This window comes from Castanea sativa, chromosome 2 (assembly GCF_040712315.1).
Source record: "Castanea sativa cultivar Marrone di Chiusa Pesio chromosome 2, ASM4071231v1".
Lineage (NCBI taxonomy): Eukaryota > Viridiplantae > Streptophyta > Magnoliopsida > Fagales > Fagaceae > Castanea > Castanea sativa.
Genome location: NC_134014.1, coordinates 55,015,843 through 55,076,790, shown reverse-complemented (window position 1 = coordinate 55,076,790; position 60,948 = coordinate 55,015,843). Strand labels below are relative to the sequence as shown.

At 34.2% G+C, this 60,948-nt stretch overlaps 3 protein-coding genes, 1 long non-coding RNA gene and 2 pseudogenes across 5 annotated transcripts; 3 read left to right on the top strand and 3 right to left on the bottom strand.

The window, feature by feature from the left end:
• Positions 1-451: 451 nt before the first annotated feature.
• LOC142623316 (uncharacterized) lies at positions 452-3,499 on the top strand. Its single transcript, XR_012842106.1, has 3 exons — positions 452-589; positions 2,824-3,031; positions 3,216-3,499. It is a non-coding gene; the product is annotated as an uncharacterized LOC142623316 (long non-coding RNA).
• A 10,191-nt stretch (positions 3,500-13,690) lies between these two features.
• LOC142625547 (uncharacterized) lies at positions 13,691-15,855 on the bottom strand (annotated as a pseudogene).
• A 3,617-nt stretch (positions 15,856-19,472) lies between these two features.
• Positions 19,473-28,279, bottom strand: LOC142625546 (T-complex protein 1 subunit alpha-like; annotated as a pseudogene).
• Positions 28,280-31,052: 2,773 nt separating this feature from the next.
• LOC142624666 (plant intracellular Ras-group-related LRR protein 4-like) lies at positions 31,053-34,487 on the top strand. The gene is made up of 4 exons (XM_075798331.1): positions 31,053-32,310; positions 32,685-33,598; positions 33,673-33,870; positions 34,143-34,487. The coding sequence occupies exons 1-3, from the start codon at positions 31,653-31,655 to the stop codon at positions 33,826-33,828; spliced, it is 1,728 nt and encodes a 575-aa protein (XP_075654446.1). The 5' UTR covers positions 31,053-31,652; the 3' UTR covers positions 33,829-33,870; positions 34,143-34,487.
• A 2,429-nt stretch (positions 34,488-36,916) lies between these two features.
• Positions 36,917-43,651, bottom strand: LOC142624149 (mitochondrial phosphate carrier protein 1, mitochondrial-like). Its single transcript, XM_075797667.1, has 6 exons — positions 43,314-43,651; positions 42,218-42,567; positions 42,045-42,088; positions 41,044-41,258; positions 40,830-40,954; positions 36,917-37,434 (listed from the first exon to the last, which is right to left on the bottom strand). The coding sequence occupies exons 1-6, from the start codon at positions 43,497-43,499 to the stop codon at positions 37,401-37,403; spliced, it is 954 nt and encodes a 317-aa protein (XP_075653782.1). The 5' UTR covers positions 43,500-43,651; the 3' UTR covers positions 36,917-37,400.
• An 11,665-nt stretch (positions 43,652-55,316) lies between these two features.
• On the top strand, positions 55,317-59,901 carry LOC142626411 (monosaccharide-sensing protein 2-like). 2 transcript variants are annotated; one of them, XM_075800234.1, is made up of 5 exons: positions 55,317-55,395; positions 56,023-56,589; positions 56,731-57,677; positions 58,661-58,824; positions 59,360-59,901. In XM_075800234.1, exons 1-5 carry the CDS (start codon positions 55,317-55,319, stop codon positions 59,811-59,813), a joined length of 2,211 nt encoding a protein of 736 aa, XP_075656349.1. In that variant the 3' UTR covers positions 59,814-59,901. The 2 variants fall into 2 exon arrangements, with proteins under 2 accessions (XP_075656349.1, XP_075656348.1); XM_075800233.1 differs by having other exon boundaries at positions 58,661-58,848.
• The last annotated feature ends 1,047 nt before the right edge of the window (positions 59,902-60,948 follow it).

Sequence of the window (60,948 nt, the reverse complement as noted above, 5' to 3'; positions counted from 1 at the left end):
TGGTACATGTTTAACTTGCACTAAAATATTGCCTACAAAATAGAAACGCTCTTCCACTAATCCATTTTTTCAAAACAATTATACATTTATTGTTTTTTTTTAAATAGAAAAATAAGTTAAACTCCCTACATTTATCCAAAAACAAATCTAAATATATATAATAAAAAAAAAAACTAAAGGACAATCTAGATTTTTTTTCTTTCTAAAATACCCTTATATTTTTATGTTTAAGTAAAAACAAAATTAAAGAATAATCTGGTAAAAATATAACCCTAACTTCTACTAAAATATTTATTAAAAAGTAGGGTCATTTTTTTATTAATTTTTAAATTTATTTATTCATTTATAAATTAGATTCTTAAAATAAAAATGATATATATAATTTTTTTTTTCCTACTACTTTTTAGCCTCATCTCACGCGGCTAGTGTAAACTAATTACTATTGCCATATAAAATTTTCAGGAAAAAATTAACACAGCCTCTCGCTTTCCAAAACACTTTTCCTTTATTTTAATTCCCGAACCTCGAGGAATTCTAATTCCAAGACTCCGACGCCGCTCGAGATCACTCTACCTCCAGTTCACAATCGGTGAGTTGGATTTTGATTTCTGTTCTCTGTTAATACGTGATTAAGGTAGTGGTTTATTGCTAATGCTGTGTCAAAAGCAAACTGATAATCTGTACACAAAGAAATGGTTTCTCATGATCTGTGTCTAGGAAATGTAGTAGTAACAGTAACAGTAACAGTAACAGTAACAGTAACAGCAACAATTGAGATTTTCATTTAATTGGAGAAACTCATTTCTTTGTCTCAATGAATGTAAATGCATGCAATTAAACTGATATTTCATGATAACCATTTGATTCGATTCGCACTTTACGGATTGATTGATATTTTTATTAAAATTTTGACATTATAGATGTTGTTTGAGGTTTATTATGTTTAAGTTAAACATTAAATTTTACTGTGACTTGTGGTCTTATGGCCTTGTCTTTGGGTTTGGGGTGACACAAGAACTGTGATTTCCTTGACGTGCTTCGTGATTACTCTTTATGTATAAATTGAGTTTAGGATTCTATTATTGAAAACTAGAATAACTGTCTACACCTCACATAAATAACAGTTGGAGTTGGTCCATAATTAAATTAAGGTTGTGGGGTTGGGGTGGGGGTGGGGGTGTGCATCCCCTGCCCATCTCACCCTAAAATCCATATTTTTTGTCTAAGCTTCCTAATAAGTGGGCTGCCAATGCCATGTCTAGCAAGCTTAACACACACTAACATCCCCCATCATGTGTAATCCCATCCAACAACCTTGATATGGGTGTAGGACTTAGTGCCTTAAGCATGTGGAATAGATGAAATTAATCGAACAAGGATTTCCTGGGATTCAAACACAAGACCAAAAATACACGAAAGCTCCGGTAAAATGTTTTGGAATTGAAAAATGAGAAAAGATGGAATTGAGGATTGCTTTTCCAATCACCAACTACTTCAAAGACCCCTCTTGAAACATTTTTTCAAATAAAGAGGGTCTACCACACAGTTTCTGGCTCCTTGATTGATATAAATCATATACAGAGTCTACCACAGTTTCAAGTGTGTGTATTTGTATTTGTATTTGTATTTATATTAAGCATGTGGATCACACTCACCCTTCTTTTAGTACTCCTGGCCATAGATTGCAAGCCAGATTGCAAGCCAGTTCCATTGACCAAAAAACAGGAAAACAGTTTGTCTAACAAATTTGAGCTTTTTTTTTTTTCTTTTGGCCCGTGACTTAGTAGTCACATACAGAATCAAGTAGATTAATTTATCAATTTTTCACATATTTTAAACTAATCAAATTAATCATAACAATTAAAGTAAGTAGTAATCAGTTTCAAAGGGGCTTAGAATGCTTTACATGTGAATAAGTGTGTAATACTGATCCATTTCCATTTCAAAAAGCTTTCTCCAAGCTTCAACTGTCTGGCCAACTCCAGATATAAGAGGGTTATCAACTTATTGGCTGGTTGGAGGAATTGGTTGGGGAAGCATTCTTCAAATGTTTGGAATTTGGTACCACATTGTGTGATGTGGATTATTTGGAGGGAGAGAAATAATCGCATTTTTGAAGATTTGATACTTTCCGGGGATAAGCTCTTAGCTTTATTTACGACAACTTTGTTTGATTGGTCATGTGTGTGGGGATTTGCTCCAATGGAATCCATTCCGCTGTTTTTAGATTCACTTTCTTCTTGTACATAAGTTGTTTAGTTTCTCTTTGTTGCTTGTACATATTCCCTCGTCCACTTCATTTCTTTCATGGTAAATAAAAACCAGCTGAAATATACATGATCCACTGTTAGTGGGTTTTTAGTTTTACCTTGTAATGTAGGGTTTTAACAAACAAATAGACAAATAGAGAGAGAAAAGCAGATATGGTAGCTGAAAATGTTGTAGTCTTGCAGATGACATCTAGTAGAGGCTGTCTTATCATACTGTCCACTTGATTTTTATTTTTATTTTTATTTTATTATTATTATTATTATTATTATTATTATTTTTTTTTTTTCCGTGAAAAACTCTTTGGTGTGGCAGATATCTGGATTCTCTACGTTTTATTAATTGAGATCATTGTTTGAAAGAAAGTAATTCATTTTAGATGAATGATAGTGATAACACGAGCTTCAAGACATATTTTGAGAGAATGGATTGCTCTCTTGATTTTCTCAAACTTATAATTACTGCTCTTTGGTCTGTTAATAAGGTGAGATGCAGGCTGGTATTTTCCACCAGTGATCAGTTCTTAATTATTTTAAATTGTATTTCCTGAACTAGGATTGCAGAATTGCTGAAAGGAAGAAAGGAAGGGAAAGGGTGCTTGATAGTCGTCAACAAATGGGATACCATACCAAATAAAAATCAGCAGACCGCAACATACTATGAACAAGATGTTAGGGAGAAAATTCACGGTTTTGATTGGGCACGTATTTGATTGGGCACGTATTGTTTATTCAACTGCAATAGCTGGTCATAATTTTAATAAGTATGTTCAACTGAACCATATCTTTTGTTTCATAATTCACAGTCCAGTTGCATTCTTTACCAAACTATATCCTCCCCTGCACTTTTTATTATTTCTAAGAAAATTCTTTACTGTATATGATACCCGAGCATCTTAGCATAGCAAGTCCTAGGCTATATAGTAATCGCATTAATGCTAAGTGCAGGATCATTGTTGCTACTTGCTACTAGTACAGTTCAAAAGGAGAGGTCAAGAAGGCTTAGCACTTCCATAAGTCAAGTTGTACAGGAATTACTAGCTTTTAAATGACCTCCAAGGACCTGAGGTGCCAAGAGAGGACATGTTTATTACTGCACTCAGGTAGTGCAATATATATATTTTTTGGCTGTAGTCTGTGTACCATGGTTGTTTTGAGGCATTTTGTCAGTGATGCCATTATCATAGTTTTTGAGAAAAGATTCACTATTTAGAACAACTTCATTATGTTTTTTCTTTTCTTATTTTGATAAGTAATGAACTTTTTTATTAAAATATCAAAAAAAGAGTCACCCAAGTATACATGTCCTTTACAACTTTATTATGTTAGGGACCATTCTACAACTCCTCTTTCAATGTGTCCGTAAAAAGAGTGTAGTCTGATGAGGATGTTGAGATGGATTTGAGAGCCCTCAACTCGGCTTGAAGGCTTGTTTGTGAAACAAATTGCACCTGAAAACCCCTTAAACCACAACCCTCTATCATCTCTTGGAAGACCCCCTCCTCCCACAACACACGGATTCCCTAACTAGGAGCCATTTATATTAATTAAGCTTAACTCAAGTTTGAGTTGGAGTATGTCATTTAAAAGCAATGACAAAAATTTAGACACAATTCTTCAAGTGTACATTGAAATTTTCAATTAAATTCAAATGCATGGTTATATTGATCAATAAAATACAAAATATTTTACCATTTTCAACGACAATTGAAAATTCAATACAATTATGTGTTGGAATTAAACAAAGAACTTAATGTATTGCACTTATACACCTAAGTTACTGACTTTTGTGCCTTGTGTGTTCCCAGCAAGGAAAAGTATTCATCTCTATTGCCAACAATTATAATTTAGCAACTTTATTATTATGAAGCGTTGTAAAACAGAAATCATCTGGCTTCCACGTGTTAAAATGCCATGATATCGCATAAGGTTGAAATAGGTAACGTCTGGGTTACCAACTTCCCATTTGCCAACAAATCTTGGATTGGGCAGTTGATGACCAACGTCGCTGACCTTGGATAGAGATAAGATGCCCTTATCGTTGGGTTGAATAATTGAACATTGAAAACTTTCATTTCTAATAATAACTATGTAATCCATTACCATTAGTTAAGAGGATCATTATCTAGCACATGAACCCAGTAGTTACGCACACATTTTTGAATTCTGATCACGTTTACGCTGTGTACACATTATTTGTTGAAATAAGTATAAAAAAAACAAGCAAAATTTGTTCTTCTCCTGCTCCATCTAATGGAGTACAGAAAAGGAAAAGCATCCCCATCACATTCATTTGAAAAGTTAGCCACTTTACCCCAAGAAAAGGCATTTCACAAGTCAAAACTATTAAAGATTAATAGAAATTCGCACCTTAATTAAACATGCTTTATCGACTAGTGCCACTACTTCTACATATAATACAAAAGAACCACTCCTTGGTTGGGGCCCCAAATTAAATAAATTTGTCTTTGGATGCCAATTTGGTCTGATTATTGGGCTGCTTTAGTCACCTAATTTGAAGAGATTTTCTTTTTCCGCTGTCCCCCGTGTGGCCCTACATTCCAGTTATTCCAAAAACTATATAGTATAATTTGCAATCATTCCACCCCAAGACCGTCCAAAAGTCCAAAAGAAACACTCCAAAAGTCCAAAAGGCACAAGTTTCCAAGTTCCTTCCCTCCAAACCTCTTCCTTTCTTTGTTTTAAACATCCAAAAAGTCATCCTTCAACCTTATTTATATTAGCCCAGAACAGAGATTGCCTCTAGAAAGTGGTTTTTGCTTGTGCAAAACTTGAGTCTATAAAAATGGGTTATACTTATATGAGCTACAAGGAGGTTGGCAACGGCAGGAGAATGAGATGTAATGGAGGCAGAGGTTTCAGGCTAAACTCCAAAAGATTTTCAGTTCAGAGATTACGCGCAAGGTTCATCTATTTGTTCAAGCTCTTAGATAGATGGAGATGTTCTTATGGGCAAGCTCTAAAATCGCTAAAGAGAGGTTTTGGCAGAAACAGAAGAAGTGGTAGTAGCATCAACATCAAGAGGAGTAACAACAGCTCCACCAGCACTAGGTGTTTGGTTACCAAGGTACCCAACATGGTTCAAGCTGATCACTGTAGGCTGAGATCATTTGGGAGGTCTAATTCTTTCTATGCCGAAGCTATTGCAGATTGCTTGGAGTTTATCAAACGCTCCTCTCTCTCTGTGGATCAAAACCGAGTCATCCAAAGATAGGACTTTGTTATTATAATTTTTTTGTACTTGTGCCATAGCCCATTACATATATTTATATTCGTTTGCCTTCATTGCTTGTGCTTTGAAACTTTTTTTATTTTATTTTTATTCTCTCTCTTTCTCTCCCTCTCTCTGTCTGTGTATATTTCTAAGTTATCATTTCATTGGCTAATCTGTACAAAAGAGATTAAGAAATATGAGCAGTACTGGACTACGTCCCTCTTTTTTCTTTTCTTTTGTTGCTACTTTGGCAGTCTTGAGAAAGTTCTTGGTAGGTGCGAATGAAGGTTCTAAATTTTATACCACCGTATGACATTCTAGGGTGAGAGAAATGTAATAGTTATTCGATCCTCACCAACAGGTGACTTATTAGCTATTCTTTTAAGTAATGTAATAACTCAAAAGTAAAATTTTTACAAAATCAATCTATGCCTACCACTCTCTAAAAACTTTTAATATATAATTAAAAATAACATTTATAATTATTAACTGTGATAATTTAATTAAAAGACTGTTAACAAGTATAGGTTTGGTTAAATTATACTATGGAGTAAAAATTTATAAGGAAACAAAAAACATATTACAAATTCTCCGATGTAATTATTTGAATTTCAAATATGTATTAACTTATGGAACTTTAATTATTTATTTATTTATTATAAAAAGCTATTTTATATATCATCATTTTGTTTAAGCAGGTAAGTGTATCATTTATTAGAATTTAATATTTAGGGGGAGATGATGTCAATTTTTTATTCTATTTTATTGAAACAATAGAGGTTTTAAACAATTTTGAACAAAGAAAAACGATATTTGAGAATGTATTGGTTTTGAACCCCAAGTACAACTAATACCAATTTTAAGCTAATTATACAATTAAGCAGTATTAATTAATTAATTACCCAAATGATTCATGCATAGATGAACACAATTGAACAACAAATCCCAACAATCACAAACACCCAAACACCACGAAGTGCATACAATTAAAAAACGCCTAAACAGACAAAAAACCCTCCAGGTTCTATAACACCAACTAATTCACTAACAAGAATAGTTGCAGTGCGTTACACTTACAACTCCTACAAACCCTCCAAGCTAAGTAGGAGTAGATGTATTTGAGCTCCCCATTCCTGCTAGCAACTGATTGCATTCAATCCTTCTCTTTACTAGCTAATGGTTCTGTAAGTTGACCAACTGCAAGAGCAAGTCTCATTGACTATTTCAACAAAGAGGTATCCACGTGTGTATAATTGGTTTTTCTCCTAAGGAAAATGGATAGCTCTCTTACAATTCAATAGGAGCATCAGTTGTATAATTTCGTGGGTTTAGACTTTAGAGAGATATATGAAAGTCTTCCTTGGATGGTTATAGTTGGAAAAATGTATAATTGAGTTCTCTCAACTCTCAAGTTCGCAATCTTAATTGACTAAGATGATAGGTAAGAATGAGACTCTCTGTCAATCACAATTAAAAAGTATGATCTCACCTGACATGTCATCTAACATCCTAATCTCACTTGACCAAGATTCTTCAATTAGCAACTCCAATTCCAGCTCTTGGACTCTCATCTCAAATACAATAATACCCACAAATGTACAATTACATTGAAATTTAATGGCATGAAAACATAAAGAAATTTGGCATGAAATATGCTAGAACTAAAATCCTACCAATATTAATTATAAAATTACTTAATTTATATATAGTGTGGGGTAAAAGCTCTTAAATAAACATTTGGACTTTGGGCCGAGTTGGCTGGTACCAGTTTGTTTTGATTAGGGTCTCTAGGCCCACAAGTCAGTCTGCACTGTAAAGGTCCGAGGAGTTGTCCGAGGAGGAATGTCTCCTCGGACAGGCCCAGCAATGACCCTGGGACTTGCTAAACGGGTTAGAAGCAGAATTCTGGGAAAACTGAAGAGTAAGAGGGTGATCTAAGCACCCTTTAGAAGCAAGAATGTGTGAGAAATATTTGAGGAAAAAGCTGCTACTACCACATTAAAGACCCTGCATCTACCTCCCTGACTGCATTAATGGGGAAGTGACCTATGAGCAGTAGAATTCAGCCTTCCTGCTATTATTTGAGGACTTCAAGAAGGCGGTGGAAGGGACAAGGATCTAAGGGAAAGATTTGTATGACACGTGGATAAACCAGTGAAGAAGAAGAAGAATATAAGGAGAAGAGAGAGGAAAGAGAGGGGGATCTGTACTTTCTGTCAAGAAAAAATAGGAACTAAAAATTGTAAACTTTGTCATAGAAAGAGAATATATATGCAAATCGTCCTCGGCTTACGTCCGAGGAGGTCTCTTGGTCATATTCGTTTATCATTTGCACAGATTGTAGTACTCTAGCCTATTAATCGAACTTCCAACATCCTGAACCTAGATTTCCAAATTCATACTCTACAAATTTTATTGTATAAGGCTCATTGGGCTTGAGCCCAACACTTGTTTTTGGGCCTGGGTACAATTGTGTACTTACATATAGTAAGCGAGACTCTCAATGAGTATGGACATAATTACATCAGGCTATTTTAAGAATTTTGATTGGAATATAACTCTATTCTATCAAATATTGTCATATAAATTACACATTCATGGTTCTATTTATGTATTATTACTAAATAAATTTATATGAATAATTATTTTATTACTATTTTTTATATTCCTTATAATACCTAATCATACTCTTAGCTAATCGTTATTATGGTGTAGCAAATGTGCTCTAAGATAGTAAGATGGTTGATTTTCTCAAATAATTTTGTTGTTGTTGTTGTTGTTGTTGTTGTTTAGGCTTGGATTCAGTGGCTGGCTACATCAAGATCGATCCAAAGTTCACTCTTAGGCCCACCAAGTGATTCAGGCCAAATTTGAGCTTCCACTTTCAAGTAACATTCGACCCCAAATGAATTTAAGTTCACGCGGAGGCCCATAAGTGCTCTTAGCTAGTATGACTGTACGAGAGAGAGGAGCAAGAAACCAGTATTTAATTAATTTTTTTTTATTACAAAAAAAGAAAAAAAATCACAATTAATTTATTAACTAAACAAAAGAAGAGTCAGAGACTTCATGTACATATCAGACGTCACTTTTTTTTTTTTTGGTTTAGGCTTTGAAATACATATGTGATTCGGATATGAGTATATGCCTGACTATTCGAAGTTTCCTCCAGTCTTATTGGAATAATTACTTGCCCTGCTGCTATTGTGTCCTCCTTCACTATTCATGCAATATAAATATCCATCTTATAAATTAATATCCTTACTGCAACTTCCCTGCAGCTGCAGGCATAGGATTAGGACTTACGAGGTGAATGAAGTCATACAATTTTGTGTACACTCACCTGTTTAACAAGTAATAATTAAATTAATGTTGTCTCAACTCAACTAAAATCATTCCGCTACTATATAGAGATGCTTTCAAAAATTCCTACACCAGAGGAGATTAAAGGGGTTGTATTCAACATGAATTCTAACAACGCGCCAGGTCCTGATAGAATGTCAACCCATTTCTATAAGTTTTTTTAGAATATAATAGGAGGTGAAGTCATTGAAGCTATTACCACATTCTTTCAAAGGGGGTACATGTTGAGAGAAATAAACCATTCCTTCATTGTTCTCATCCCTAAAGGGAATAATGCGGCAATGGTTTCCCAATTCAGGGCAATAAGTTTATGTAATGTTATTTATAAGATCATTTCCAAGCTACTAGCCAACATATTAAAGCAGGTTCTCTCTAAGCTAATTTCTCCATGGAAAATAACTTTCATTCCAGGAAGGAAAATTCAAGAGAATACCTTTTTGGCTCAAGAAATCATCCATGACATGAAGAAGAAAAGTGGGAAAAAAGGTTGGATGGGTTTAAAAATAGATATGGAGAAAGCTTATGATCAGTTGGAGTGGTGCTTCCTTGAGTAAGTCCTTCATGGTTTTGGGTTTCCAACTATTTGGATCCAGTGAGTGATGCAATGTGTAACTACAACCTCATTTTCAATCTTAATTAATGGTAGCCCTTATAGCTTCTTCAAGCTCAAGAGAGGGTTGAGACAAGGTGATCCTCCCTCTCCCTTCTATTTATCCTTGTAGCCGAAGTTCTTGCTAGACTCATAGAGAGAGAAGTAGCAAATAACAAAATTATTGGATATAAACTAGCCCTTGACTTGATGCCAATCACCCACCTTCAATTTGCTGATGACTTGTTCATCTTTGCTAGGGCAGATGAGGAGAACATGGGGAGTATCAAAGCATGTTCAGACACTTACTCTGATTGGTCTGGTCAAAAGGTGAATTTCTTGAAATCAGTGATAATTTTCAGCTAAAATGTGAACCAAGGAGTAAGATCTCAGTTGGCAAACTATATAGGAATTTAGAGGTCTAATAGAAAAGAAAAATACTTGGGCATTCCTATGGCTTCAGGTAGAGACAAGAAAGCTGCTTCTGAGGAGATCATTGAAAACGTGAGGCAAAGGTTGCAGGGTTGGAAGATGAAGACTCTTTCTCAGGCAGGTAGAACTACTCTAATTTCTTCTGTGGTTTCCTCTATTCCATCTTATCAAGCTTCAGCTCTGCTCCTTCCAAAACAAGTTTGTAATAAATCGGATGCCATGAACAGAAATTTCTGGTGGGGTTTTTAAAGAGGAAAATAAAAAGGGTAGTTGCCTCAAGAGCTGGGATTCATGCGATATGTACCCCAAAAAGTGTTGGTGGCCAGGTATCAAGAAAACAGAAGATATGAACAAAGCCTTGGTGGCTAAAATGACTTGGGAGGTTGCAAGTAATGTTGATAAGATGTGGGTTAGAGTGTTCAAAAAGAAATATGTGAGAAGCAAAAAGTTTATGAGAATGCCTGTGCCAAAAGTAGCATCATGGTCTTGTCAAAGTATTTTTGGTGGTAGAGAAGTGATAAAAAAAGGTTTATGCCATAGGATAGGCAATGGATTAAACACTTGGATATGGGAAGACCCATGGATTCCAAAAGAGCCTAATCTAATCCCTCAAGTTAGGGGAGTTACCTGTGAAGCTTATTTAGTGGCTAACTTGACTGATCAGGACTCAAGACAATGGGATAGAGGTTTACTTTCAGATCATTTTGAGCCAACTACAGTCAATAAAATCCTTAGCATTTACCTCTCTCATCAATCAGTCAATGATCAAGTTTTTTGGTGCTTGAATCCCTCAGGTGATTTTTCTGTGAAATCGACTTATAATGCTATTAGAACTCCCACCTCAACCTCTCATCCTGTGATGCAAAGCAAGGATTGGAAGGAGTTGTGGAAGATGAAAATACATGCTAGACTCAAAAACCTGTTGTGGAAATTGGCTTGGGAAATCCTCCCTACAACTTCTATTCTAAATAGAAGGTTTACCCTCCCATCAAATGAGTGCCACTTACGCGGCAAGGCTCCAGAAACTTTGGAGAATTTATTTTTGCAATGTGACTGGGCAACTCAAGTTTGGCTCGTAGGCCCATGGCCGTTGAGGTTGAACACTTTGGATTCTATATCCATAGTGGATTGGGTGAAGATGGTTATCAACCCAAAACCATTTCTGGCATTAGACGATGAAGCTACAAAAGAATTCCAAGTATGGATGAGTAGAAACAAAGCTCGTGTGGATGGAATCAAAATAGCCCCGACTGATCTTGCAAGGCAAGTGAATAAATCCTTTGAGGAACACAAGCAAGCTTGGAAGAGTCAAAGTAAAAATTCCTCTATGGACAAAACATGGATCCCACCTCCACCAAGTTGGATAAAATTGAATTTTGATGCTGTAATTAGAGAAGGAAAAACATCTATGACAGTAATAGGAAGAGACCAGGAATGTAAACTTGTTTCTGCATGGGCAGAGCAGCTGTGTCCAGGTAGCCCGTTATCTGGTGAGGCAAATGTAGCCTTGATGGCCATTCAAAAAGCAGCAAATGTAGGTTTTAAGAATGTTGTGATTGAAGGAGATGCATAAAATGTTATTGAGCCCCTGAGAAATCAAGAGTCAGTGCCTCATTGGAATATTAAGTCTGTGGTGGAAGATATTTTGTATTTTGCTAAAGGTTTTGATAATATAAAATTCTCTTTTGTTTATAGAGAAGGTAACGAAGCAACTCATCTTTTAGCTAGATGGGCTGCCTTTTTGAACTGGAATGGGCTAGTACCCATCTCTAAACTGTCGCCTCTGATTATTCAGACTTTGGATAGAGATGACCACAGGCCCAATTTGGATTGTATATCTTTGTTTTGTAGTAAATAAAGTATTTATTCAGCCAAAAAAAAAAAGAAAAAAAAATCATTCCGCTTCTACAGGGCCAAGAGTGTATTGAGCTAATTATCTGAGCACTGAGATTTGATACTAGTGTTGTTGGAGTTGCTTGATATATCCCCTTGGCATTTCATGACAAAAAAAGAAAAAGAGAAATGACTTTGATTATTTTGGTAGTGTTCTTATTAAGAGTAATCTTGGAGTATTTTTTTTTTAAATATATTTTGTATCAATCATTGTAGTGGGGTACATAAACATTACATATAAAGGTTAAAGGGGGAGAGAGTAGGGACTTTTTTATTTTTGTTGTTGTTAGAGATTTATTATTAACTTCATATTAATTATTTGATATTTATTATGTACTTGTCATCCATGATATACTTAATTATACATAAAATTGATTTAAGTAACTACCCGAATTTAATATAAGGTAATGAATTATTAAAATTAGTAATGAGCCATCTAAAATTGGTAATTCAACATGTATGCTAGTCAAGATCAGATGATGATATCCATTTTTAGTAATTTGGAATTGGTGTAATTTGTAGATCATATATAGAGAGAAGACAAACAAAAGAATATATAGAAGGAGAGATGCATGCAATATATATTTCAATGTAGTAGTGTTTCCACCATAAGGTACATTTTTCATCAAGATCAACAAATTACTACTCTGTAATCATTTCATTTTTTTTAGATGTTTTGTGATGAATAGAGTAACTTAGTTTATTCATTATGGCAGGATAGCACAAAAATCAAAATGTAGAATTTGTTCGCACGTACATATACATCTATAGGATATGTAATTTTAATGTTCAGCAACCAATTGCATGACCACCGCACACCCTTGGTGCAATGGTCACTCTACAAGTATAAATGCTTGTGGAGTGTGGGGGGCAAGGGCTGGGGTTCAAGTCTCCAGGAAGGAGTTCCACACACATTTACACTTAGATTAGGCTAGAGTAGAAATTCTATCTTGTATATATATATAAAAAAGCAACCAATTGCATGTATTCCTGCCCTGGGTGTGACCTGAATGTTCATCACTTTAATTTATCACCTTGCAATTAAGACATACATAATTTTGCTAGAAATTATCCTTAATTTGGTTCTTCAAAGTTGTTTTGTGAATTGTGAGTGTATGGATTTAGATTAGTCATAAAGTGGGTGGAGCTAGTAGCTCCACAGTCCACAAAGACAACATAGAATTATTTTATACCCCTTTCACAAGTGGGTTTGCACAATTCGTAGACTTTTTTCATTTTTCCTCATATATATATTATATATAAATGTTCTTTAATTTGTTGGTGTTTTATATTGGACCATAGAACAAAAGTCAAGGTAAATTGCATGCTATTTAAAATTAAGAAAGAGAAAAGCCCCATTGGCTGTGGCTGTGTCTTTATATAGGAGTTTTTGTATTACTGATTCAGTCCATATATAATTAATGTTGCTTGTAGATGTAGGTCTAAGATCAACTCAAATAACTAACTGTGTGTGGGATATTTGTATTGCAAATTGCGAGAGGCTTTTTAGAGTTGGTAAATAAAAGTAGGCCCTAGAGGCTGGAGGCTGGAGTTGAGTTTGGAATGGGAATGGGACACAGGGGAAGTATGGAAATTAGAAAGACACGCGAGTTAGCTTAGCATGTGAGGGTTTCTGCAGGGCAGCAATCCTCATCACTCTCCTCTTCTCTCTCATACTCATAATCAGATATCAGATTATCACACACACACACACACACACACACACACACACACACACACAGAGTGAGACAGGTGTGATAACAGAGCACGTGAGCCCGTCCTCCTCATCATCATAAATAATATCTCCCAGACTTAGACTGAGACTGAGATTGAAAGAGAGAGAGTCCAACAAGAAAAAATAACAAATCCCAATCTCAAACCAAACAAAGCCCTTAGCTGTTACTTCCATATTCAATCCTATATCCATGATAAATAAAAAAGCCTTTTGTTTTTAAGAGAGAGAGAAAAAGTGGGGGTGGAAAAACAGTTATAGTGTGATCATCAGTAGGAGTAGGACGAGCAAATGGCATTAGTGCCAGCTGGAAACGGTTGTCTGGACAGCAGACGTGAACTAGGAAAGAGCCATAAAAAGCAGCTGCAATGCTTATTGCCAGTATCAATTTAAAAGCAAAATGCTTTTTATGCTTCTTGGATCTTTGAATGGGGCATGCAGGCAAATGCAGCTCTTGGATCCCCCCACAAAGACCAGTGTTGCCTTTGACTTCAACTGCACTAGCATTTCTGAAGACCCCTTCTACAGGTACATCTCCCTCAAGATTGTTGAAAGACAGTTTTAAAGTTTGCAACACGGGAAAATTAGCCATATAGCTTGTGATTTGGCTGGACAAGTTGTTGTGGGAAAGATCAAGATATTTAATACCTTTTAACTTACTTAGGTCGGGAATGGTTCCTTCAAAGGAGTTGCCTTGCATATAAAGTGTTTCTAAGGCCAAACAGTCCCCTAGCTGGGCTAAAATTTTTTTGGAAAATTTGTTGTATGAAACGTCTAGTGCAACAAGAAGTTTCAGGTTTCCAAAATCTGGTGGTAAAAAACCGGTCAAGGAGTTATGAAACACATAAATTTGGACTAGAGGAAGGCCAAAAAGTTGCTTGGGTATGGTGCCATTTAATTTATTATGGTAAAGGAATACCCCTTGCAGGTGGCTACACCTTCCAAGACTAGTGGGTATGCTCCCTTCTAAGCTGTTATTGAACAAGGAGAGATCTAGTAATTGAGTCATGTTGCCAACGGAAGACAGGATCACCCCAGTCAATTTGTTTTCATACAAGTACAAACCGTTCAAGTTTCTGAACTTTCCAATTGAAGATGGAATATTCCCTGTTAACAAGTTAGATTGCAAGTCAAGTTCAGTTAGTCTAACAAGATTTGATATTCGTGTAGGTATACGGGATTGCCACTTAGCGCGAGCCATAATAATTGGGTTGAGAGGTTTGTTATGGAATTAGGAAACTCACCTCTAAGTTGGTTGTAGCTGACATTCAGATAGTTTAACTGGCTACAATTGTTCAAAGAACTCAAAAAACTCAAATCATCAACTGAGTTATTTCCAAGAAGATTATAAAAAGCACCAAACCATTGAAGATTTTGTAGATTACCACAACTCATAGGTATGGTTCCTGTAAATTGATCGTCTAAGACATCAAACTCTTGAAAGTCTGACACATTGGACAATGAAAATGGAATTGTTCCTGTAAATTGGTTTCCTCCTATCCAAAGTAAATGCAGATTTTGAAGAGCAATGCCCAAGTCGGGGTTGAGGTTACCAGTGAAGTTGTTATAAGTTAAAGCAATCCATGTGAGCAATGATAAATTTTATAGGGAAGGTGGAAACACACCAGAAAGATGATTTATTGATACAATAAAAGATGTCAAGCTTTTCATTTGGGCTAGTATTTGGGATTTCTCCCTCCAAATTGTTATATGCAAACGAAAGATATTGGAGAGAGGACAAGTTCCCCAGAGAAGGTGGGAACCTTCCACTTAGATGATTCTTGTCAAGAATTAGTATTTGAAGTTTTGACAAAAAGCTAAGTTTTGAAGGAATTCCTTGTACTAAATCGTTGTGCTTGAGATCAAGATACTGTAGGTTGGAACAGTGAGAAAGATTGGCTGGAATTTCCCCTCCCAATATTGGATTATGACTCAGGTTCAAATATCCAAGCCTGGTCAAGTAACCAATTTCCGAGGGAATTCCACCATGGAAAGAGTTACTTGCAAGGTTGAGGGATTGAAGGAAAGAAAGATTTCCAATGTGGGGTGATATGGTGCCAACCAACTTATTGTTTTTTAGGTCCAAACCGATGACTCTTTGGTGTTTGTTGCCACAAGTGACCCCAACCCAGTGGCAAAAATGGAAAGAGTCATTCCAAGAAGCCAGGACATTAAGAGGGCTATCTATGTGGGACTTGAATTCGAGCAGTGCAAACTTATCAGTTTCGTTTGAAAGTGTGGTCGCTAAGGAAAATTTTGAGGTCGATAAATAGAGGAACAAAAGAAAGATGGCATGGTAGGTTAGTGAGAAGAGTGGTCGTGTATTCATAAGCAAATGATCCATCTTGTAGGAAGAAATTAGCTTCTTTAGAGAGAGATACTGACATAGGCAGGAACTCTCACATGTTCAGGATTTGATTGGCACCAATGATGTTCCATCATAGATGCTCGGAGAGGTGGTTGGCAAAGATCTAAGCATACCGAAGGCGGCCGGTGTGACGATCTAAGCATGTGTGTGTGTATATATATATTTATTTATATTTATATGCTGTATAATTTATATATGTAGTTACTATAGGTTTCAGAGTTTCAGTAGAGAAAATGTGAGAGTTTGAGAGAGGTAAGGAAGGAAGGCTGAAGAAGGGGAAACGGCGCAAGAGAGAATGAGATAAGACATAGGGTTTCTAAATTTTAACTCTACAATACCAAAGCGACGCAGTTTGAGCCTGATATTAATTTTAATATCAGTTCCAAAATGACGTCGTTTTGGTATTAGATTAAAAAAAAAAAAAAAGTAACGTTGTCGTTTTATAAACTCTAAATATTTTTTATCCCCATCCCATTCAGTTTTGTATCTCTCTTTCTTTCTCTCTTCCCACGGTTGCAAGTGGAAGCCATCATCAAGGTTTGGTAGAGAAGAGAGGGGTTTCACTTTCACCTATGTGTTTGTTTGTTTTTTTTTTAGGGGTTTATGGACCTTTTAAGCTCACTGATCACATGTTTCTCAAAAAAAATAAAATAAAAAAAGCTCACTGATTCCTGTCTTTTAAACTTAAGATGTTAGTAAAAAATATAGTTTTGTAACAGTGCTTACTAATTATATTGTTTGGCAAATAGGATTAATTCCCAATTTTGGCCACTGATCACTAATCTCACTACATGTTTCTATGATATAAAAAAAAAAATATAGTTTTATTATTGATAATAATATTTTCAAGGCAAAAATGCAAACACACGATTTAAATTTGACTAAAATTCATTTAAATTATTTAATTTTGCTTTCATTCAATTAAGCCTATTAATTAAGGTTTTTTTTTTTTTTTAAATATATCGACTTCTGTTATTTTTTTTTATGATTTGAAAATTATTTTTCAATAATTAATTGAAATTTTATAATTTTAAAAAAATTTGAAGGAAAAAAAATTAAAAACTTAGACATTGTATTAATGGAGAGATTTTAATTGATTGAACTTGAAAGTTGAAACGTAGAGGATTTAATTAAACGAAAGTAAAGTTAAATGGCTGAAATGAATTTTGGTTAAACTTAGAAGGTGTAATTTGCATTTTTGCCTATGGTGAACTTTTATAGGTTTTTGATAAATTGGAGTTATTTTGTAATAGACTTGTTTGTTGTTAATGTTCTCTATCCAATTTATAATATATATATATATATATATATATATATATATATATATATATATATATATATATATATATATATATATATATATATATATATATATATATATATTGTGGGGAGTAAAAGGACCCAAGCAGGCTTTTGGGCCTTTGGGCTCTAGCAAGGTGGGCCGACTTGTTCTTAAATTAAAGAACCTGTTAGTATTGCAAATCGGCCCATACGCCGAGGGTCCGAGGACACATCCGATGGTGAGTTTCTCCTCAAACAGACCCAAGAGCACTCGGAGATTCACTACGAAGGTCAAGGCAGAGTTCCGGAAAGACTGTTGGTTAAGAGGGGGAAATCCTGAACCTTTTAGATACACCGGTGCTAGAAAAATATCATAGGCAAAGGCTGCCACCTCCACATTAAAGACTCTGCACCTACCTCCCTGATTGCATTAATGGGGAAGTGACCCCTGAACAGTAGAACTGGAACTTCTGGTTACTATTCAAAAGCACTAAGAGAAGAAATATCTAGGGGAAGGAGATTTGAGCAACACGTGGATAAAGCATCAGGAAAAGAAGTATTTAAGGAGGGTGAAGGCCAAAGAAAAAGGGGGATCAGTCAGTAACCAAGAAAGAAATTAAGAATTGTAACCTTTAAGAAAGAAAGAGAAATAATACAGAAGTGGTCCTCGGCTTACGTCCGAGGAGGTCTATTTGTCATTATCATCTTCTATTTACAAGTATCTTTACACCGTAGCCTGTTGTTAAGTTCTCAGTACTTCTAAAGTAGATTGGAAGCCCACACTCTACAAATTTCATTGTCTAAGACTCATTGGGCCTGAGCCCATAATATTGTATTTGGGTTCAGGTGCAATTGTGCACTTACATATATGTGTATATATATATATATATATATATATATATATATATATATATATATATAAAACAAATATTCGTGAATTTTAATTAAGTAGTAAAATCTCTTATAGCTTAAAATACTATTGAATATATATTTTTAAGTAGAAAAGAAGCAAAGATTGCAAGAGTAGATAGCTGGGAAAGTAAGGGAAAATATGAAAGCTAGAAAATAAAGTTTTGCTCACAAATGAAGAGAAGCATGCTTTTTTTATAGGTAGAAACATACACTATTTGAATAGTGAGGAGCAGCAAGAATCACTAATGAATAATGAAGAGTAAATTTGATTTATTTTACTATTCATTTTACCATAGTAGATCCAGTTAAAGGGGGAATATTGTAGATGAGTAGTGTCATATCTGGTAACAGTAGTAATGACTAGCAATTTTGTCGTATGTGTTGACATTAGCAATCTTGCAATCATGGGGTTGAAGTAGGAATCAGACCTCTTTCTCAACTATATTCGGGGTAACAATTGGGTCATGTCCACCTAACAACATTGTGGACCATAAATTTTACTTCTCTAATTAAAAAGGGTACCAAGATTGCTGGGATAGATAAGTTCTAGAGTGAGTAAGTTTGCGTAAACTCATTGGATGAAATTTGCTCTTTTTAGAGGGTCTATCTACTCCTACACCTCCTGTTGTTTGTTTCTTGTCCACCAAATCACATTGCAGCAAATTTCTGCAAAGAGTATTAGATTCTGTGCTTCATCTTAAGGTACTTTGAAAACCCTCCAAGGGTTTAAAACAGTCTTAATCCAATCAACAATTGAGGAGTGTTCAGCTCAATGAATTGAAAAGGCCATGATGAATGGTGACATAGACCATACGATGTGAGCAATGGGGCAATCTATAAATAGATGATCTACAATTTCTTCCTTCTCAATGCAAAGAAGACAACTACAAATGAAAACTTCATTTATCATGGTTTAAGTAGTAGTAAATATAACCCAACCTTATTTACCAAAATATATATATATATATATATATATATATAACCCAACCTTGCTTGCAAATGTCCCTATAATGGCTGACCAAAACTTCTCTTTTTCGTAAAACCCACCTTGCTTCGTGATCATTAGAAGGAGAAAGACAGTTCTGGCTATCATATGTTTAAGAAGATTCTCTACTTGATTTCAATATGATGTTCTTATTGGAGATTAATATAGGGTGAGCTCTAAGACAAACCAAATCTTGCCAACTCCAACTGACAAAAAAATTCTCCACAATTAACTTACCATATGACTCGATAAAAGTACGAACCTAGAAACCTACTAAGTCAGTTCACAAAGCTGCTTGGCAGTTCAAGCCATCTAGATCCATCCCAACCATTCCCGCCCTATTGAAGATAAACCAAGCCTCTAAATAAACAACCTAAGCTTACAAAGTTTATTGCCTGGCTCACAGTTTTGCCTATACATTTGTTACAATCTCATCGTTATACAAGAAACTAGGTGCAGAAAAAATATGTAAAATGGTGAGCGATAAAGAAAGCTTGATCGAGCCATAAACCAAAAAACTGAACACAACCATTCATTTTCCAGTCTTTGCTTGAATTTTCATTTCTACAACAAAATCTACTTAAAAAAGTACTTGCATTCTGACATTTTACCAAGACGTTATCCATAAAATTAAGCTACAACAATACAAGACCAAAAAGAATTGAAAGAGAAAGATTGCCTCAGCCAAAAATTACAAGCATGACACCAGAAAGTCCACAGTAACAAACTACAAAAACATTCTCCCCCCTCTTTTTTCCAAAAAGAAACCAATCCTAATCCTGGTCACCCTGACCAGGCTGACCTTCATCTTTGACAAGCCTGATCATGTCATCAATTCAAAGAATTGTTATTGCTGCTTCAGTCGCAAACTGTCAAATAGATAATTTCAGTAGACAACCTTAAGAGGCCATTTTAAATCTATATAATAAGTTTGTTACAGCAGCATTTGTATGTTTGATAACATTTACCTGAATTATCTTCACTTTACTCATTGCAGGCTCAATGACACCGGCTTCTAAAATGTTACGAACTGTTCCCTTCAAAAGGTCCAGTCCCATGCTGCAATAATTAAAGAACCAAACCAATTAATATGGAATGGCAGATCATGTGACAAAATTTCCTTCAGACGCCAAAAAATCCACATTATGAACTCTCTCTCTCTCTCTCACACACACACACGCACACACATAGCAAAAACACAAGTTATTATTATACTATTACCTATTACACTACATAACACTATATGATTGTTCCCTCAAAACAATATTTTTGTTTTGTTGGTAAGTTACATATGCAGTGAGTTTTGAACATACGACTATCCACCTTATTCTAACAAAGGGAAGGAAGTATCATTTGAGATAGAGCTCATTGGTGTTCCTCAAATAGTAGTATAATATAATGCAGTAAAGAATTAACTCTGTACATTCTGCATACGCATTCCATAACAGTCAAGCTTACCTATAATGAACTGTAACCCATGGTAGCAGAAATGTAGTAAACACTTGAATGGAAATAAATTTCTTAGTGTGATTAGTTCCAGTTTAGGGAAAAGAAGAAGAAAAATAATAAACAGTAACCTACTCGAAATGAATTTTTAGTGTGATTAGTTTCAGATTACAGAAATTGCAGAGAATGGAAGGGAGCAATTAATCGCCCATTGCTTTAATCCAGAATGCCACTCACAGGAGCTTCAAAATAAATACCTGGATAAATGCTTCTTATCAGCTTGGGTTTGTGCTATGGTATGGTAAGCCCATAGTTTTGCAACCAAATCAGTGGCATCCTTAGCAGCATTGACAGCAAGCACCTGAAACAAACACATGTTCTTGTCTCCTCAATAATATTGGTGCAGATGGGGGCTTATATCATGCACTCATAAATTATAGCAAACCTTTGGGATAATTAACAGAGATTCAGCAAATTCAGCAATTGCCAACTGTTCACGGGATCCTAAAGTTGTAGCAAGGCACTCCAAATACCCAGACAAGGCAGCCTTAACTGCACCTCCACCTGCAACCACCTGTATTGCAATATGACAATGAAAAATATGAAAACCACATAGATAAATGAATTCTAATTTCTCTTGGTTTTTTAGAAAACATTGCACACCACTCCCAGACTTTTTTTGGGGGAAAAGACCGGGGGGGGGGGGGGGAGAGGGAAGGGGAGAGAAAAATGTCCCATTTGATTCCTGAGAGAAGAAAAAAAAACAATTAGGAAATAGCCCATTTGAATCCATGAGCAGCTAAATGGCAAGCCCTGCAAGCGCAAAATGACTCATGAAGATGAAATAACTGATAACTCAAATTTTGCTGAATAATTTGATATGAGTATCTTCTAAAAGATTCTGCTCAACACCAGAAAGATGATCCAATTTCACATTTCTAATAAATTAGTAACTTCTCCCGTCTATTTTTGGTGGTTACTGGCTGGGCTAGAAATTAAGTCATGCCAAAGTGCATTGATTCCGCACTAAAGAATAACACGAGAACAAATATGAAGATCTTTTCCAATCTCAAAAGATTCTGCTAGTCTGGAAATGACTCTCTTGTGCATATGCATGCTTTAGCAATTAGCATGCCAGGCCTAAAAGCTTGTCAGATCACCACATACCTAATATTTCAAATTTCATGATAAGATATTGGTGATGGCTCGTAGATATTTCTTCAATTGCAATTCTTTAGGCTACTTCATGTCTTTTTCCATGAAGTAGACTCATTTCAATAAAATTATCGTTACATAAAAAAAGGGTTCTAAATATCCTTATAATTAATGTAATGACATATCAAGGAAAAAAAAAATACTATAATCTAAATCTAGTATGCATTCCAAAGCAACAATTGTGCCACTAAGATACACAAAAAGCTTAACAGCAGATACAATAGAAAGCTCAATGCCCACAAAGCAGATTCTAACGTAATTGCCAAACAACTTGGTTAACAGAGTCAGTGATATAATTGCTTTGGTTGCTAATGTTCGAACAACAAAAGCACATAAAAAAAAAAAACCATCGTATTTGATTTTCCCATATCATTTTAAGAATTAAACCAATACAACCATAATCTAATACCTTAGCTAATCGCAAAGAGTAACATTAAGAAAAAAACATACTAAAGAGTTCAAACTTATAATTATGTATTAAAGAAAGAGACAAAGTTTACCGTATTGGATTCAAGGGTCCTTTTAACAATAGAAAGAGAATCATGCAGAGATCTCTCCATCTCATCAAGCATTTAGTCATTCGCCCCTCGGAGAATCAAGGAAACCTGGAGAAAGTATGTTGTAAAAAGGAAACATCAATTGCACATCCTCAATGTGTAACTAATATGTAACAATCAGTACCTAAAATAAATAAATAAAACTAAAATTTTATATTAAGCATTCTTTGAATATAGCTCAATGGCACTCACATAGTGTGTAACTTACCGATATAAAATAAATAAATAAAATCATTCTTTGAATATAATTTAGCACAGGGTATGAACAATCAACATTAACAGAGGTATAGCACTCATTGTCAAGCCCATAGGAATTCCACAAGGATTACAAGCAATTGGGTCCCAAACACAAAACTAAATCCAAATTCAAAATAAAATAAATTACTCACCGCACTTGTAGTTTTAGTCCCCTTTATCAATATCACATCATCATCAGCAATGCGCTCCTCATCAACTTCATCTGCATATCCTAACAGTGAAGAATCAAATGATTCCTCTCCTTCCATATCAGCAAATGTTGAGACCTGCATCATCCATCAATAGTACACAATCATAAAAAGAATAATAATGGTTAACCTGTCCAAAATCCAATAAAATTATCATAAACACGCAGCAGAGAATCGATGATATGTGAACTTGAATTGAATAAAGAAAGAACTAAACATAGATTCCAAAAATTCCCTCCCTCATCACTCTGGAAATTCAGGATCAATGTTCTACATTATCCATTAATTAAGTAGGGAACACATGCCTTCAAACCAATCAAATGCCAACATGACAAGAAGGGCAATAAGGTCTCATGTCCAAGTCTAACAAGGCATTCTCTATGACAAAACTGAAGACACAGCCTCACCAAGCGACCTCACTCAAATCATAGACAACGCTGCTTCCAGTCATCATATGAGAATTATGGAAGACATGGAAATTGATATGTGCTAATGCAAATATGATTTAATTTATTAGGCAAGGACTAAATTAATGCCCAAAAGGAAATTTAAAAAAATATATTTTATAAAAACATATAAAACAGCCAACAAGAGATATTAACATATTCAATTGTATGCATACCACTACACCTATATGAGAACATGAATAGGATGGTACTCAATTTTAATAAGTGGCTCAAATTGCATTTTTTTACTTGTTCAATAATGCATGTCCACATCCAAAATTTATAGCATTAGTTATGAACTTTCCACAACACCCACAATACACATTAATTTCAAAGCGACAATTTTGTAAAGCTTTGTTGAAAGTTTTAGATGTTTTTAAATTGATTGCTTCTTTATAAAGACACTAATTATGGGACTAAAGAAGAAAATAACCTTGCAATTGAAATACAACCTAAAAGGCTAAAAGCTGGAATGTAGTATTATGGCAACAATAACCAATTGAATGTAAACATTTCATGATACTGCCACGACATCAGAAGGCACGCAGGCAGATGCTTTGCCAAGTAGAGGAGTACTTCCTACATGCTATAATTTGGTTCACTTTTTCCAGTGGACATGATGTTTTAAGTTCTTAATTTCTGTTTAATTTCTTGATTTCCAAGCAGTTACCTTTTGAAACAAAAAGAACAGCTTGTGCAAACAAAAATTATAGCGAATCACCAAGTTTCATATATGTAGTTAACACAGCTTTTAGAGTGGATTAACTTCAGTGGCTAAAAATGTAAACCATTGTCTTCAGTAAAGCTATATCATGCAGAATTTGAGATTTAAAAATATCCCCGTGCTTGTGATGAAGGAAAAAGCTTCTATGCTTGGACACTATGTCAGGGTTAATCAAAGAGCTTATAAGAATCAACAGATCAAACATGAGTAGCCTGTACTTAGACTTCAGAGAATGCTACGGATAGAAGGAAAGTTTATCACATATTGATCAAATTCAACTAGCAATGAGAAGCCTAACTAGATACTGTATGTACACCCAAGTGTTGCTTTCAGCATACTTATGATATCAGATAACTCCGTCACATTAATTGGTGGTGTGAAATAATTCTATTTGCAGCTTGTATATTAACAGCAGAGACCCTAATGTGGACCAAAAATATACTTCCTTTTTAAAAAAATATTATAGATTGTTATAGAACAAGAAGTAAAACTCAAAAGTTTGCTCCTCTCACCACCCAAGAATTATTTAAGCTCTGCAGCTTCAGATAATATGTATCACAACATTCCAAACAAACTATTGCCCTATGTACGTCCATGATTGAATTAATTATTACCCAATGTTGAAAGAAAATTAAAAATAGCCTTGAAGATTAATATCATACATAAGCAGGCTAGGAATTTACCATGGTTGCACCTGTTGCCTTGGCAACATGGCGCATATCCTCCTTGTGAACACATCTCACGGCAATGGCCCCAGCCTCAACAAAGTACTGAAACAAAAATAAAGAATCCAAACAGTAACTTAGATCTGCTTGAGAGCTTGATAGTAGGAACACAATAAACCAGCAGAAAACCACAGAAGAAAAATCTGAGAAGACAGCTTGTTAGGTTGGATTCACTGTAATTAAAGTAACCCATTCAAGACACAATAGACCACACAATCAACAACATACTGTACATGAACTAGAAAGCAATTGACTCAAAACTTACATATCAAAGCATCACGCTATAAACAATAACCAGGAGAAAAAAAAAATCCTCCATCTCTAATAGACCATTAGCTCAATTATCTTTTTCCCAGCCCACCCACTGTAAGTACAGCAACCAACTTAGACAATTCAATAGATCAATAATACCTCTCTAAAACAAAACACAATAACAGCTCTATGTACTTCCTTAAACATTTCCTGTGCTAAATGGATATACCAAGGTGAGTGATATTCCAGGCACTATAAACTCCATGTTGCCTCAGGGCTTAAAAGAAATAGGAACTTCGACACTTCCAATCCCTAAAAATTTTGTGTTTCATTATTCATAGGTTCTTACATTTCCAAACAGCATTAAACATTTCTAATCTACCCCATAAAATTGCATTTTCCTCATTTTGAAGGGAAAATATTTCTCAAAATATGGAAATAGACGTGTAATTGGGTAATATGCCAATTTGTCCACTATAAATAGAATTTAGATTGGATCTGGTTCCTTTAGAAAATATAATTAGAAAAACTAAGCGGTATCCAAAGGTAGAACTTCGACAAATCTTTCCATTATCCAATTATAATAATCACTAGACCATGACCAAAAAATAAGTGAACATGTGAGTTATGCCAACAAAAAAGATGACTATATAACCAATGCTTGCAACCAACTTCAGGTAAAGTGGTAGCATGGGATAGAATGCTAATAATCATGCCAGCCAATTCAATGCCAGATGGGATAGATGTAAAGCAATTGGAGAATCAAATATCTGTAGAAGCTTACCTTGAGTGCCATGTCATCAATCCCTTTTGTTGTTAGAACAACATTGGCTCCAGCTTTCAAAAGTCTCTGAATACATTCTTTGGTCATATCAGCTTCTCTGTTAAGATAAATGTAAAATAAGCTCTACATGAGCAAGAAAGTAGACAAATATTGTATAATGATTTTCATCTTAATAACCATAGAGAAAAGGTGATAAAGATTATCACAACACAAAGCGAAAGCATAAAGCATGGGACTCTTTGGATTGTGCCGAACATGCATTAAAGAATAGTAAAGGAATTTTAACAAGATACAAAATCATACGCATGTATATATGCATAATTGGCTGATTTTGTGCCTTTACCAGACTGCTGTATCATATAGGTAATTGGATACTAAATCAATTACTGCAAAGAAGCAAGCAATTGGAAAGTGAAGTGTATGCTTCAGTGGTGCACAAAGACAATAGTCAATCAAGTAACGACAATCATTAACCTAAAAGAAAATACTTTTTATTATCTTATCACCTTTCACGAATTTTTTCAAGCTCCCTGGGATCACTGACTAAGACTTGGACACCCATTTGCATCTTTGTCTTCTGAAGATTAAAGTCAAGACAGGCAATCTTTGCAGAGGCAACTCTAATAGGCATTACCTTGGGCAGCACGACCCGTATTTAGAGCATACCCATTCAAAAGATAGCTATCTTTTGCACTTTTGCCATGAGCTTTCAAAATATTAATTCCCTGGAAGGGCATTACAACTTTCATATCCACAAATTTTAGCATGTCTAAAAATTTACAAGAAACACATAAGAGATTTCAATTTCGTATTAAGTATACATCTACACTACAAAACCTTCCCAAGCAAGATGTGGAGAATGCGCAAACACTTACCTTAATTGGGTATCTGACTTCCCCCCGTGCATTTGTCATTTTAACAGATTGCACAGCTTCCACAACCTAGAAATACAAACACATACAAAAACCAATAAAACACTCTAAACACTCATCACAAGCCAACGATACACAGATGGCTTGTTTAAAGTATAGAAAGCATATCAATTTCAATGACATCCAGATTCTTGGAACAAAAAATCTATATTACATTCACATGTACAAAAAATCAGCATACCAGATTTGCAAAGAAGTCACTGTCACCAGATATCAACTTTGAGGACATGCTTGTCTTGGCACAGTTAATTAGACAATCTTTTCCAAGCTTTTCAACCTAAAAAAAATCAACAAAACAACCTTATCAGGAATATACTATTAGATATGTTATAGCTTAGACAAAGCATTTCCATCAAGAACACAATGAATAAGGTCCATCTTCTACGTTGAAATGGTTAAATTTGTGATAGGGGATGATAGGAAAGTTCTTTTTTTCTATCACTTACGTGGGGAGATGGCTTTAAATAATTTCTTTCCATATATATTTTTTTTTTGCTAGCTGAGGGTAGGGATGCTTCGGTACCCACATATTTTCCGTATTTCGGGAGAAGAAGACAGATTAGGATTTTCACTTTCTGAGAGCCTCCCAATATCGGGAACTAAGGTAAGTGGATTCCTTGTTTGAGTTGTTTTTCTCTAATTATCGTTGAAGAAAAGCAACATCATAGTGCGCAGGAGGTTGACTAGAAGCAGAAGATGTACAATCTTACTAAGGTGCTTTGAGAGGGTCCTCTATGTTCCCTTGGAAGAGTATTAGCAGAGTGAAAGCATCTCAAAAAGATTCCATTCTTTGTTTTGGGAGAAGCTGCATCGTCATAGAATTCAACAATGGACAATCTAAGAATGAGAGAGATGTGATCGTGGACTGGTGCTGTATGTGTCGTCTAGTGGAGAGATAGTAAACCATTTATTACATCATTGTACAGCCAAAAGGAGTTCGAGGCATGGTGTTTTCTCTTTTTGGGACATTTCATGGTGCCTATAAGGGTTATTGAGGTACTTATTTGTTGGAAAGGGACTTTGGTAGTCTTACAAAAGGCAAATTTTCTTTATGCATTATGTAAATTACATCGAGAGAAGGAAATAATCATACATTTGATGACGTTGATCTCCTTCTAAATTCCCTTAAGCCTATGTTGTTAAGATCTTGTATGATTGGATGAATGTAATAGAGCAAATTTAGAGTGGGGCTCCTTAGCATTATGTAAATTACACGGAGAGAAGGGAATAATCTCACTTTTAATGCTGTTAATCTCCTTCTAAATTCCCTTAATCCTATGTTCTAAAGATCTCTGTATGACTGGATGAATGTAATAAAACAATACCCAGTGCTCTTCATTTTTAGATTTAATTGATCTCTTAAATTTGAGATTGTAACATTAGAAGAACTTGCATGCCTACATGCCTGAAACAAAGGAATCCATAGGAAAGTTGCAACAGATGCGTGAATAGACTAAGCAGAGCACGTAATACTACAACATTTTCTGATCTTTAGTGGGAACCACAGTATTGCATACCGAACCCTCTAATAAGCCATTTTGGTGGGAAAATTCCTTTCATAAGATCCCAAATTAACAGGCTGGCTACAATTACCTTCAGCAACTCCGCAGCTATAATGACCACTGATGTTGTCCCATCTCCAGCTTCTCTGTCTTGAAGTTCTGCCGACTCCACGAGTACCTGTGGACCACCAAAAATTTTAAATCAAATCAAAATTTAATGTTCAGCGACCAACTATATGTATTCCTGCCCTGGGCGTGACTTGCATGTTGATCACTTTAATTTATTGCCTTGCAATTAATACATACATAATTTTGCTAGAAATTATCCTTAATTTGGTTCTTCAAATTGTTTTGTGAATTGTACGGTATGGATTTAGATTAGTCATAAAGTGAGTGGAGCTAGTAGCTCCACAGTCCACAAAGACAACATAGAATTATTTTATACCCCTTTCATAAGTGGGTTTGCACAATTCGTAGACTTTTTTCGTTTTTCCTCATATATATATTATATATAAATGTTCTTTAATTTGTTGGTGTTTTATAATGGACCATAGAACAAAAGTCTAGGTAAATTGCATGCTATTTAAAATTAAGAAAGAGAAAAGCCCTGTTAGCTGTGGCTCTATCTTTATATAGGAGTTTTTGTATTACTAATTCAGTCTATATATAATTAATGTTGCTTGGAGATGTAGGTTTAAGATCAACTCAAATAACTAAGTGTGTCTAGGATATTTGTATTGCAAATTGCGAGAGGCTTTTTAGAGTTGGTAAATAAAAGTAGGCCCTGGAGGCTGGAGGCTGGAGTTGAGTTTGGAATGGGAATGGGACCTAGGGGAAGTATGGAAATTAGAAAGACACGCGGGTTAGCATAGCATGTGAGGGTGTCTGCAGGGTAGCAGTCCTCATCACTCTCCTCTTCTCTCTCATACTCACCATCAGATATCAGATTATCACACACACACACACACAGAGTGAGACACGTGTGATAACAGAGCACGTGAGTCCGTCCTCCTTATCATCATAAATAATATCTCACAGACTTAGACTGAGAGAGAGAGAGAGAGAGAGAGAGAGAGAGAGAGAGAGAGAGAGAGAGAGAGAGAGAGAGTCCAATAAGAAGAAATAACAAATCCCAATCCCAAACCAAACAAAGCCCTTAGCTGTTACTTCCATATTCAATCCTATATCCATGATAAATAAAAAAGCTTTTTGTTTTTAAGAGAGAGAGAGAGAAAAAGTGGGGGTGGAAAAATGGTTATAGCGTGATCATCAGTAGGAGTAGGAGGAGCAAATGACATTAGTGCCAGCTGGAAATGGTTGTCCGGATAGCAGACGTGAACCAACAACACGTGTACCCTTCAAATATTATGTGGACACCTGGACCCTTTGTCCCCACTCCCCACTTTTTTTTTTTTGGGTTACTTCACACTTACTTCACCCTCACACCGAGAAATGCTAGAACCACACAATTTTATACAATTTTGACCACAACTCGCCATGTGGTGAGTTGTGAGTGGTAGAGTTATGGTCTCACATAGATCCATCATTACACATTTACTACTCATAACTCACCACGTAACAAATTGTGACCAAAATTGTGTAAAATTGTGTGCTACTAGCATTGCTCACCTCTCCCCTCTCACCTCTCACCTCTCACCTCACCTGTGGGCTGCTGTTGCTGCGACTCACTTCACTTGGGATTCTCTCTCTTTCTGTTTGCCAACTCTCTCTGCCTTTACTCGGTACCTCTACCCTCCACTCCACTCTTGTACCCCCACCAAATATATATATTTTAAAATAAAAAAAATAAAAACAAAAATTTGATAACATGTTAATGATAAGATAACTCCAACTCCAACGGGTTCAATAGAGTCCAATGTGGAGTCAGGACTCCACATTTCACATATTTCCCCGGCCGGCCCCAACTAATTTTCAGAAAATGACGCTCCTCCTCTCCTCCACTTTTTTATTTTTTTTTTAAACTACCACCCCCCTTCTCCTTGCCTTTATTATTATTATTATTATTATTATTAATTGCCACTCCCGCTCTCTTTTTTTTAATCCCTCCAATGACGTCTTTTGCACCATTGGCACTGCCACTGGCATTCCATCATCATTCATTAACTGATTATTATTAATAATTAACGACCCTGATCAATTATCAAATGATAACCCACTCTCCTCCCCTCTCCTCTTTACTTTCTACACACTGATGAGATGAGTAGACAGCTCACATGACAATTCTTGTGTCTATAATATACTATACTAGTATTTGCATCTCAATTGAATTCTACAGGTGTGGAGTGTGGACCATCCGATCTGATTTCATCCATTCTAAACCACCATAAATTTTGCTCAAAAAAAAGAAAAAGAAAAAAAGAACCACCATCAATCAAATAACTACTACTTTAGTTTAGTTGGCTCTCAATTTGAGACTCTCCAAAGTCACCTTTTTGAGAAGGTCTCCAAAGTCACCTTAATTTGGCGTACTTTGATTTCATAACAAAATATAAAAATTATTTTTGAGAAGACAAAAATTTAAGAATTAAAAAAATTAAATTGCCTAGATTAGAATCACAAAATTCATGTTATTTTGATTTTGGGGAGGATTAATCATGATAAGTAGTAGTAGCAGTAGTAGTATTAGTACTAATATCATCATATTACTAATAATAGTAGCAGGTGAGATGAGATGAGATGAGATGGAGACTAGTAGATCTTGCAGCAGCTGTTGCTGATAACCGATCAGTCATTATCGATTTCACGCTATTTTCATTTCCCATCCAATTATCTCTTCTTTTTTCGTCACGTTATTACTACATTTTTTTTTATTATTATTATTAAAAAAAAAAAATTTATACTTGTCGTATACAGCAATTAAAAATCCGCTCATAACCCATCAAAAAAAAAAAAAAAAAAAAACCGCCCATAGAAAACAGAACAAGAAAAAGATTAGAGAGAGAGAGAGAGAGAGAGAGAGAGAGCGCAAATAGTAGCTGGATTTGTGAGACGACGCAAAGAAAGAAAGAAAGAAAGAAAGAAAGCCTCCACAACTGAATTTGGCTCTGAATCTGATCAAATTTTACGAAACCAACCCCGTCTACTTGAGGTTGAGGATTAGGATTAGGTTCAGCTCCTCAATTGTTTGGTTTCTTCCTTCTCTTTTGTCTTTGTTTCGTTCTTCCATAATTATTCTCCTCTCACCTCTCACATTCATTATTAACATTACACAACTTTCTCCTTTTTATTATATATATATATTACAACAATTTTTGGTTCGTTAGCGTTCTGACTGACTAGCTCAGTTTTCTTTTCATTCATGGTTCTATAAACTTGTAGAACCACATACACTTTCTTCTTCTTCTTCTTCTTTTACTTCTTTCTCTCTTAGGTGATCTCGTTTTTTACTTTCTAAAAAACACAAATGAAAAGGAATATTTCAGATTTGATTTAAAAGAGTCTTTAAAAAAAAAAAAAAAAAAAGCTTCTTCAAAAAAAAAAGAAAGAAAGAAAGAAAGAAAGAATCTGTGTGAGGAATTGGATTGGAAAGAAGAATTGAGAAGAAAATGGAAACGACGTCGTCGTCTTCGTCTGTTTTGAAATCAGTGGATGAAGTGGTTGAAGAGATTATGAGAATTCACAGATCTTTACCGACCCGACCCGGCATCGAAGAGGTGGAGGCAGCGAAGGCGTTGATCATAAATGTGGAGAAAGAAGACCAAGCGAGAGTGGAAGCCATTGCGAGGCAACGCAAAAGCCCTAAAGTCCCAGAAGAGCTATTTATGATCTTGCAAGAGATGCAGAAGAACTTGGTGTATTTCCAAAGCAAAGAACAGAAGCGAGAGGCCTTGAAATTGCTCGATCTTGAAAACGCCCACTGTCTGTTCGACGAATTTATTCAGAGAGCTTCCAAATGCGTCGTCCCCAATGACTCCAACACCATTCAAACCACTCCCACTTCTTCTTCTTCTTCTTCAGTGCCTTCCACTTCTTCTGTGGTGCCCACTACTTTATCATCCTCATCCTCATCCTCAAGGCCGGCCTTGTACTACTCTGAGAGAGAGCCAATCAAGAACTCTGAATTGTTCACCAGAGATGACAGCTATGTCAAGAAGACCAAATCATCATTCCACAATGACGGAATTGGAATTGGGTTTGGACCCAGTACCACTTCATCCACACCCCACATATTCGATTCGTCTTTAAAACCTCCTCCCATTTCTGGTAAGTTTAACTTCATTTCTTTCCTTCTTTGCATTTAATAATCTTTCTTAACTTTCCTTCTTGCTGCTAATAAATATTACCAATTCTGTTACTCTACAATTTTTTGACATGTAAATGGGTATCTTCAAATTTGGTTTAGTTTTGGGTTCTTTTGTTATTATTAATAAGAGTGTTTTCGATTGAAAGCAAGAGTTTTTTTATTATTATATTAAAATGCTTCATTTCAATAGAATTACATACAACAACAGTAACACCTTAGTCCCGAGGTTTTTTGGTTGGGGTTGCCTATGGATCCTCAACTACTTCTATGTGAAATTTTAATAGAATAATTAATTATCTCTTTTACAAAACATATTGGTGGAATTTTTTTTCAGGTCAAGATGGAGACAAACTGAGTTTGATAAAGTTGGCTAGTTTAATCGAAGTCTCTGCAAAGAAAGGCACTCGTGATCTCAATCTTCAGAACAAGCTGATGGATCAAATTGAGTGGCTGCCTGACACCATTGGGAAGTTGTCAAGTTTGATCTCCCTGGATTTATCCGAGAATCGGATTGTGGCCTTACCAGCCACCATTGGAGGCCTTTTGTCATTGACAAAGTTGGATTTGCATGCTAACAGGATCTCTGAACTCCCTGAATCTATAGGAGATCTTCTTAACCTGATCTATCTAGACCTGAGGGCAAACCAGCTGTTATCCCTCCCTGCTACCTTTGGCAGATTAATACGTCTTCAGGAGCTTGATTTGAGCTCAAACCAGCTCTATTCGCTTCCTGAGCTAATAGGATCGCTCGTTAGCCTAAGGAAATTGAATGTAGAAACGAATAATATTGAAGAGATTCCACATTCCATTGGTCGGTGTACTTCACTCAGAGAGCTCCGTGCTGATTATAACCGGCTTAAAGCTCTTCCAGAAGCTGTAGGAAAAATTGAGACCTTGGAGGTTTTGTCAGTCCGTTATAACAATATCAAACAATTGCCTACAACAATGTCATCTCTGTCAGACCTCAGGGAGATTGATGTCAGTTTCAACGAGCTTGAGTCTGTGCCCGAGAGCCTATGTTTTGCTACCAAACTCGTCAAAATGAACATAGGAAACAATTTTGCAGATATGACATCTCTACCAAGGTCTATTGGGAACCTTGAGATGCTTGAAGAGTTGGATATTAGCAACAACCAGATTCGGTTTCTTCCTGACTCATTTAGGATGCTCACACGACTACGTGTACTCCGTGTGGAAGAAAATCCTCTAGAAGTTCCACCAAGACAAATAGCTGAAAAGGGTGCACAAGTAAGTCTTTTTCTATTGTTTTATGTTATTTAACTGTACCTTAGGCTAATTTATGGTTTCGTGGTTTATCCTAGGCTGTTGTCCAATACATGGCTAACCTCCATGAGAAAAAGGAAAAGGGGGATGTTAAATCGCAATCGGTTAAGCAGAAAAAGAGTTGGACTCAGATGTGCTTCTTTTCAAGGTCTAACAAAAGGAAGCGCGGTGGTGCAGATGAAGTGAAAGCCTGATTGATTATAGCATTGCAGGCCATAATGCGATGCAGTTTTTATGTAAGTTGTTGTATTTAGCTTCATCAGCACACCAATTTGTATTTTGTATATGGACCATATATATAGAGTTAGTTTAGGTTAAGACCATGGGTTAGGCTCTTTTACCCTATCATGCTAGTGTTATACTTATGCCAACTTATAAAGAGAAGTGAAGGGTAGGCTAAAATTAGCAAAAGTAATCAAAATAAATGTCAAACTACTAGGGCTGATGTTTTAAATAGCAGGTGACATTCCTTGATGCTGAATGCTTTTCATTATTATTTATATTACAGGGATATCTGCCTTAGCAGGGTTGATCAATGCAGCAGACATGTCACTGGAATGACCCGCATGTGGTATTGGTGGGTGTTTCAAATTGGCTTTGACTTTTACCCTCTCAAACACTTGAATTATAGATTTTTTTGTAATATGTTTTTATCCATTGTATTCTTTTTTGTATTTCTGTGACCTTTGAGCCAAATGAGGTGTACAATTCAGCCGGCAAATGGGGGAAAGATAATGTTGAACTCTGTATTCTCCCCCCTTGTTCATGAAATTTGAGTGTTAACATTTCTACCACTTCCGACAGACTTCTTTTCCGATTCAGAGAGAAATGCAAAGGGCTCTTTTTTTGTCTATTTTTTTTTGTTTGTTTTTGTTCGTTTAATTCAACCATTAAATTGTATTTTACTGCGACTTAGGTGCAAGAAGTTATATGCTTCTGACTTTTTGGCTAGGATACCTACAACGGCTGCGCAAAATACTTGGCCTAGTTTTCGTCAAAACCATGCTCAAATTTTGAGGCTCAAAATCCAAAGAAATCTCCTATGTGATTGGAAGCGGATCTGGCTCTCTATCTATCTGCAAGTCAACGTTTTAAATATTTCTGCTGTTGTTTTAACGTTTCAAAAGTTCTGCTGTTGTTTTGTTTGCTTTTGGTTTGTCTTTTTCCCAAAGCATAAACTTAAAAGAGATGCTGTGGGTATAACATTTTTATAATATTTTTACAATAAATTATAGTGGTTAGTTGTTATTAGTTTAAATTTGAATTTAACACTAAGATTACTATTTTGCCTTAATAATAACAACCAGTAATAACTTGCCACTTAAAATTTGTTGTAAAAATATTGTGCACGTATTATTTCTCAAACTTAAATGATTCATTTATATAGAAGAATTAGATTCTAATTTCTAGTTTTTTGTTTAATCTGAAATAAAAATCATACTCAAATCCAATCTAAATCTAAGTATATGTGAGAAATTCATCCTTAAGACTTAAATCTTGTCTCTTCCCCTTACAAAAGCTTGTAGTTTTGAAGTGACCACATGCTTAAGATAATATTTTAATGTTACAAGGTAAAGTTAGATAGTTAAGGAGAACTCCAGTTATAAAATTACGTCGTAGTGAGGCGTTTTTTTTATTTATTTAGAGAATGAGAAATTTTATTCACAATGATATACATCATCTTCTAAAACAGTTTATGCAGATGATATAATAATTTTTCTTTTTGACCAATTAATTTATATCCTAGGTCATGGGGAAATTTTTTATTTTGTATGAATTATACTAATTTGTCAGTTAACCTTATCTGGAGTTCTGGACTCGTAGTAATATCTAGTGGATTGTGGAAGCTAATGACAGGATTTTTTTTTTTTTTAATATGCAAGAAAGAAAAGAAAAAGTTGATTACCAGTTAGTTTATCGCCATCAGTATCACGTTCACATCTCTACCTCTTCCACTTGTTTACAGCTCAGCCAGTCAAAGCGAGAGGTTGAAAACACAGTTTCTAGGAAGGGTCATTCAAAATTAGTGTAGTATAAATTAAAAGAGTATTTTACATAATGAATATTAATTAATTATTACTTTTTTGCGACCCTGGCACCTGTGAAAAGCTACCAACCCTCTTTACAAAGTGAACCCTCAATATTTGTATTGGATGATCATCTCAAAATCAACACTTTCTTGCTATTGTATTAGATTCAGATCTTTGCCATATGTCAACTTTATCTGCATCAACTGGTATTTTAACAATCTGGAATCTTTCATTTCAGGGCCACACTTCACCACAAGATGATGATTATATAATAATTAAATAATTGCATTATTTGATATAATCTTTCGAGCAACTTTTATTAATTATTATTCTCTAAAAAAGAATGTGTGACTGTTGAAATTAACCTAGAGATCCTCATTACGATTATACCAGTGTTCATTATTATTATTTTAATTAATTAATGCTTCCTTACTCCTTAGTATGTTAAATCTTTAGCATCTTAAAATTAAAGGTCACAGACAAAAGTTAGTGGGTTAAACCCAATTAAATAATAATTAATTAATTAAGTAATATATGGTATTGTGATGGCTTTTCGTGATTGGAAAAGTTTGAGGATTAAAAAGAGAACCAATCTGTTCCACAACATTGCATAGCAGGGTGGGATGCATTTGTTCGGTAACTGTCATATAACTGATAGTGTACTTTTTATAATATATAGAGATTAAAGCATGAATTGAGGACCACTAATTAATCACTTTTAGGGGCTTTGCTTTTTGCACTAATACTCAATAAAATTTAGCCAGTTTAGATCCTCAAAAAAAAGAAAAAAAAGAAAAAGAAAAAAAAAAGCCAGTTAAATATTTGAAAAAGCCATTTGCAGGCTTTATCATGAGGCTATGGTATTGCTTTCATTATTTACAGGAAAGTCATTTTCCTCCCATATACAATACAAGGGGGAAATGCCAGCACATTCTAACCAAACAGGAATTCCTATATGTTGAGACGTTTTGACTTTCAATTACTGACTGGATATTCCACTAGGCTACATTGAATTTATTTCTTAAGTAAGCACACACATACGTACAGCTCTTCTATTCTATACTTTCTGTTTTCATTAACTATTCCTATATTTTAATCAATATTTTCATGAAGGAGAGAGTAATACTCCTACCTAACCCCATACCACATATATGACTCTGGGAGAAATGGGGGATAAGTAACAGCATAGTATAATGCCTTTGTTCTTGTAGATTCTGTTCCAATTTGTCAGTAATAATTATTCTCTGTATAATGGCAGGTACAGACCACATTTCTGATTTCACCTTCAATTCATTCACCATACTTCTAATACATAGATCTGCATATGTGACATAACTGAAAAACGGGTGGCATTTTAGCCCACATCAACAGACCTATGAACAAGCCATACAATAATTTTACAATGCTGAAAATGTCATGGTATCTAAATTGCCAAGGCAGAAGCTGTAACTCATAACAGCCATTCTCCTAAGGCTCTTCTAACTAGAATTCACAATAGCTTCTACATAGTTGATTGGTCTACAAAACTTGCTGCCCCTGCTAAAGAAAAAAGGACAGCGAAACAAAAAGCTGCTATCACAAAAATCCTATGGTGTCAACCTGTGATCAATCTTCAACTCGAGTAAGAATAAATGATCTTCGTCGTAGTGTCTTGGATTCAAAAAATTATTTAATTACTAGAAACAGACTGGGTCATCACTTCTTCCAATTCTGTGAGCTTAGGCTGCTCCATCTACTTAGATGTCCGTTGCAACTTCTCCACTGGTAGGCCTGTAAAATTTCAATGCAAAACCATTCCATCAAACAGCATAAAGCGAGAAGATTTTGTTAAAAAAATGAAATCCATGTTCTCTTAATGTTTATTTCAAACCCTATGACACAATGAATTAAATGGAAAAAGGATTCATATGTTTCAACAACTAGACCCTTAGGGCTCCTATTCAACCCTGGGTTGCACTTGCACCAAGCCAGAACTACATTTAACTCATGAACTTGCAGCTGAACTTATGCCAAGCAATAACAGTCCCATGAAAATTGAAGAATATTGTGGCCAGATCCTATTTGCAATTCATTATCTCCAACTGGAATACTAGCACCAGCCCCAAAAGCTATATTGCATATGCACATCAGTAAATAGAGGAACAGATTTCACACATGACAGATCTCAGAATAACATGACACGGATATAACAAAAACATGATTAAATACAGATCACAGTTAAAAGCAATAGTCATATAGTTTCAGTGAACTTTTTATTTTAAAAAGTAATAAATTTTATTAAAGAAAAGGAACTACTTATGCACCCTAGGTGAAAACATGAGAAAGCCCTAAGGAATTACAACAAAAAAGAATTACAATATATAATGAAGAGAATCAATAAAGTAAAATATACATCGAAATTATCTATGACCCAAGACACCACTAGACCACTCAAAGAGTTTTCACAAGGGACGAGTTAAGATAGATACTAAGGTTTCCCCATCTTCAAATGTATGGCGATTCCTCTCCCTCCATATAGCCCACAACAGGCACAATGGAGCTAGATTCCCAATCACAAAAGAATGTTTGCCAAGCCAATTCCTCCATCCACTTATAGGAACAAACACATGGCATTACCCTAAATATTATTTTACACAATTACAATTAGAAATAATCCCTTCTCGATTTATCCACGGATCCTTTACTCATACTTCAATTTCATAATGAGTACAGTTTTACCCACTCTAGTACCCTAAACACACACACACACACATATGCACACACAAAGAGCCAAAAAAAAAAAAGAGGATGAAGCTCCATAGGTTATAAGCAACATCACAATGTTGCAACAAGTGATCTACAATCTTCCCATTACACTAACACATGTAACAGCATTCTACCATAGGAATACCTCTTCTCAAGAGATTATCACAAGTTAATATCTCCCCCCATTGCTGCTGTCCAAAAAAAAAAAGCAACACCCTTTTTGGGCCCTTTACATACTATATACATTTCCAAAGGAATGTTAGATTACTAGAGCCTCTCAAAACCTCAGAATAAGACGGAACATCAAATTTTCAATTGCCATTCAACATCCAACTCGCGACCAAGGATTGGGATGTTGGAATGTAAAATGTCAAAGAAAGAAATCATCCCCTCTAGTTCCCCATCATCAAAATCATGAATAAATACGATATTCCAAGAGCAAGTCCTATTTTCTGACCTTCTAAACCAAAATGAACTGAGGCCTCCTTATCTATGGAAATTGTATACAACTCCATGTATGGCTCTTTTAGAGAGTTTTCTCCACACCAGCCAAAACCTCACACAATTGGCATCCCCAGCATCTTATTTTCCAAACTCCACAATTCTATCCAACCCACTCTCATACTCCATCAACTACAACTAAGTGCACCTCTTACTCCTTTTGCTGACCATCAACACCATTCCTCCCCATATTTCAGCAAAACCACTCCTCCACAAATGAGTATTTTCCTCTCCAAATCACTATAACCATCTTAAACGTGTTTAACTTGCAAACCCCCAATCTCCCATTACGCATAGTGTGCACAATGTACTCCCATTCACAAGGTGAAATTCGAACTCATCACTCTCACCACTCCAAAAAAATTCCTTTGTAGTCTCTCCAATCAATTGGCCACAGAAGTAGGGATTGGGAACAGAGACAATTAATAAGTAGTTAAGCTGGAAATGGTACTCTTTAGAAGGTGCAACTTCCCCCCTTTTGACAAATAAAAGTGTTTCCATCCTAATGATCAGTGCTTTATCTTTTCCAATATTGTGCTCTACACAGTTTAGCCTTCAAAGATGAGCCCAATCGCACCCCTAAGTAATTTATTGGTAAAGCACCAACCATTCAACCAAGTATCTCAGCCATTTCCCATATGCCATTCTCCTCTCCTACTGGAAAATTTTCATTCTTGCTCAAATTCACTTTCAAATCAGTAATAGCTTCAAAGCAAATAAGAACAATTCTAATAAAAAGAAGTTGCACCACATCAGCATCACTTAACAAAATGGGACAACATGAGGTGATAATATGTCCCATTCCCTACTTTAAAGTCAATGATGAAACCTCCTTACTCTATTCTCCTTAGTGTTCAATTCAGTACCTCTATAACCAGCATAGATAGCAAGGGTGAGAGATGATCAACTTACCTTAAGCCCCTCAATCTGTTGAAAAACCCGTTGGAGTGTCATTGACTATTACTGAAAACTAAATTATAGAAACTCAAAAATGAATCTGACATATTGCCAAAGCTCATTCTATCCAACAAAAAGATTAGAGTATCCCAATTAACATGATCATAAGCAGTTTCAGTAACGAATTTACAAATCACTCCGGTGACTTGGCTGTTAGCTCTTAATGTGACTATCCAAGCATTCATTAGCAAATTCCAATTAACATCCCAAACTTGCTTCTCCATCCAATCCTATTCTATTCAGTTACATTTTTCAAAGCAGGGCACTTTAATCTTGATAACTAGGAGTATCACGGTATTTGAAAGAACTCAGACTAGCTCAATTAACTTTTCCTACCATTCTAACATTGTTCAACATTTTTCCAGTAAAATCCAACCATTCAAAATCCCCTTCATTCCAGCCATCTCACCCTGTGTCAATACGCTATTGAACACAACTACGCTTCTTACAAGAAATATATCAAAGACTTGACTGCATCCAGCACACCTTACTTTCAGACTGCATCTATGCTTTTCTCTCCTAACCAAAGATATCGCCTATCTATGCTGTCCTGTTTGGCATATCACAGTTTCTTCAACAAGCACCTTAATTACAAAACACTAGAAATCTTGTACTTTGAATTTCTGTCATTGTGACAAGCACCTAAAATACAAAACACTAGCTCATACCATGATCATGAGTGGTGGGAAAAAAAAAGTGCCAACACTTGACCCAAATGCCACAATCCCCTATCAGACATAAATTCATACCTCAAAGGCACTCATGACACAAGTCATGACTAGCAGACCTATAGAACTATCAGACACTAAGGCCTAAAATATACATGAACTCATGCAAGAATCAACATCTGACAGAAATATTTTTTTTAGCAACATAAATCATTCCAAGAAAATAAAAAAGCAGATAATCATATTTGGTTCTTTTTTTTTTTGGGGGGGGGAATGGGGGCAAAATGCACTTACAATCCACTTAGAACTTTGATGGTGTCATAGAATAACCATTGCAAAGTGATAGCAGGTCCAACCAGCATTATCCTGATAGGAAGACTTCTTGTAAACAAATTGACAAGCCCAATTTTCTTCACTACCTGCTCATGTGAAATTGCAAATTAAACATATACTTCCCCTACTATGTCAACAAAGTATCACAACTACAAGGATAAGCAGGTGATGATACCAGTATAAGGCTGTCAGCTTTTTTGTTATAAAGGGAAGAAACAATGTTGTCAGCAGGATTAGAAATTAAGCTACCAACAGATCCAGCAGCATAGCCAGCCAAACAAGTCACTCCAAGCTGCTGACCTTTTGAGCAGTCCTCCTTTCTTTTTTGAACAACTTTATGATACAGAAAATCAACAGAATGCTCAAATGTTGAGAACATAACCATGGAAACTGCCCAAAAAAAAAATTCAGAAGTTTACACATTTAAGAGGAACATGAACAAATTATAAATATAAATTCACACTTTCAAAAACTTTACTAGAGTATTGAATATGATGCTTTTAATACACACACAGTCACATGCACACACTTTTAGTAATAGACTAAAAGTAAACACAATCTTTATTTATTTATTTAGGTTGCTCTTAAAAAGGACAAGGAAAAGAAAAGAAATGCCATTAAAAAAAAAAAAAAAATTGAAAATGCAAAAAAGAACACCAACTTGCTCCACCTCTAGATAAAATTCATTCCTATCATATGAACTTAAATATTATTTTCACCATAATTGAGGAATTTCACTTAATATGTTTACTGCTTAAATAGAAAAAGAACAAAGAACTGTAAATTGTTGATGAATCAATCTAAATGGCCAAAAAAAAAAAACCTTCTTCTGGTCTAAATTGATGGGACAAAATCTCTTATTTCTTGAAATTACACACACCCAAAACATCTTCATGAAAACAAAACCAAAAACACCGCAATTTCCCCACAAAAACCAAAATATGATTTTGTTTATGTCTGAGTGACTTTAATACCTGCTTTTTATTTCTTAATATCATTCAAATTTATGAAAGCTCATACAAACACAAAAGTAAAAGGAAATAAAGATTTGCAAATTATCCTCAAAACCTATGTCTAGCAGGTTCATAGTTTAATTCAGCATATGATTCATTTAAATTAGTAATGCAGACGTTTAGCAAAATAAGAAAACAAAACTTTAGATAATCATGAAATTACATGGAAGGTTTCGACCCCAAAGTGGTATAAGTCCCCTATAAAATCTGCAGCAAAATAATAAATAAATTAATGTAGGAACATCTATCATCATTATCAACAAGAAAGCCTTAGTCCCAAAACTTTGTGGTCCAAGAGAAAAGAAAAAACGAAAATATAAGTTTCAAAATACTTACCCATGGATGCCTTCTGATGCATACAACTTTGGAAAGCCATCGGCCAAACCCTTGGCAAAATGGGGCTGTGCTTGAACCCGGACTTTAATTGCTTCAAATGGGCAGAGAGCTATATTGGCAAATACTTCAGCAGATGCACTGCTAAGGAAGAAAATGAAACTTCTATTGTGGTCAACGAAGATATCGGAGTAAAGCCTCTTGAAGTATTCATATAGACCAAATCTACAGCCTCCTTGAGCACCATATCCAAAGAACTTGCCAGCCCAACCTCTCCAAAAGGCAGAAGGGCCTTGTTCCCTCAACAAAGTAGTGAAGCATGAGGAAATGCTGTTATACCTGACTGGGTACACCTACAGATTTGGCTTAATCCATTAACTAAGCCTCCTATGAATGTACCAAATGATGTGATAATTTCTAGAGAGATTCAAATCAACATAGCTCATAGGACAAGGGGCCATTCTGGTTTTGCTTTCGGAGGGTTCAAAGAGTGCTTTAAGTTCTATAATTTGAAATTGTCAAACATTTGGTAATTTCACGAAAGAAATTTAGAGTTTTAGTTTAAAAAACTCTACAATTCACTTTGTAAATCCAGGACTTTAAAACACTATTAAATGTAGTAATTTCCCAAACACTCAAGACACTAAAGAGCGATTCCATTAAAGCTCCATCTTTACTAAAACAGCTCTACAGTTAGAGCTTTACTTTCTAGAGCAATGCCAAACGGACACAAGGGCATCTCCATTTTTAGACAGATAGAAAGTAAAATCAAGCCAAAGACGTACACAATACATATATATCAGAGGGTCCGACCACAGAAGAATTGATATAGGATCTCTATAATTGTTTTGTGGAACATGTATGAAAATAATAGAGGAGTTTAAGCAAAAAACATTCCATAGTCCATACCAACAAATGTCAATTATTTTTTATTATATGTGTATATATTAATGTTAAAAAAGAAACCCAGTTTTATAGTTTAGAGATGGAGTCAAACATTGAAGCAAAAACAGCAACAAAGAAGAAGCAGTGATTAACAGAGAGGACTAGAAATGAGAGAGATATGAAGAAGAATGAAGCATGAAAAAGAGAAAGAGACCTGCATATTGACTTTCAAGACATCGAGAGGAGTAATGGCGAGATGGGTAGTGCCGGCACTGAGCATTCCTCCAACAGTACAAATCCCATAATACCCATACGGATACGGATACGGTGCTTTTAATTTCTCACTCACACTTATTATACTTGTACTTCTTCCTTCAACTTCAACATCAGCCCCTCTCATCCCACCTCAATGCTTTTCTCTTTTCAATCAAAAAAAGGCCTAATCTTTTCTTTTTCTTCTCTACAACTTCTTCTTCTTCTTCTTCAAGTTGATCACTACTATTAGTAACCCCTTACCCCTCTCTCTCTCTCTCTCTCTCTCTCTCTCTTTCTACCCACACTTACAGTTCAGTACTAGTATTTCTCTGCATTCAGAGTCAGTCTCTCTGTCTCAAAGCATATGCTGTTGTGTTGTGTTGTGTTGTGTTGCCGTGATCCCATTTCCAATAACTCCGGAAGTAAAAGGGTTTTTGATGCCTTTGAGGTTTTTAAAAACGGCATCGTTATGCCACTCATGAGTCATCACTGGGCCGCGCCCAATCACATCAAATTGGGATGCTCGTGGTTTTTATAATTGAAAAATTGATTCTTATATAATATTTTTACAATAAATTCAAAGCGTCAGGTTGTTATTGGTTATTATTATTGGGGTAAAAATGTAATCTCAGTGTTAGATTCAAATTTGAACCAATAACAACTAATCACCTATGATTTGTTGTGAAAATATTGTGGACGTAGCATCTCTCTTATAATTGGGTTAGTTAATGTGTGTCTTAGGACATATATTAACCATTCATTTTAGGAAAGTTTTTATAGGGTATTGAAAAAACTATAAAAAAAGTTAATTATTTTTTCATAAAAAGTCCCCTCAAATAGTTTACACTAATGTATGCATTAAGGGCATACGTTAATAAATTCTTTTATTATTATTATTATTATTATAAATTAAAAAACAAAAAAAAACAAAAAGATCCCCCCTCAAAGTAACCTTGGATTAAGATTTTATTTTCCTCTCTTTTTTTTTTTTTTCATACAAGGACTTTTTCAAAGATATTGGAAAGCAAACTGATATTTAAAATTTTTTTTTAATGAACATGTAATTTTATCCATGAATCCTAGGATTTCCAAAAAAAAAAAATTGACTCTTTTGCAACTAAGTTATGATTTTTTTTTTCCTATAAATTTTTTTTTCCCTCATAACAAATGGGGAGGAGGATTTGAATTCACATTCTCCCCATAAAAATAATCAAATAATATCACTAAACCATAAAGGCTATTAAGGCTAATATCACTTAAACTCTCCCACCAGTGCCTAGTAACTCTCCTTCCTTGAATCCTAAGTTATCTTTTTTCCTTTCTAATCTTTTTGGAGTAACAATAATTTTTCTTTGACACGATCAATACCTTGACAGTGATTATCTCTAGAAAAATGTATGATGTAGTATTCATTATGTGGATTTCAGTTAAATCAACCGGTAAAATCTTTTATACTAGTAAAGTCAATTGTCATCAAATAATAGATCTAAAGTTTTAACATTGCCTACACCAAAAACTAATTGGTATTTTACCATGATGATAAAAATAACCATCATGGAATAGACGCTATAAGTTAAAATTATTTCTTGTCTATCACATGTGTACACAAAACATGTGGTATCCATGCTTCCCCCTTAACTCGTTTGATGAAGTGTCTTTTTTTTTTTTTTTAAGAGAGTTTCAATTTATGGTGTTCGCTCTTGATGATAGCTCTTTATCATCAGACTAAGACACCAATTAATTTCTAGCGTAGACAGGGATTGAATAACAAATCTTTTATTCAACTATCAAAAACTTTTGGGTAAACTACGTATTTGGTCCCTATCTTATACATCATATTTCAATTTGATCCCTAACCTTTTAATTGTGTCAATTTGGTCCCTAACCTTTCTTTATCGTGTCAATTTAATCCTTACAGTTATCTTTTGGATGAAAATCAATGACATGTCTAATGACCAAAATAAAAAATTAGCTTCTTTTGATGTGATAATAAACTAAAATTTTATTTTGGCTATTTGCTATGTAAACAATTTTCATCTAATATATAATGGCAAAGACTAAATTGACACGACATTAAAAGGTTAATGACCAAATTGACACAATTGAAAGGTTAAGGACCAAATTGAAATATGGTGTAAAGGCTAGGGACTAAATATGTAGTTTACCCAAAACTTTTTCATTGTATTAATTAATGGTATTTAGTTTTAGCTTGAAGTAATTAAAGGAATGTTAAAATTTTTTGTACATAATCTATATAACCTGATATGTCAAGTTTTAAAAACAATATAAAAGAGGTTTAAAAAAACAATATAATAGAAAATATTAAAAACTACTTATTATGTCATTAATTAATATGATATCAATCATATTTATTATCACGTTGGATTATAGACTTTTATAGTAAAAATAATACTAGTAAGATATACATGTTGATTATGTTGGACTCATATCAAGTAAATACCATTGCCTAGCAATAATTATGCCAAGAGTCTTGTAAAAATTGGCAGCTCATAACATTTCCAACATCTAATGTTCAAAACCTCTCTCTTCCATTGTAATTATAAAATTTATCAACAATATATATATATATATATATATATATATATATATATATATAATTATATAAGAAACTTAACCTTATGAAACATATATATGATCTAAATAAAAATAATAAAATCCATTCCACAATAAATTGCTAATATCCACAATTTTATTCATGAAATCCTAAACTAATGCGGGTCATAAAAGTCTTAAAAATAAAAGTCAAGAGAGTCATCTTATTACTTAAATATAAGGAAGAAATGAAACAGGTAGTATTATGATATAGTAAGAAGCTTCTTATGTCTTCAATACCGACAATGATAAGAATGGAATGAAGCGTAAAATTGATCGCAAGTAGAGGCAACGCTGGGCGCAGGGAGATTAGCAGCAGCAGTAGTAGCAGTAGCAAATGCGGTTGAGGACATGAGTGCTTCTTTAGAGGTTTTATTTGAGGGCCTCAAGGTGGATTGTTGCGCTTGGGCACCAGAGTTCTGGAGGCGGAGAAAATACTTTTGGGCATGACTTGCAACTTGTGTTGGGTTCTTTGTCACCACACATTGCCGTGAAATGCTTCTCCAATCTCCCTTACCAAACCTCTCTAAACCTCTGAGGAACAACCTGTTTATAGAGAATTAGGAGGGTCAAAAAGTTACAGAAAGTTTTTTGATCCCGTGAAAACACAACGCATTTATGTTCTATTTTTGTATTTCGCTTTGTACCCACTAATCACAACTTGCGATATATTCATTTAACTTACCTTCTATAGGGAGCGTTTGGTTTGCCGTAATGTGTCCTTGATGTGATCAAGGTGATATGATATATTTTGTAATCTTAGATTACGGTAACATTATAAAAAATTAAATGAACCAAACACCTTAACGTGACTTTAAGGTAATGTGCATCATATCAATGGCACATCATGACAAACCAAACACCCCCTAAAATAACCGATGTTTAAATTGGAAAAAAAAATCAAACACGTTACATACTTATATTATCTGATTTGTGAAGTATAAAGTGAAATACAAAAAGTAAAATAAGGGAAAACTAAAAATATAAGCCAATTTCACTCATCTTCTTTTTACCAAAAATATAAGCCATATTGCCATATAATGAGAGAGTAACAATGGCACCACTTACCTTCAAACTTTCCTTCTTCTTTTTTTTTTTTTTTTTTTTTGTCTAGATTTTGACAATGAAAAATGAAAGGACTGGTTTTGAGTCTTTTGACCCCAAAACAAGTAACGTATTAACAAATTAATTACGAGTTAATATAATTATGTGATTACAATTGCAATATCAATTACCACAATTAACAAGCATCATATCATAAACAATAAAGTAATAAAAGCAAGACAAGAGATATGGTGGCGAAGTGGAAAAATGATGGAAAATATTTCTCAAATAAGAACCAGTGTAAGGGTAGCCTATCCCAATAAAAACAATCTACTGTATTAAAAGAAGTTTTAAATCTAATATAAAACCTGTATACCAAGACTTTTCTCGCTAAATGAACATACTGAAATGACCTACTATAACTCCAGAACCTCTGAACTTTTTAATATATGAATGCCTTTATGGACGACCCATTTATATTTTAGAACCTGTGATTGACTCCAAAAGCCTTTGGGTTTTTTTTATTATTATTTTTTTTTATTTTTTTTATTTTAAGTTGTTTCATGGACACTTGATATTAACTAATGAAGACTCAATACAAACTCAATCAAGATTATAAGTTATGAAATCTTTCAATATTAAAAACTTAAAAAAAAAAAACATTTTATTACTCTTTAAAAGCTTGTAATATTTAGAAAATGTTGAGGGGCTTTTAACAAATATTGTAGTTTGTAGACATGCTTTAAACTTGGCTAAAATTATTGTAGACTTTAGATACCATCATATTGTCACCACAAGTTTCATGCGTTGTGATGTGCATCTCGCATAGGTAGTATGATGAATTTCACATTCAAAGTAAAATAGACAAGAAAGTGTTCATCTGTATATGGTTCAACTGAGCACCCCCAACACCAAAAAAACCATCATTCGAGTAAAATAGGTAGATGGTCAATCCACAAGACTTATTGATTTTTTTTTTTTTTTTTTTAATTCTGGTGAACTGGAAATTATATTAAAAAGATTAGGGTAAATTGCAAATTACACACCTAAAGTTTAGGGGTGTTTGGATTTTACACCCTGAAATCTCAAAACTTGAAACTTACCTCCTTAAGTTTGGGAGTATTTGGATTTTACACTCTGACGTTTCTAAATTTGGATTTTACCCCCTAAAGTTTGGGAGTGTTTGAATTTTACAACTCCAAATTCTAGAACTTTAGGGTGTAAAATCCAAACACTCTTAAATTTTAGAGAGTAAAATCCAAACACCCCTAAAAGTTAGGGGGTAAAATCCAAATTTTGAAATGTTAGGATGTAAAATCCAAACACTCCCAAATTTTAGGGAATAAAATCTAAATGCTAAAATTTTAGGGTGTAAAATCCAAATACTTTAAGGGTATAATTTGTAATTTACACAAAAGATTAAGTACAAAATAGTGTAGGGGTAAGCTACACCTCATGTACAGGCCAAGAGCAGACATACAGTATCATCAATCAGTACACCTTAAATAATTTCATATGATTAATAACTTTATACGTAAAGATATTCCTCCCCCCTTTCTAAGCCAAGGTCTATCGTTTAATCAATTATGGGCTGGGTACCAATTAGTTCAATTGGTAATTTATTTTGTCATCTAATAAGAGATTTGAGGTTTAAATTCCGTTTATATAAAAAATCAATTAGTATCTTAGCTTGATAATAAAAGCAATTATCATAGAGTCGATGTTATAAATTTAAATTCAATTGTATCTATATGTTAAAAATAAAAAATGAAAACTATTATGGATATATGGGATCCAATCACTTAAAAAAAAAACTATAGATGTCTCCGTTAGAAATGCTAGAAAGTGTCAACCAATTAAACTACAAAATTATTAGCAAAATGCCGCGTGTCATAATTAAGAGGAAATTAAAATAAAAGCTTACAATAGCATAACATAAATATAGTAAATAAAAGTTTTTGATGCATACTCATGTTCTTCTGAAGTCCATGGAAGCCCCTTTCTTCGTTTCTTTCCGGATTTCCTTTCAACTGCAGGAGCTGATTTTTTTTCATTTGTCTCGCTAGTCTTAATAAAGTCGGGTACTGAAATGAGACCTGAATCAATCATTTCAATATCGTTGCTTAAAGCCTCCAAGTGCTTCTTGATTTGTGGTACAGTTTTTCGAGGGAGCCTAATTGCAATTTTCTCAAAAAGTTGTGGACAATTAAGATCAAACTCCGCTAGTGCGTTTTCAAAGATTTTGTTCTCCTCAAAATTCCACTCAGTGGTGAATTCCAGTTGAGGTGGTCGAGAGAGACATGACAACGAAGGGTTGCAAAGAGAAGAGTTAGAAAAATAGGATGGTTCCATTGTTCACCAAAAATAACTGAGAAAAGATGGTAATTTTCTTTTCCTCAATGAACAGGCTATGAAAGAAGGATTCAAGACCTCAATTGTCTCTCTTGCTCTATGGTCTAGTGTTACTCAGTCCTCCATCGTGTATACATATATATAATGTCAACCGTGCGAACCTGAATGTAACCAAATTAGGGAAATATTTTAGTATTATTTTATGACTATTATGGAAATATTTTGGAAGACGCCTATACAATGAGTTGGCAATTGTTATAAAATTTTATTTTTTGATGATACTATGGAAAGATTTTGAAACAAACATATGCAATGAGGTGGCAATTGTTTCCTAAGAATTTACTTGGAAAAGTAGATGTATCGACCACCTCATTTAATCAATAAAACGTCTTTCTTGCCAAAAACCGACACTTCTACTTGTACAAAAACTTTTACAATATTGTACAACAGTTGAAGTAACATATTATGATTGGAGTACAGTAAAAATAGTAATGTTAATAGATCTTTAGAAGGTTATGCTAAACCAAATCACCAATCACAATTTACCGCCTTAATCTGTGAAAAAAATTTGTTACTCTAGTATTTCTAAAAATATTGTGGTGGAATAATTTGCCTATAACAAAAGGTTTTACTCGAAAATAATACCGTTCTATAGCTTGTTGAGAAATTGATTGTTGAGAAATTGAAAGAACATGATTTGAAGTGACAATACAAGGTTTTTAAAAGATTTTTCGTGTATCAATATTGTTGATGATTTGTCAGGAATTTAGATTGCCCATTCCATGAATTCGATTTGAATGAAATTCAAGTTTTTGATATAATTCTGTCATTGTAAAAATTTAGTTAAAATCTCTCTTGAAGTAAGCTTGAATAAGTGAAGAAGTTGGCTTGAACGAAACTAAAGTTGGGTCTAGCAAAGAAGGGCAACTCGCTCAAGCGAAACAATCAAAGGACTCAAGACTTCATTACTCCCTCGCTTGAGTGAGGTTGCAAGAATCTGATAATTTTCATGTTTTCTATTTTAACCCTCTTTTCTTTTGAGCTGTTTAAAAAAAAAAAAAAACTATTTGTGCACCTAAGTGACTTTTGCACGATTTTTCCAAAGAGTTAAGAGGCCGCCACACCCTAGGATCAATAGTGAGAGAAAATTTGAAAACCATAGTTTTAGCCACTCTACTTGTGATCCCAAAATGGGTACACGAGAGATTGATTGAAACCACATAAATACTATTTTCCAGTGAGATTCACTTTTAAGTCAAATCTTAAGAAGGTTACTTGGAGTGTCAAAGTTATGGTACGTGCGGTGCGAACAAGGATCACGTGGAGGAAGTTTGCCGAGGAAGATTCATTCTACAGGCTATGGGGCTACTTTGAGTGCCAAATAAATTGCATAATTGTTTGTCTCAAAAAAATTGCATAATTGACACCCTTGGTTATAGGCGAGGGAGTAATGAAGTTCACTTTGTTAGAATGATCTACTATTAGAATGATCTATTTTAACCCACTCATTCTAACTATTTTTTCCTAATTAGTGAATGTTCATGGGATCATTTGTGCCATTGAAATGGTTTTTCTATTGAAGAGGTTTTTCTTTAGATTTTCACTTTGTTACCATATCTTGCGTCTTGTGATATTACTTTTATATTTACTACATTACGATTTGGTTTATGTAACTATGGTGAAACATGTCTTTGTAAATTAACAAATAAATTGCATAATTGAACAATTAATCTGATAATTTCGATAAGTAAATCACATATAAATCGATAAATCTAAATAGAACTTTAGTTAACTTGAAAGAATTTTTGTGAAGCCAAATTAAATACGAGAAGAAGGGTAGCAAAAGATTTATTTGATGCTATATGATTAGTTTCTTAATAGTTATCACTTCCAATAACCTACATAATAGAATAATAATAAGAATATATCTTATATAGTTGGATGCATGAACATGTGAGCCCATGACATAAGTCAGATGCATGATATAATTATCATACAACACCAAACATTAATGAATGGTAAAAACTAAGAATTGAACCTCAAAAACAAACCCCCCCCCCCCCCCCAAAAAAAAATCTTGGGGGGTTCAAGGGAGGGAGGCGGGAGGGCTTAACTGAACCTCAACCCACATGAACATGTGAACCTTTGTATCACTTTGTTGGACTAGATGAATAAGTGGGCTGTAGTTAGTTCATCTTCAGATAGAGAAAATTTAAAGGAATGATTTTAAATGAATAGATTATATATATATATAGACACATACATGCACTAGCCTCTTCACACGCACTTTGTGTTTGCGATGAGATTTTTTTTTTGTTTAGTATCATAATTTTCCATTTGTTAATCTCTTTTTGTGTACTAAAAATGTGTGGTGGATTCAAATTTGTTGAATGCCTAGAGATTTTTCTGTTCAAAATAAAAGAGAACGTAAAAGAAGCAAGAAAAAGAATTGTGTGTGTTTAAAAAAAAAATTTAAAGGATAAGAGATGATGAGGAAAATATGATGTGTCTATTTAAAGTTCAAAAAGAATAAGAGACAAGGAGATTAAAAGGAAAAAAATAGAGTGTATCTATTTATATTAAAAAATGATAAGAAATGAGTAGGAAAATATGGTGCGCCTGTTTAAATTAAAAAGAAAAAGAAAAAAGAATAAGAGATAAGGAAATTGTAAATTGCTGAGAACATGGATTTAGTGGGAAGATTTAGATTGTAAGCTTTTATTTTATGAATATGTACCCATTAATTTTAAACCATGTGTGTGTATATATATATATATATATAGGTTTCCATATAATCAATTAGATGGATAAGTGCTTGACATGTATAATAAGAGAGCTTGAACATTTATAGTTGGCAGCCTACAAAGGAGTAGCTATTTTTTTTGGTTGTGTTTTCTTTACAACGAATATTCTTTATATTTTTTTTAAAAAAAACGAATCTTTAAAACAAGGAATATTAGTCAGTTCTTTAGAATTTAGATGGGAAAAAAAAAATTAAGGAATGATTTTAAATGAATAGTTTTTTATTTTATTTTATTTTATAATAGGTTTCCTTATAATCAATTAGATGGATAAGTGTTCTTCTCAAAATATATATATACATACACGCACTTTAGGTGCTCATGAATTGTACGAGAGCATGAACATATATAGTTGGTAGCCTACAAAAGAGTAGCTATTTTGTTTGGTTGTGTTTTTCTTATAACAAACATTCTTTAAATAAGAAATAACATTTCCTTATTAAATTGGTTGTAATAACAATTCCTTAATTGATATAATAAATTTTTTTTTGAAATTAAAAAATCCTAAAAACTCTACAAGCCTTCGCTCTCTTCTGGATCCACAAATACCCTCTCTCTTAAATATTTTATGTTATTGATATGTAAATATATATATTTTTAATTTTGTTTCAATGACTTTTTCTTTTATAATCTGGTTTCGTAAGACCTACTCAATATAGATTGAGATACAAAATTTCTATTTATTTTTTTTGATAAGATCTAATCCTCCTAACCAACACAATTTTATAACAATTTTCTTTTGGTGAAACAATTTAGGGGATTTCAATTAGGTTGGATTTCTATTGGTTAAATATTTTGGGAACCTTCTTGGAATTGGGTGAAAGAATGCCAAGCCCATATATATATATATATTTTTTTCTTTAAAAATAATTATCACCCTACAACTTACATTTTTTTCCTTAATAGGAGGCCTTTGGACCCTTTTATAAATTTTAGGGTATATGTGGCCAAGTTTATCAAAAGTATACCAATATTCAATAACTTTATGGATTTTAGAGAGAGAGAGAAGATTTCAATGATTTTTTTCCTTTTGTGGTTGGATTAATTTTTTAAGGGAACATTTTTTATATATTATGAACTTGTTTTATATAACATCATGATATTCAAGTAGGTAAATTTATACTTTAATGTTTATACACGATGTTATCATTTTTTTTAAAATCTTTTTAAGTAGTATTTGTTGGGATTTTTTTAATAGGATTTTATGGAGGTATTAGTTTTGAAAAAGTACAATAATATTAATTATACATTTATACATAATAAGATGCTAAGCGAAACTAACATAAAGTGAAAATATAATTTTATAAATAAGGCTACTTTAATTTGGTTTTGATAGGAATATGATTTAATTCCACATCGATCTTGAAATGTTATACTAATTAAATTGTGAAGCATGGAATACAAATTTGAGATATATTCCTATGTTGTCACTAAACAGATGAATAGTAATGATAATTTTATTCCAACCTTTTATACTTCTTGTAATATTGTTTCCAATTACAATGTAATCACCATTATAATATACACAAAACATGCTCTACATACTGTTTATGTTCCTTTCAAAATAGTGATATAAATTATTCTAAAAAAAAGTAATGTAAATAAGTAAAGTCAAGTTTAATATTAAAGTTTGTGATTAGGTCATTTAATTTTATTTCGAAAGAAATTAAGTTTGAGCTTATCGCCAAACTAGATTACATGTTTAAACTTTTAGTTGATTTTCTTTTCTAATAAGCTTAAACTTATTCACAAACAAATTGGTTGACTTATTATTTTCTACCACAACTAAATTTTGTTTATAATTTAAAAAAATTATGCTTAAATTAATAACTAATTCATAATTACAATTATATTATTTGAGTTAATTAAAAAAAATGATATTCATTTATGAACTTATAAATATTAGATTTTTTTTTTAGAGAGTTTTAACATATAGCGTCCGCTCCTGATGAGCGCTCTTTGTCATCAAACCAAGACACTAATTAGTTTTTTGTGTAGGCGGGATTAAAACTCAAATCTCTTATTCAACTATCAGAAACTTTACCAGTTGAGCTAACTAGAACCCACTTATAAAAATTAGATTGATTAACCTTGTGTTGTTAATTTTTATTACGAAATATATTATTTATATGGTTAATAAATTACAAATACTAAATTGATATATATCTTAAAAACATAGTCAATCTCAATCTCAATCTCAATCTCAAGTTTATATAGATATATTTTTATTCATTTATATATTCATTCAAATCGAAATTATAGCTAGTCATGAACTGTTGATAAACAACTTTGATTTCCACGCAAATTGAAAACGCCAAACTATCCTAAGCATCTTAATTTGGGAACATATAAAAATTGAATAGAAATAGAAGAAAGGGAAAAAAAGAAAGAAAAAAAAGACAGTAAAGGCAGATTAGCAAAGCACAATGGGTGCTGTGTGATGGCATATCCTAGGAATAGTAATGAGTGGATATGATCATATTCATTATTCATATCGTATGACATGGTCTTCCTTTGGAACCGGAACCGGTAAAATACAATTCCATCACTTCTGTAACGGTTCTATGCTGTCAATTCCATTCGACATGTAGATTCACAGTCACACACACCTAATTCCTCAAACTTTACCTAGTACATTCCATACATATATATTTCACATTCTCCTTATCTTTCAAATGCTTCTTTTTATTTTAAGTTATTTTTCGGGTGAAAATATAATGTTCCATACTGGCTGAGAATTTTGTTTTTTAGTAAAAGAAGGCACATTATTAATAGAGAAATGATATGTCCACAACATTTTTACAACATTTTTACAACAAATCTTAAGTGGCAGGATGTTACTGGTTGTTATTGTTGGGGCAAAAAAGTAATCTTAGTGTTAGGTTCAAATTTGAACCAATAACAACTAACCATCTATGATTTTTCCAACATTTTCTGCCACGTGTTAGTACTGATCAGAATTTACCCGCTTCTTATAAACCAGTTCAAATGTGATTCTGGATTTATCTAAGCCTCAGCCGCAGCCTCAGCCCCTACTGCTTACTGCATATATAATATATATGCTCAACTTCTTGATCTGAATTCTCTTCCAGGTGACGAGGGTGGGTTGTACTTGTTCATTGCTTTAACAAAAATAAATTAAATTAAATAAAATGAGTGCAGTTGTGCTTGTAGCCATTGCTGCTGCAATCGGGAATTTTTTGCAAGGATGGGATAATTCAGCAATTGCAGGTAAATATCTTTCTCAAATCAAATATGCATGCATTTCTGCTTTTATATATATATATATATATATATATATATATATATATATATATATTCAGAATCTTTTGCTAGTCAATCCAATTCTCTATATTTACATGGTAGCATTTGGTTAAGGTACTTTAAATCCGGGAAGTCACTCACATTCAATTTTATGTTTGTTTTCTATACTGGGAAAAATTTAGATACAAATCATTAGGTGTTGTATTTTTAGGTTCCTTAATTAAATTAAACAATGTGATTGCATTCACCAACACGATTAAATTCAACCATGAGTTGTATCGGTAAAAGCAACCACATGGATGAAGTTAATTAGAGAACCTAAAAAACAGCATCTAAGGAACCATCTTAAGTTTTGTTCTTCTATACTTCTCATGAATGATATGAAATTATAAATCTTATGTAAACATAAAACACCACCATTATATGAAAAATCATCCTGAAGATCAATACCAATCAACTTCTATATATTTGGCTTCCAATATATTTATATTGTTTGTTATACATTGAAGTCTTAGGACTGAATGAACCAACTAATGATGAGTGTAGAAGGGCTGTATTTGGTTGAAGCAAATTAATGTAGCTAAAAATCTGCAGGGTCTGTCCTTTTCATCAAAAAGGAATTTGAATTGGAAACCAAACCGACTATTGAAGGCCTAATTTTGGCCATGTCACTCATCGGAGGCATAGTCATTACTACAATTTCCGGACCTGTATCAGACAGGATTGGGCGACGTCCTGTGTTAATAATCTCATCAGTTCTGTATTTTGTCAGTGGTCTGATAATGTTGTTGGCTCCCAATGTCTATGTTCTTCTTTTGGCAAGGCTAATAGATGGTTTTGGAATTGGTCTAGCTATTACTATTGTTCCAGTTTACATATCTGAGACAGCCCCACCTGAAATTAGAGGACAATTGAATACCCTTCCTCAGTTCACTGGTTCTAGTGGAATGTTCTTGTCCTACTGCATGGTGTTTGGAATGTCACTAACGGATTTGCCAAGCTGGAGATTTATGCTTGGTATTCTTTCAATTATATCCCTTTTTTATTTTGGGTTAACAGTACTTTACCTACCTGAATCCCCACGGTGGCTTGTCAGTAAAGACCGGATGATTGAGGCTAAACGAGTTTTGCAAAGACTACGCGGCAAGGAAGATGTTACAGGTGCTACAAATTGGAGCAGCTTATTTGTTAATGAGCTATGCTCTTTTATGTTGTTGGCCTTTTGGTTTATATTTCCTTAGCCAAAGATTTTCATGTGTTATTGAGATATTAATGCTAATAATTGTCTACTTTGATATGCAGGTGAGTTGGCTTTGCTAGTTGAGGGCCTTGGTGTTGGGGCTGATGCTTCCATAGAAGAGTACATAATTAGCCGAGTTAATGAGCCAAATGATAACAAGGAAATGACTGCAGGGAAAGATCAAATAAGGTTTTATAGTCCTGAGGAGGGTCTCTCGTGGGTTGCCAAACCTGTGAATGGACAGAGTGCCCATGGCATTGTGTCCCACAATGGAAGCTTGGCCAATCAAAGCAGTGCTCTTATGGATCCACTTGTCACTCTCTTTGATAGTGTCAATGAGAAGCTCCCTGAGACGGGAAGCATGCGTAGCATTCTATTTTCAAACATGAGCAGCATGTTCTATGAGGGAGATCATCAGAGTAAAAATGAGCAATGGGATGTGGAGAGCCAAAGGGATGGTGATGGCTACACATCAGATGCTGCTGGGGAAAATTCTGATGACAATTTGCATAGCCCATTGCTGTCACGTCAAACGTCTGGTATGGATAAAGGCATTTCACATTCTGTATCACATGGCAGCCATTTAGACATGAGCGGAAATAGCAGACTCATGGAAGGAAATTCTGGTGAAGCAGTCAGTCATGCAGATATTGGTGGTGGTTGGAAACTTGTGTGGAAATGGTCTGAGAAAGTAGGTGAAGATGGGAAAAAGGAAGGAGGATATCAGAGAATCTATTTGCATCAGGAGGCTGCCCTTGGTTCAAGGCGTGGATCCCTTGTTTCAGTTCCTGGTGGTGCAATGCCTGAAGAAGGTGAAGTTTTTCAGGCTGCTGCTTTGGTTAGTCAGCCAGCTCTTTGTTCCCAGACCTTAATGAGTCGGCATTCAATTGAACCAGCAATGGTTCACCCACCGCCAAGTGTTACTAAAGGACCAAGTTGGACTGATCTTCTAGAACCAGGAGTCAAGCGTGCATTGTTGGTTGGGATGGGACTTCAAATTCTTCAGCAGGTATAAGTTTATTGTGTTGAATAGTACTTCCATTATGCCACTTCTATTTCTCAATTCAAATCTATATGTGGCATCAAGATGGACCAAGGACTTGGTCCAGTACCAAATTACCCATCTAGAGTGACTTAACATTATCTCATTTCTTGTCATGAATGACCTTATCTAGTTCTCTTTTCTTTTTCTTTTTTGGAAGAATTAACATTTTATTCAACAAAGGAAATTTAAACAGTACAAGATACTAAAGCAGATACAACAGAAAACAAAAAACAAAAGCAACTAATCAAACAGCTAGTTGTCATCCTGAAATTTGTGTTTTGTTTCCAGTTTCAATTTGAAGGTATAGAGGACTGGCAAGGAATCTAGGACTTGATTATTCTGTGGTACCGTGCCATTGATAATCATATTGTGAGGTTTCCTCAACCTCTACGGGATGCAAAGCAACTAGGAAAATATTATTTGGGAAATCCTGATTGAAGACCATAAATTTAATATCTTAAGACACTTAATACAGTAGGGAAAGCTTTCATTTTTTTTTTCTCATTTTAGGCAATAAAGTAGTTCAATGCTGAATTATCTCTCTTCATTCAAGGCCAATCCTAGCCAACTAACACTTCTAGTTCACCGATATATTGTTCTATTACCTCATAATTACAATCTTATTCTTCCTTTAAATTTGTTCTTTGTAATAATGGTTTTTGAACTCTAAAACTTGTTTAATTTTTTGACATGAGACCGAAAATTATCAGTAATCATGTTCATAAGGACTTAGACAAAGGACGAGGATCCCAGGTAACCTAGTGATATAGTTTGATGCAACTCTTCATTGGTAATCCAAGTACATGAGTGTTGTAGATTTTAAGCAAACTGTTTTTAATCAAAAGGAACTATGCACCTATTCTTCATTTGTTGTAATTGCTTCTTCTTCTTTGTTTCCTCCAGTTATTTATTTTTAACTTCTTCTTTTATTTTTGTTGTCTTTGCAGATGTCTGGCATAAATAGTCTTCTCAACTATGGTCCTCAGATTCTTAAGCAAGCAGGTGTTGCAGCTCTTTTATCAAATATGAGCATTGGGTCAACCTCTGCATCCCTTCTCCTAAGCGCTTTCACATCTTTCTTTATGATTCCTTGCTTAGCTGTTTCCATGTGGCTAATGGATATCGCTGGCAGAAGGTAATATAATCCTTAATGCTTTGAGTTTTTCTGTAACAAAATTATCTTTTTTTGTTGATCAGTAATTTCTGGGAAAAAATATATAGTTGTAAAACATGCTAGTTAGAAATATGATTAAATTAGCAGCTGTCCCAAAAGTTTAAATTATAAAAAAAAAAAAAAAAATTGTGAATTTAATCATGTAATCATAACTCTTTAACAACAGGCCAAAACACCATGCTTGAAAATTCTCACAAATAAAAAAACTAACCCAAAACTCCATTACGCTTTGTCTCTTACTCCCTCACTAAACAAAGTTTTGTCTTCTAAATCTCACACACAAAACAACCGCTAATATAGTGACAGACACACCTCCTTACTTTTCTTTTCAACGGAACACTACTACCTCTGATAGGATTTGTGCACATCTTTATTTTTCTTCTAGCCAATATAGGATTCCAAAACCAATAAAGAATTTTTTGAACTTCTCCCATCATGCACTGGAACTAACAAATATTGTACATGTTTTCAGGTCGCTGCTGCTGTCCACAATACCTATCCTAATAGCGGCACTCATTGCACTAGTGCTTAGCAGCATTTTCAGCATGGGGTCTGTGGTTAACGCAATAATCTCCACTATTGGTGTAGTGGTCTTCACCTCCATCTTTGTCATGGCTTTTGGGATCATTCCCAACATTCTTTGCTCAGAGATCTTCCCCACTCGTGTTCGTGGCCTCTGCATTACTATCTGTGCCCTCACGTATTGGATTGGAAACATCACTATCACTTACACCACTCCTCTTTTGCTAACCTCCATTGGCCTCTCTGGTGTCTTTAGTATCTATGTGATTGCGTGCACCATTTCATATATATTTGTTTACTTTAAGGTTCCTGAAACCAAGGGCATGCCTCTAGAAGTCATTTGTGAGCTCTTTGCTATGGGTGCAACTGCAAAGCAGCAGGCTGTTGAAGCTGTTGATAACTGACTTGAATGTCTAGGAATTTCAGACTATAGCTTGAATTTAATTCTCCTGGAACATGAGCTGCCAAATTTTATTATGGTTGATTTATTAAAACAGGTCTTTGGAGTTCAAAACACAAATCCAAAATGGGGTTCTTATATCTTTGAGATGCTGGCCATGAGAATTGAACGCATTTCATGGATTACATGAAGCCTGGAAAGTACTAGACCAACCCTTTTGAGGTTGGATGAAATATCAATTAAACTGTGAATAGTGTGTACTTACAACTTACAAGTTACAATAGTCTTCTTTTTTCTCTTTCATTTACCCCTGAAGAATTTTTTTTTTTTTTGCTTAGTTGAAATTCTCCGTTTTATCATTCTTTATTCTCTCTGACGCATTTGGACTCTCCATTAATCAAAGATCTTGGCTCATCAACCTTTCAATTCCTTAAAAGAAAGGGTTATCACCAGATGTTTGATGTACTTCGTAGTGACAATTGAAAAATGAATCAAAATATAAGAATTTTTTTTTTTGTCGCCTAATCGCTTAATTAGTACAAATTAGGGTTTCAGACATTTTTCTCAGTATTTATATATTTAGTAGCTGTCAAAAGACAAATTAGACTACTATCAATAAATACAAACTTTTATCAAATTCTTTTTCTTGTGAATTCCAGTTTATCTCCTTGTAGATTCAGGGAAAACCTCTCGTGGATTTGAGGTTTACTAGTAGAAGCTAATAGTTTAAATTTTGTTCCATCAAGAGAGTATCATGTGTACTTTTTTTATGCTTTAGTGACATCAACAATATATTATGCATATATATTACAAGAATAAAAAAAAAAAATCTATATCTATATTAATGTATGCAATAACAATGCATTATGGCTTTATACATTCTCAAAACTAATTATAATTTATCAATATGATAGGACCATCACTTTTTACTAATAATAAATAATTATTTTATACCTATAATATAATGTATAATTTGTTCTCTATAATTTGTTGAAAATAATTTGTTGTTCCTAAAAATTTAACACTAGCTAATTGGTCCTTAACTTGATTATTTTAGTATGTTGTTTTTTCAAGTTTAACTCAATTTTTTTTTTCTTCTTAATTTTTGGATTAAAGAGTACCAAATTTTATTATATTTG

Excerpts from the sequence above, each read along its gene's own strand:
- LOC142624666 (XM_075798331.1), top strand. The coding sequence starts at position 31,653 with ATGGAAACGACGTCGTCGTCTTCGTCTGTTTTGAAATCAGTGGATGAA. Across the intron at positions 32,311-32,684 it reads AAAACCTCCTCCCATTTCTG|GTCAAGATGGAGACAAACTG; the intron begins GTAAGTTTAACT and ends ATTTTTTTTCAG. Across the intron at positions 33,599-33,672 it reads TAGCTGAAAAGGGTGCACAA|GCTGTTGTCCAATACATGGC; the intron begins GTAAGTCTTTTT and ends GGTTTATCCTAG.
- LOC142624149 (XM_075797667.1), bottom strand. The coding sequence starts at position 43,499 with ATGAGAGGGGCTGATGTTGAAGTTGAAGGAAGAAGTACAAGTATAATA. Across the intron at positions 40,955-41,043 it reads AAGCTGACAGCCTTATACTG|GTAGTGAAGAAAATTGGGCT; the intron begins GTATCATCACCT and ends TCACATGAGCAG. Across the intron at positions 37,435-40,829 it reads ATCAAAGTTCTAAGTGGATT|GCCTACCAGTGGAGAAGTTG; the intron begins GTAAGTGCATTT and ends GAAATTTTACAG.
- LOC142626411 (XM_075800233.1), top strand. The coding sequence starts at position 55,317 with ATGAGTGCAGTTGTGCTTGTAGCCATTGCTGCTGCAATCGGGAATTTT. Across the intron at positions 55,396-56,022 it reads GGATAATTCAGCAATTGCAG|GGTCTGTCCTTTTCATCAAA; the intron begins GTAAATATCTTT and ends AAAAATCTGCAG. Across the intron at positions 56,590-56,730 it reads CGGCAAGGAAGATGTTACAG|GTGAGTTGGCTTTGCTAGTT; the intron begins GTGCTACAAATT and ends TTTGATATGCAG.